Source organism: Coregonus clupeaformis, unplaced genomic scaffold (genome assembly GCF_020615455.1).
Source record: "Coregonus clupeaformis isolate EN_2021a unplaced genomic scaffold, ASM2061545v1 scaf0895, whole genome shotgun sequence".
Taxonomy (NCBI): Eukaryota; Metazoa; Chordata; class Actinopteri; order Salmoniformes; family Salmonidae; genus Coregonus; species Coregonus clupeaformis.
This window is the reverse complement of record NW_025534349.1, coordinates 1-72,089: the sequence shown is the minus strand read 5'-3', so window position 1 is coordinate 72,089 and position 72,089 is coordinate 1. Positions and strand designations below refer to the sequence as shown.

General features: G+C 43.8%; 3 protein-coding genes and 1 long non-coding RNA gene across 4 annotated transcripts; all 4 read right to left on the bottom strand.

Annotated features, from left to right (window-relative positions):
- Positions 1-18,700: 18,700 nt before the first annotated feature.
- LOC123485902 lies at positions 18,701-20,078 on the bottom strand. The gene is made up of 5 exons (XR_006659183.1): positions 20,031-20,078; positions 19,747-19,767; positions 19,276-19,302; positions 18,984-19,010; positions 18,701-18,732 (listed from the first exon to the last, which is right to left on the bottom strand). It is a non-coding gene; the product is annotated as an uncharacterized LOC123485902 (long non-coding RNA).
- A 251-nt stretch (positions 20,079-20,329) lies between these two features.
- LOC123485901 (butyrophilin subfamily 1 member A1-like) lies at positions 20,330-23,682 on the bottom strand. The gene is made up of 7 exons (XM_045217029.1): positions 23,605-23,682; positions 23,155-23,223; positions 22,548-22,910; positions 22,168-22,455; positions 21,592-21,720; positions 20,540-20,572; positions 20,330-20,418 (listed from the first exon to the last, which is right to left on the bottom strand). Exons 2-7 carry the CDS (start codon positions 23,219-23,221, stop codon positions 20,387-20,389), a joined length of 912 nt encoding a protein of 303 aa, XP_045072964.1. The 5' UTR covers positions 23,222-23,223; positions 23,605-23,682; the 3' UTR covers positions 20,330-20,386.
- An 8,256-nt stretch (positions 23,683-31,938) lies between these two features.
- Positions 31,939-55,000, bottom strand: LOC123485898 (butyrophilin subfamily 2 member A2-like). Its single transcript, XM_045217027.1, has 6 exons — positions 54,995-55,000; positions 51,319-51,564; positions 36,934-37,141; positions 36,554-36,841; positions 35,978-36,106; positions 31,939-32,471 (listed from the first exon to the last, which is right to left on the bottom strand). Exons 1-6 carry the CDS (start codon positions 54,998-55,000, stop codon positions 31,939-31,941), a joined length of 1,410 nt encoding a protein of 469 aa, XP_045072962.1.
- A 3,843-nt stretch (positions 55,001-58,843) lies between these two features.
- On the bottom strand, positions 58,844-63,280 carry LOC121579641 (butyrophilin subfamily 1 member A1-like). The gene is made up of 6 exons (XM_045217025.1): positions 63,272-63,280; positions 60,650-61,010; positions 60,270-60,557; positions 59,682-59,810; positions 58,994-59,026; positions 58,844-58,866 (listed from the first exon to the last, which is right to left on the bottom strand). The coding sequence occupies exons 1-6, from the start codon at positions 63,278-63,280 to the stop codon at positions 58,844-58,846; spliced, it is 843 nt and encodes a 280-aa protein (XP_045072960.1).
- Positions 63,281-72,089: the final 8,809 nt, after the last annotated feature.

Sequence of the window (72,089 nt, the reverse complement as noted above, 5' to 3'; positions counted from 1 at the left end):
TCACGGGCAAAGTGACCAACCTGTCCACAATTATAACACACTTCTGAAGATTGCTGGAAGTATGGCTTAAATCTTCTTCCTCTCCCTAAGCCTTCTCGTCCTCTTCTTCTCCAATTCTGTGTCTGTCCAGAAACTGGCTGTGGATATGAAACAACTGGTACCGCTATTGGTGGCTGGTACCATTGCGGTTGGAACTGGTTCGGTTGAAGCTGTGGCAGTGATTGTTGATTTGGTGAACACTGATTCTGCATAACCAAAGCCTGTTTCTTCTCCTTCTTATTCTCCACCAGTTGTATTTGATTGAGTTTTCTGAGAGTTTCTTGGTCCTGTTCTTTCTGGTTGTGTTCCTTTTTCCGGTACAGATCCACTTGATGGGCTATATGATCTGTATAGACACCTTTTGTCATGCTTCTAAGTCCAACCACCTCTGCCAGTTTGCTCCTTACTGGTGAGGGCAGTCCCATCTGCAGTTTAGCTCTCAAAATTGACTGCTCAATTTGACTCACATCTGGATCATTTCCGGTAATATTTCTCCACACTTGATGAACTCTTGACACATAGGCTCTCTGATTTTCTTGTTGTCCTAGTGGGTCAATCAGAATGTTGTCAGGATGCACATTTGTGGAAACATATCTTTCAGTGCTCTCCACAGCTGATGTTTACTTGCAGCCAACAATTCAGGATCATTCACCGCAGTCCCCACATATCGATGAAGTCCAGCTCTCTGAAAAATGTATTCCATACCTGGAATCCCAAGGAGATTAGCCAAAAGTCTCTTAATGTCTCCTATGGCAGACTGTGTTCCCACCGTAATTTCTTCCAATTTTGAAATCCAAGGATATGCTCCATCTTGAAGAGTAGGCAGCTTCTCAAGTATATCTGACATATCGGTATTCTGCAAAGGCTTATACTCCAGGTTCTGTCCTCGAATTATCACTGGCTTCATCTTCTTACTCGTGCTCCCTTGTCTTGGCCTCAATGTATACCTCTTCTCCAATTCTTGGGATCCTTTTTTCAGCAGTTTTTTCTTCTGTATCTTCAGCTTCTTGAGTTGTTCTTCCAGTTCTCTTACTTCTTCTAAATTATTGGCCTTATCCAGGCATGATATGCATCGATCTATATATTTTTCTATTTCTTCTGTGCTAGTCATTGTAGGATAAAATCCTCTTGAATATGAAGCACCTTTAATCTCCAAATCTTCATCGCTGTCTCCATCTTCACTTTCGTCAGAGATCGAATCTCTTGTATCCTTCTTCTTCCAACTTCCATCACCCCTTCTTTCCGCTCTGGCCAACCTCCGTCTGATCACAGGGTCATATCCACCCATGATTACTTTCGTAGTTTTTATGTCCTTTTTCCCCATTGTAACAATTCTTTTATATTCCTTTATTGTGAATTATTTTATTATTATTATTATTTTAAACCAATTAATTTGTAAACCCAAAAAATACTTTAGACTATGTAGCTTATGTTTCCCTCCTTTTTTCCCCTTTTAAAAAAAAGTAATTAATTAATTAATTCATCAATTAATTAATTCATCAATATATCTATTGTTTTATTTTTATTTTTTTATTTAATTTTTTATTTATTTTTTATTTTATTTTACCAAATTATTGATTAGTGGCAATCTTACCACATCCGATCAGGAAAAGTAAAGGAAACTAGTCAACTTCAGAGCAATCCAAAAAAGAAAGACCTGTAATCCAGCAACACTACAGCACTCACAAACCAATTGCGTAATAATCACCCAATTACCTTAATTTTACAGAATAATGTCAGTGCTGGATTTCCAACACAACTCTAATCAAACCAACTCATGCACAAAAAACTCCAATAAGCAATTCTTAATTACATCAATTGATCAGTCTGTTGCCAAGTCCCTGTTAAATTGTCACAACATGAAATATGCTAGGCACACATAATATCCTGTATGGGAAAGTAAGTTTGTGAACATAACAGTACTGGCCTTGATTGGACTGGATTCGGAGCAGCACACACTGTCGCGTGACGCACTGGTCAGCACCTCCTCTCTCTCTCTGTCTCCTCCTTCTCGTCTCTCACATAACAGGAGAACAAAGGAAACAGACAACAATTTAGTATTTTATGCATACCTATGTTCACATTCGCGCTAAGAAATAAGCAAACAGCTTAACTCAGGAATATTATAAATAGCGCAATAACATTTTATTTTATTTATTTATTTTTAATCCGTCAACATATCTCCCATTTATAAATTTAATAGATCTCAATCAAATAGTTTCATAGTTAAGCAACAGCCACTTATCAAACAGAATACTTTTTCCGTGTGTATTCAAAATCTCCCCCTTTCTTCTCTGTCTGTAGCACTAAATCTGCGTGTCACAGCAGCTCAGTGCAGGCAGGGGAGTGGCATATTTGCTCTATGTAACTCTAAACTCATAAAATCCCATGCATGCGCAGCTCATTCACCAGTGCAATTTCAGAGTGAGAGGAGCTCTCCCAAGCAGCTCTCTCCAAGCTAAACAACAGAAAGCAGACAGACCTGCTGTCCCTCCGTTATTTCCAACACAGACAAACAGTAACACTTAACAAAACTCACAAACCAACACATAACATAGAACACAAATCCTACTTCGAAGTTTCTTAACTTTACCACAATCTATTTTTCCTCATCTTCACATCTTTTCACTGTATACTTATTTTCTTATCAAATAGTCCTCCAGTGGCTCTAGGTTTTAACCGTAATTAACATATTCCTCAAAACCCCTGTTGTCATAGCCTTAGTCGACACACAGCAGAGACCTCCCCTTTTATACACATACGCATAGGCTCTCTCTCTCTCACACACACAATTCAACAAGAATGCATCCGTTCATACAATACACTAAGCATGCTACCGTCGCTCCTTATTTCTCATTGTTCCTTCCTAAATTTCTGCTACCTCGAGTTGCAGATATTCAATGAGAGGTTACTTCGAACACATACCTCATCAACTATATGTCGAGAGGTAACTTACAATTGAATGTATCTTCCACAAACTCCAGTTCCCAGAACTGACCTTAAAAATCAACCTAGTGAGTTTTCAGGATTTTCGGCCCATCCTAATGATCGCCTCGTTTGAGGGCTTACTTAAATCAGCGACATCCTAAAAGTTACTTTTTCCTTATTTCCTGGCCTTATTCCTTCATGCTATCCCTGGACACTCCTTTTAATTTTATTCAAGCCAAATATCCGTGTGCCCAGTGTTAACAATTCCTATAGACACTCCCCCCTGTTTCCGTTGTTCCCAACGCAAACAAATTTAGAAATTTAGAACAGATTCTCATCCCACAGCAAATAACAGTAAAGCGCACACACAAGTCCTTTGACGGTACATCTCCTCAACGCACACACACACACAAGCACACGAACCGACCAGCGCCCAAAGTTTGTGAGAAATCTCACCGTATCTGCATGCCTCTTGAGCGGGAGTCAGCTCGGCGCCCATGAATGGAACGCTGAGAAAAGACGCAACACGTCCCAAATCCTCGTCGCCATTCTGTGGTGTCGAGACAACGATGCTGATATGCTGTGATGACAAGAAATCCGCTGACACTGTCCTTGATTATAATGGTTTATTACATCAAAGATTACAGTATCAATTTACAGACTCCTGCAGAAGTCCGGAGAACAACTGACCCAATCTCTAATATGTTATTCTCCCCGTCCTTTGTTCAAAACATGGTATTTATATCCTATGTAACATAAGATGGGTGGTTTTTGATAGACCAATCCCTGGCCTCCACATATCTCCAAATGTCCTCTATTCCAAGAAGCCTATGTAGTAATGCTTTCCAGATGTTTCAGCAAAGCAGAGTAAAGTTCATCTATCACACCATTTGCAAATGTCAGCAAAATCATAGACTTTCAGATACTACACCAGGTTAGACGAACCTCATGGTTTCAGGCTATACACCATGATGGTAATGGAAAGCTGTGGGCTCCGGCTACTCGCCCTCGATACATTTGTGTGTTCGCTAGCTAACACTTGTTTGTATCTAAATCGCTATGTGTATTGCCAGTGTAAACCTGGAGATTCTACCAAGCAGGTGTAGATATCGCCATAGGCTACTTTGGGACATTTGTTAGGGTTGTCTTCACAGCTGGTCTCCGGCAAGTTGAAAGGACATATAGGCAAGCCAACAAGAATCAACTTTTCTAAATACCTAGACCGTTCAAGGGCAGGCAAAGAAGTTACGAGGCATATCTAAGACCTGTGAATTAGATCAAGATTGACTTCTCTCGCTAACCAGACAAATAATGTCAGTTAACCGTAAAAAAAGCTAGGGTGTAAATAAACAGTGACGTTAGTATAATGCAAGAGCTTTACTGTCAGTGTTATCAGGTCAGTATAATGCAACAGCTTTACTGGCTTTACTGTCAGTGTTAGCAGGTCAGTGTCACGGTTTCGGCCGAGGCTGCTCCTCCTCCTTGCTCGGGCAGCTTCGGCGGTCGTCGTCTCCGGAGTACTAGCTGCCACCGTTGGATGTTTTCGATGTTCGTTTGGTTTTGTCTAGTTGTTGTGCACCTGTTCCCTGTTAGTGTGATTATGTACCCATTATATAGTTCCATTTGTTTGTCATGTGTTGTGTGTAATTGTTTTCCTGTCATTTGGTGCAGTGCTGTTTGCTAGACTCTCTTTGTTTTACCGTCGCACTATTGTTCGTGCGCAGTTCGGTTTGGGAGTGTTTTACGCACTGTGGCGTATGTTTCGCCTCCGGGTTGTTTGACCCGTGTTATGATTTTTGGATTTTCTGAGCTCCTGTGTCCTGCTACTGATTCGCACCACATCCGCATCAGAGTTCGTGACAGTCAGTATAATGCAACAGCTTTACTAGCTTTACTGTCAGTGTTAGCAGGTCGGGTAACACATTAGAGTGGCAAAATAAGTATCATGCAAATCATTTGTTGTTGTGACAGCCAAGTATGTTAATAAAGACACGTGACGCCGCTGAACAAGTTTATTGAAATGACAAAAAAGTGTCAGTAGTTTGCTTAGGATGATGCCAAAGTTAGGCTAATTACATGGGAGTAATGGGAGTACCCTACGTCTGTACCCTACTCGGGGGCGTGGTCACGTTAAGCCACGCTTCGCCGTGTGTATCTATACTGTCGTGTTCAATTTGGGACAGCCAATATCAGAGGAGACCTGCGACCTCTAGTGGCAGGAAAGTGGAACAACATCATAACTGGCACTACAGATACTTGGACTACGTCCCAAATTGCACCCTATTGCCTATATAGTGTACTACTTTTGACCAGACCAGGGCCCATAGTGCACTGTGTAGGGAATAGGGTGCCATTTGTACTATAGAGTGATATACTCTATTGCTGTATAGCTGCTGTGTTTAAATGTTCTGTGGATCTCTGTGTTTAGGGGAAAAGAAATGAGCATCTTTCACCTTGTACTTGAAATGTATTCATTCCTTTCTACAGAGCTATAGGTTGGGGCCTATAGGTAGCATGGTGCTTGTAACAGCATGGGAGTGGGTTTGATTCCAGGGACCACCCATATGTAAAATGTATGCACTCATGACTTTAAGTCGCTTTAGATAAAAGAGTCTGCTAAATGGCATATTTTATATCAGGACATCAGATGAGCATTGACGCAGATGCTTAGGAACTGACACTCAGTAGCTTACCACACATTGGACACAGTCTATAAATATACACACACACACACACACTAGCCCTCCCAGACCACTCCAGGACTGTGACAAGACTTGATTGATTGGTGATTGATTGATTATGATATTGTCTCTTCCTGATTTAGCTCCAGCCTGAATTAGTCATTTATGTTATGTTATGTTAGAACAGATCTGATAGGCCCTCTGAGAAAGACCAACGCATGTCACAGCCAATCAGGAGCGGCCTTTTTGAGAAGTTAATTACTCTACTTCACAAACGACAGCCAATACTTCAGAATGATTTGATTCATGGTGTTTTACAGTTGACAAAGTAATTTATACATAATTTATACATTTACATTGTATTTCAAGTTTGAATGAAGCCCATTTAACTTCATATAGGTTTAATATGACCAGACTGATGTTCAGAATATGTCAATACATTAGGCTGACATACTGTATAATAAGGTTACATGAAGACAACATGGAAACCATAGGATGACATTCAGCAGAAATGATATAAGGTGTAAATTTCCTCTATGTTAGTATACTATAATTAATTCAAACTGTGAGTAACACACTCATGAACATGCACTTTTAGACAAACACACGTACGCACAGTCACATATGCTCGCACACGCACACATATGCACACAAACACACACACACAATTTTGCTAGTCTGACATGCACACACACAAAGTCAGTGACATCTGCAGGAGTGATGGTCAGTGAGGCTGAGCTTTTACCACCATCATTAAGATGGACCAAAGTATGAATAGAGTTTCTCTGTAAACTTTTCGCCAGTGAAATAATATTTATGAGACCTGGACTCCACACTGTAGAAGGAGACTTGACCCTCCTCATAATCCACAAACACCCCCACCTTCTGGGGCTTCTGGGTTGTCAGGAAGATGCTGCCGTACGTCTCCATATCTAACTTGTTTCCCGTCTTCAGACAGGATGTGTCAGTAGGTGCTGTAGGTGGGTGTGGTGCAGGAATCAGGTGCAGGATGCAGAAACTTAGTCCAAAAGACTTTAGTGAACAATCACTTAGAACACGATCCAAAAAGCCCGGAGGCGAGAAAATACGCACACAGGCGTAAAACAAAATGCGCACTAACATGTGCGAGAACCCTCCCAAACAGTGGAGGAAAACAACGAAGCACAGACAACCAACAGTAGCGCACAAACACGACAGCAAGTTCAATCACACACAACACCTGACAAACACAACGAGAACTTATAGGACAATAATGAACGCTAAACGAAAACAGGTGTACAACATCAAGACAAAACCAAACGAACATCGAAACATACAACGGTGGCAGCTAGTAGTCCGGAGACTACGACCGCCGAAGCCTGCCCGAGCAAGGAAGAGAGGCAGCCTCGGCCGAAACCGTGACAGTACCCCTCCCTTGACGCGCGGCTCCAGCCGTGCGCCGACCCCGGCCTCGGAGACGACCAGGAGGACGCGGAGCAGGGCGCGTCGAGTAACTACGGTGGAATTCTGTCAGGAGAGACGGGTCCAAAATGTCTCTCCTCGGCACCCAGCACCGTTCCTCCGGGCCGTACCCCTCCCACTCCACGAGATATTGGAGACCCCCCATCCGACGTCTCGAATCCAAGATGGACCGCACGGTGTACGCCGGTGCCCCCTCGATGTCCAATGGGGGCGGAGGAGTCTCTCTGATCTCATCTTCCTGGAGTGGACCAGCTACAACCGGCCTGAGAAGAGACACATGGAACGAGGGGTTAATACGATAGTCACTAGGCAGTTGTAATCTGTAACACACCTCGTTCAATCTTCTCAGGACTTTAAACGGCCCCACAAACCGCCGACCCAATTTCCGGCAGGGCAGGCGGAGGGGCAGGTTTCTGGTAGAGAGCCAGACTCGATCACCAGGTGCGTACACCGGCCCCTCACTGCGGTGGAGATCGGCGCTCTCCTTCTGACGACGGATGGCCCGCTGCAGGTGGACGTGTGCAGCGTTCCACGTCTCCTCCGAGCGCCGCACCCACTCATCCACCGCAGGAGCCTCGATCTGGCTCTGCTGCCAAGGTGCCAGAACCGGTTGGTAACCTAACACACATTGGAAAGGGGTTAGGTTAGTTGAGGAGTGGCGTAGGGAATTCTGGGCCATTTCTGCCCAGGGAACATACCGTGCCCACTCCTCTGGCCGGCCCTGGCAGTATGATCTAAGAAACCTACCCACATCCTGGTTAACGCGTTCCACCTGCCCATTACTCTCAGGATGGTAACCCGAGGTAAGGCTCACCGAGACCCCCAAATGCTCCATAAAAGCTCTCCAGACTCTGGAGGTGAACTGGGGACCTCGATCACATCCTCGGGTACCCCGTAGTGCCGGAAAACGTGGGTGAATAGAGCTTCGGTGGTCTGTAGGGCAGTAGGAAGGCCCGGCATAGGGAGCAAACGACAGGCCTTAGAGAACCGGTCCACAGCGACCAGTAAAGTAGTATTCCCCTGCGAGGGGGGAAGGTCAGTGATGAAGTCCACCGAGAGGTGAGACCATGGTCGTTGTGGAACGGGCAGGGGTTGTAACTTACCCCTAGGCAGATGTCTAGGCGCCTTACACTGGGCGCACACCGAGCAGGAGGAGACATAAACCCTCACATGCCTGGCTAACGTGGGCCACCAGTACTTAGCACTAAGGCAGTGCACTGTCCGGCCAATACCAGGATGTCCAGAGGAGGGTGACGTGTGAGCCCAATATATCAATCGATCCCGAACCTCGAGCGGGACGTACGTCCGACCCTCCGGGCATTGAGGAGGACTAGGGTCGGGTGCAACGCCCGCTCGATTTCAGCATCGACCTCCCACACTACCGGTGCCACCAGACAAGACTCCGGCAGTATGGGAGTGGGCTCCACGGACCTCTCCTCCGTGTCATACCGCCAAAACAGTGCGTCTGCCTTACCATTCTGTGACCCAGGGATGTACGTGATCTTAAATACGAACCGGGCCAAAAACATGTTCCACCGCGCCTGGCGAGGGTTCAGTCTCCTAGCTGCCCGGATGTACTCCAGGTTACGGTGGTCAGTCAAAATGAGAAAAGGGTGTTGAGCCCCCTCAAGCCAATGCCTCCATACCTTTAGGGCCTGTACCACGGCTAACAGCTCCCTGGCCCCTACGTCATAATTTCGCTCCGCCGGACTGAGCTTTTTGGAATAAAAAGCACAGGGGCGGAGTTTAGGTGGCGTGCCGGACCGTTGCGAAAGCACAGCCCCTATACCGGCCTCTGACGCGTCCACCTCTACCTGAAATGGTAAAGCGGGATCCGGATGCGCCAGCACCGGAGCCGAAGTAAACAGGTCCTTCAGTCTCCCAAAAGCCCTGTCCGCCTCGGCTGACCACTGCAAACGCACCGGACCCCCCTTCAAAAGAGACGTTATGGGAGCTGCCACCTGTCCAAAACCCCGGATAAACCTCCGGTAGTAATTTGCAAACCCCAAAAACTGCTGCACCTCTTTAACAGTGGTTGGAGTCTGCCAATTACGCACGGCTGACACCCGGTCAACTTCCATCTTCACCCCTGACGCAGACAACTGATAACCCAAAAAGGAGATCGACTCCTGGAAGAACAGATATTTCTCTGCCTTGACATACAGGTCGTGCTCCAACTTCCTCCTCAACACTCGGCGCACCAGGGCCACATGCTCGACTCGTGTAGACGAGTACACAAGAATGTAATCTATGTACACGACCACCCCCTGCCCCTGCATGTCCCTGAAGATCTCATCCACGAATGATTGGAAAACTGAAGGAGCGTTCATCAACCCGTATGGCATGACAAGATACTCGTAATGACCCGAGGTGGTACTAAACGCTGTCTTCCATTCATCGCCCTCTCTAATGCGTACCAAGTTGTAGGCGCTCCTGAGATCTAATTTTGTGAAGAAACGCGCCCCGTGCAATGACTCCGTCATGGTCGCAATCAGAGGAAGTGGATAACTGTACTTCTCCGTGATCTGATTGAGACTACGGTAATCAATGCACGGGCGTAACCCTCCATCCTTCTTCTTCACAAAAAAGAAACTCGAGGACACAGGAGAAGTGGATGGCCGTATGTATCCTTGTCTCAGAGATTCGTCTATGTAAGTCTCCATAGCTCTCTTCTCCTCTTGAGACAGAGGATACACATGGCTCCGTGGGAGCGCAGCTCCTGCCTGGAGGTCTATCGCACAATCTCCCTGCCTATGAGGAGGTAACTGCGTCGCCCTCGACTTACTGGAACACAATAGCCAAATCCTCATACTCGGGGAAATGTGCAATGCGGGCACCTGGTTTGGACTCTCCACCGAGGTAGCCCCCACGGAAACACCTAAACATCGCCCCACACACTGGGCAGACCACTCCATCAGAGCCCTCTTCTGCCACGAAATAGATGGATTATGGATACTCAACCAGGGCATTCCCAGCACCACCGGATACGCAGGAGAGTCGATCAGATATAGTTGGATAATCTCCCCATGACCCCCCTGCGTACACATCCTAAGTGGTGCTGTGACTTCCCTGATCAAGCCCGATCCCAACGGACGGCTATCTAGGGCATGAACGGGGAATGGGACGTCAACAGGAAGAAGGGGAATCCCTCATTCTAAACAACATTTTCTATCAACAAAATTCCCAGCCGCGCCTGAATCTACTAGCGCCTTATGCTGGGAATGAGGTGCAACCTGTGGAAATAGCACAGGTATACAGAAGTGCGCAACAGAGAGCTCTGGGTAAGTGGGGCGCCTACTCACCTGGAAGGACTCCCCAGTGCGGAGCCTGCCGTCTTCTCCCCTAGGAGACCCTCCCCAGCACCTAGCCGCGGTGTGTCCTCCACGGCCACAGTTGGTGCAGGGGACGGCACCCCTCGTGCTCCGACCCCTCCTCTCTCTAGCGCCAGCACCCCCGAGCTCCATAGGGCTCGGCTCGGAGGTGCTGAAGGATGGAATGGACGGACCCCCCTCGGAACGTCCGCGGGTAGCCAGCAGGGTGTCCAGCCTGATTGACATGTCTAATAACTGATCGAAAGTGAGGCTGGTATCCCTGCAGGCCAGCTCCCGACGGACGTCCTCTCGTAGACTACAGCGGTAGTGATCGATGAGGGCCCGCTCATTCCACCCTGCATCCGCCGCTAGAGTTCGGAATTCTAAAGCGAACTCCTGGGCGCTCCTCCTCCCTGCCGGAGGTAGAATAGACGCTCTCCCGCCGCTTTCCCCTCAGGTGGATGGTCAAACACAGCCCTGAAGCGGCGGGAGAACTCTGAGTAGGTGATAGTGGAGGCGTCTATTCTCCTCCACTCGGCGTTGGCCCATTCCAACGCCTTGCCGGTGAGACAGGAGATGAGGGCGGACACGCTCTCGTGTCCCGAGGGCGCCGGGTGTACGGTGGCCAGGTATAGCTCCACCTGTAGAAGGAAGCCCTGACACCCGGCATCGGTCCCATCATATGCCCTCGGGAGCGAGAGCCGAATTCCCCTGGGTTCCGGAGCTTGTATGGGCTGACTGGCCGATGGTACGGAAGGTGGAGGGGTGGGTGTCCCTCTGGTCTCCCAGCGTTGAAGCGTGTTGATCACGTCCTGAAGGGCGGTCCCGATACGTAGGATCTGGTCGTTCTGCTCGCGGACCCGCTCCTCCAGAGACTCAGGTGCTGCTGCGGCTCCTGCTGATTCCATCTTGGGTGTGTGATCCTGTCAGTAGGTGCTGTAGGTGGGTGTGGTGCAGGAATCAGGCGCAGGACGCAGAAACTTAGTCCAAAAGACTTTAGTGAACAATCACTTAGAACACGAGCCAAAAAGCCCGGAGGCGAGAAAATACGCACACAGGCGTAAAACAAAATGCGCACTAACATGTGCGAGAACCCTCCCAAACAGTGGAGGAAAACAACGAAGCACAGACAACCAACAGTAGCGCACAAACACGACAGCAAGTTCAATCACACACAACACCTGACAAACACAACGAGAACTTATAGGACAATAATGAACACTAAACGAAAACAGGTGTACAACATCAAGACAAAACCAAACGAACATCGAAACATACAACGGTGGCAGCTAGTACTCCGGAGACGACGACCGCCGAAGCCTGCCCGAGCAAGGAAGAGAGGCAGCCTCGGCCGAAACCGTGACAGGATGAGAGTGGGATGTGCTGTATCAGGGTCTAGAGTCACGTCCACTGAGGAGAGAAACATACACTTTATTAGAATGATAAAAATTAATAAAAAACAAATATGGGGAAGTTATTTTACTGCAGGACTTGCTGCACAGTACATTACTGTAGACATATGTAGCCTATAACCATAGAAAATGCGCCAATCTTTGTCTGAGACTTTATGTCCCAGACCCTTTAGATAGAGCTTTAACCTGATATTTATCAGTTGATCCATAAGGGAACCACTCTGAACATTTCTCAAATTACTTTATACACCACTTACGTACGTCTATGTGTGGGTGAACAAGTTGTGTATACATTTATTTTATATTGTTTTCTCTCGTATCCCATTATACACATAGTGCATTTTGAAAGTATTCAGACCCCTTGACTTTTTCCACATTTTGTTACGTTACAGGCTTATTCTAAAATGGATTAAATTGTTTTTTTCCCCCCCCTCATCAATCTACACACAATACCCCATAATGACAAAGCAAAAACAGGTTTTTAGAAATGTCTGCAAATGTATCACATTTAGATAAGTATACAGACACTTTACTCATTACTTTGTTGAAGCACCTTTGGTAGCGATTGCAGCCTCGAGTCTTCTTGGGTATAACGCTACAAGCTTGGCACACCTGTATTTGGGGTTTTCTCCCATTCTTCTCTGCAGATCCTCTCAAGCTCTATCAGGTTGGATGGGGAGCATCGCCGCACAGCTATTTTCAGGTTTCTTCCGGAGATGTTCGATCGCGTTCAAGTCCGGGATGTGGCTGGGCCACTCAAGGACATTCAGAGACTTGTCCCAAAGCCACTCATACGTTGTCTTGGCTGTGTGCTTAGGGTCGTTGTCCTGTTGGAAGTCTGAGGTCCTGATAGCTCTGGAGCAGGTTTTCATCAAATCAAATCAAATCAAATGTTATTGGTCACATGCGCCGAATACAACAGGTGCAGACATTACAGTGAAATGCTTACTTACAGCCCTTAACCAACAGTGCATTTATTTTAAACAAAAAAAGTAAGAATAAAACAACAACAAAAAAAGTGTTGAGAAAAAAAGAGCAGAAGTAAAATAAAGTGACAGTAGGGAGGCTATATATACAGGGGGTACCGTTGCAGAGTCAATGTGCGGGGGGCACCGGCTAGTTGAGGTAGTTGAGGTAATATGTACATGTGGGTAGAGTTAAAGTGACTATGCATAAATACTTAACAGAGTAGCAGCAGCGTAAAAAGGATGGGGTGGGGGGGCAGTGCAAATAGTCCGGGTAGCCATGATTAGCTGTTCAGGAGTCTTATGGCTTGGGGGTAGAAGCTGTTGAGAAGTCTTTTGGACCTAGACTTGGCACTCCAGTACTGCTTGCCGTGCGGTAGCAGAGAGAACAGTCTATGACTAGGGTGGCTGGAGTCTTTGACAATTTTGAGGGCCTTCCTCTGACACCGCCTGGTATAGAGGTCCTGGATGGCAGGAAGTTTTGCCCCAGTGATGTACTGGGCCGTACGCACTACCCTCTGTAGTGCCTTGCGGTCGGAGGCCAAGCAGTTGCCATACCAGGCGGTGATGCAACCAGTCAGGATGCTCTCGATGGTGCAGCTGTAGAATTTTTTGGAGGATCTGAGGACCCATGCCAAATCTTTTTAGTCTCCTGAGGGGGAATAGGCTTTGTCGTGCCCTCTTCACGACTGTCTTGGTGTGTTTGGACCATGATAGTTCGTTGGTGATGTGGACACCAAGGAACTTGAAGCTCTCAACCGGTTCCACTACAGCCCCGTCGATGAGAATGGGGGCGTGCTCAGTCCTCTTTTTTTTCCTGTAGTCCACAATCATCTCCTTTGTCTTGGTCACGTTGAGGGAGAGGTTGTTGTCCTGGCACCACACGGCCAGATCTCTGACCTCCTCCCCTATAGGCTGTCTCATCGTTGTCGGTGATCAGGCCTACCACTGTTGTGTCGTCGGCAAACTTAATGATGGTGTTGGAGTCGTGCCTGGCCATGCAGTCATGGGTGAACAGAGAGTACAGGAGGGGACTGAGCACGCACCCTGAGGGGCCCCGTGTTGAGGATCAGTGTGGCAGATGTGTTGTTACCTACCCTTACCACCTGGGGGCGGCCCGTCAGGAAGTCCAGGATCCAGTTGCAGAGGGAGGTGTTTAGTCCCAGGATCCTTAGCTTAGTGATGAGCTTAGAGGGCACTATGGTGTTGAATGCTGAGCTGTAGTCAATGAATAGCATTCTCACGTAGGTGTTCCTCTTGTCCAGGAGGGAAAGGGCAGTGTGGAGTGCGATAGAGATTGCATCATCTGTGGATCTGTTGGGGCGGTATGCAAATTGGAGTGGGTCTAGGGTTTCTGGGATTATGCTGTTGATGTGAGCCATGACCAGTCTTTCAAAGCACTTCATGGCTACAGACGTCAGTGCTACGGGTCGGTAGTCATTTAGGCAGGTTATCTTAGAGTTCTTGGGCACGGGGACTATGGTGGTCTGCTTGAAACATGTTGGTATTACAGACTCAGTCAGGGACATGTTGAAAATGTCAGTGAAGACACTTGCCAGTTGGTCAGCACATGCTCGGAGTACACGTCCTGGTAATCCGTCTGGCCCTGCGGCCTTGTGAATGTTGACCTGCTTAAAAGTCTTACTCACATCGGCTACGGAGAGCGTGATCACATAGTCATCCGGAACAGCTGGTGCTCTCATGCATGCTTCAGTGTTGCTTGCCTCGAGCGAGCATAGAAGTGGTTTAGCTCGTCTGGTAGGCTTGTGTCACTGGGAAGCTCTCGGCTGTGCTTCCCTTTGTAGTCTGTAATAGTTTTCAAGCCCTGCCACATCCGACGCAGCGTCAGAGCCAGTGTAGTATGATTCAATCTTAGACCTGTATTGACTCTTTGCCTGTTTGATGGTTCGTCTGAGGTCATAGCGGGATTTCTTATAAGCGTCCGGGTTAGAGTCCCGTTCCTTGAAAGCGGCAGCTCTACCCTTTAGCTCAGTGCGGATGTTTCCTGTAATCCATGGCTTCTGGTTGGGGTATGTACGTACGGTCACAGTGGGGACGACATCATCGATGCACTTATTGATGAAGCCAGTGACTGATGTGGTGTACTCCTCAATGCTGTCTGAAGAATCCCGGAACATGTTCCAGTCTGTGCTAGCAAAACAGTCCTGTAGCTTAGCATCTGTGTCATCTGACCACTTTTTTATTAACCGAATCACTGGTGCTTCCTGCTTCAGTTTTTGCTTATAAGCAGGAATCAGGAGGATATAGTTATGGTCAGATTTGCCAAATGGAGGGCGAAGGAGAGCTTTGTATGCGTCTCTGTGTGTGGAGTAAAGGTGGTCTAGAGTTTTTTTCCCTCTGGTTGCACATTTAACATGCTGGTACAAATTAGGTAGAACGGATTTAAGTTTCCCTGCATTAAAGTCCCCGGCCACTAGGAGCGCTGCATCTGGATGAGCGTTTTCCTGTTGATTAATGGCCTTGTACAACTCATTCAGTGCAATCTTAATGCCAGCATTGGTTTGTGGTGGTAAATAGACAGCTATGAAAAATATAGATGAAAACTCTCTTGGTAAATAGTGTGGTCTACAGCTTATCATAAGATACTCTACCTCAGGGCGAGCAAAACCTCGAGACTTCCTTAGTATTTGATTTTGTGCACCAGCTGTTGTTTACAAATATACACAGACCGCCACCCCTTGTCTTACCAGAGTCAGCCGTTCTGTCCTGCCGATGTAGCGTATAGCCTGCTAGCTGAATGTTATCATTGTTGTCGTTCAGCCACGACTCCGTGAAACATAAGATATTACAGTTTTTAATGTCCCGTTGGTAGGATAACCGTAATCTTAAATCGTCCATTTTATTTTCAAAAGATTGAACGTTGGCTAATAGGATTGATGGAAGAGGCAGTTTACTCGCTCGCCGTCGGATCCTCACAAGGCACCGGATCTGCGTCCGCGATATCTCCGTCTCTTCCTCACGCCGAATGACGGGGATTTGGGCCTTGTCGGGTGTCTGTATGATATCCTTCGCGGCCGCCTCGTTGAAGAAAAATCTTCGTCCAATGCGAGGTGAGTAATCGCTGTCCTGATATCCAGAAGCTCTCTTTGGTTATAAGAGACGATGGCAGAAACATTATGTACAAAATAAATTACAAATAACGCGGAAAAACACACATAATAGTACAATTGGTTAGAGGGCTGTAAAACGGCAGCCATCTTCTCCGGCGCTGTTCTAAATCAAGGATCTCTCTGTACTTTCCTCCGTTCATCTTTCACTCGATCCTGACTACTCTCCCTGTCCCTGCCGTTAAAAAACATCCCCAAAGCATGATGATGCCACCACCACGCTTCACAGTAGGGATGGTGTCAGGTTTCCTCCAGATGTGATGCTTGGTATTCAGGCCAAAGAGTTCAATCTTGGTTTCATCAGACCAGAGAATCTTGTTTCTCATGGTCTGAGAGTCTTTAGGTGCCTTTTGGCAAACTCCAAGCGGGCTGTCATGTGCCTTTTACTGAGGAGTGGCTTCTGTCTGGCCACTCTACCATAAAGGCCTTATTGGTGGAGTGCTGCAGAGATGGTTGTCCTTCTGGAAGGTTCTCCAATCTCCACAGAGGAACTCTGGAGCTCTGTCAGAGTGACCATCGGGTTCTTGGTCACCTCCCTGACCAAGGCCCTTCTCCCCCGATTGCTCAATTTGGCCGGGCGGCCAGCTCTAGGAAGAGTCTTGGTGGTTCTAAACTTTCATTTAAGAATGATGGAGGCCACTGTGTTCTTGGGGACCTTCAATGCTGCAGACATTTTTTGGTACCCTTCCCCAGATTTGTGCCTCGACACAATCCTGTCTCGGAGCTCATGGCTTGGTTTTTGCTCTGACATGCACTGTCAACTGTGGGACCTTATATAGACAGGTGTGTGCCTTTCCAAATCATGTCCAATCAGTTGAATTTACCACAGAGGACTCCAATCAAGTTGTAGAAACATCTCATGGATGATCAATGGAAACAGGATGCACCTGAGCTCAATTTCGAGTCTCATAGCAAAGGGTCTGAATACATACATAAAAACAATTTGTTTTACTTCCTTATCCAACTCATGTGTGCAAACCAATTATACATATATTATAATAATTAGTTAATTGTAGGCTATCCAAATCCTACTTGCAGACTATCCAATTCCTGCTGTAGGGTATCCAATTCCTACTTGCAGGCTATTCAATTCCTGCTACTGCAGTATTCAAATGTAGGCTATCCAATTCCTACTTATATACTGATCCAACAGTATTTTCATGTGATTATAGGAAAACAAATCCCTACTATTGGATACAATGTAAATCAGTTTCCTTAGATTTACTCTCTGGATCAATTTCCTTAGATCCTCTGAATTAGTTCACCCGCCAGATTCATTATTATAGGAAAATAGTTCAGCCAAATTGAACCCAATAATGTTGTGGATGAGGAGGACAAGAGATATTTCACCATTAAGGCGGCAGGTAGCTTAGAGCGTTGTGCCAGTAACTGAAAGGTCGCTGGTTCTAATCCCTGAGCCGACTAGGTGAAAAAATCTGTCGATGTGCCCTTAAGCAAGGCACTTAACCCTAATTGCTCATGTAAGTCGCTCTGGATAAGAGCGTCTGCTAAATCACTAAAATGTAAATGTAAATGTAAGGCTCGGCTGGAAATCAGACAGTCACTTACAGAGACTTTTGAATAAGGTCTCTTACCTTGTTTAGTTGTGGCAGAGGGATGTCTGGTTCCAATCCGAGCGAAACAGATCAAAAAGTCAGGTTGCTCTCATCTGGGTCACAGCACCAAATGTTGTGGAAAACTCAATCAAAAGATTAAGGCATAGACTATATAATTGTATAATAGAAAAATCTTTAATCAAGCAGTTGCGAGGGAGATCTGTCTCTGATTTGACAGGGATGAGTTCAAAGAATAAATGGTTACATGTCCCTTATATAGTGGGAGGTGACAATACAATCATATTGTTACACAACAGTTATTTATACAAGCAACAGTTCCAGAACACAATGGCCTTGTGCAGACATACCAGGAGTCTATGAAAGGCATAACATCACAGTCCAACACAGAACATATCCCTTGAGAAGTTACAACAGCTCACCCCAAATTCTGCCACCACAAAAGGATGACATTCAGCATAAATTATACAGGGTGAATTTCCTCTCTGTTAGTATAATCATATAGTGATAAACACATTGTAATTCATTCAGACTGTGAGTAACACACACACACACACAGTATTTCAATGTTTGGTATAAAACAGTCAGTCAGTGACATCTACAGGAGTGATGACCAGTGACCTCTTACAAACAGTATCAGAATAAAATAATGGATAAAGTTTCTCAGTGAAGGTGTAGCCAGCGAAAGAGTAAATATGAGACCTGGCCTCCACATTGTAGAAGGAGACCTGACCCTCCTCATAATCCACAAACACCCCCACCTTCTGGGGCTTCTCTCTCAGGGAGAGGGGGACAGAGGGCCAAGTAAGAGCCTTGTACTTTCCTTTCTTCAGCCACACAGTCCAGCATCCATTGTCAGGTTTCAGGTAAAAGTTATTATTCATGTTGATGGACTCTCTGACCACTCCTAAAGTCCACCCAGTCTTCCCCTCCACCTGCACCTCATAGTAGAATCTCCCTGAGGAGAAACCTTCCTTTCCCAGGACATAGTGAGGTTTATCAAACCTCAATTGTTTTGTTATACGTTTAACTTGTTTCCTGTCTTCAGACAGGATGAGGTTATGATGTGCTGTATCTGGGTCTAGAGTCACATCCACTATGGAGAGAAACACACACTTTATTAGAATAATTAAATAAACATATCAATATGGGGGACTGCATTTTACTGCTCAGTCCATTACTCTAGGACACATGTATAGTGATGTGCTGTATCTGGGTCTAGAGTCACATCCACTGTGAAGTGAAAAATAGTCTATAAAAATAATAAAATAACATCAATATGGGGGACAATATTTTACTGCAGGACTTAATGTACAGTACATTACTGTAGACATATGTAGCCTATAGGTTGTTATTGATAACAACATAAGTATACTGTAGATATGAATGTGTGATCATGTTATTTCAAGTAATACCGGTATGTGAAGATATTAATATTAATGTGAAACTCTAGGTGGGTGGACTGGAGAGTAGATCACACTGACCTGCATGTCTTCTGATGCTTTCAAGTTCTAGAATATAGAGAAAGAGCTTGTCAGATTTGGGGAAACTATGGTAACATGATGACAAATCTCCCTCTCTTAATCTCCAAACTTTAATGATAAGGTGAGGGATAATTTTTTTAATTCAAGTTCAGAACCAGATACATATCCAAAGTGACATGGTGTAAAAATACATCACTCTACCATAATATACTGTAGTATACCTACAAACAACAAAAATATGATATGAAGACATCAAATATATTTTAAATCCAATTCAGTGTCATTAATTTACCTGGACACCCCTTCATGTTTACAAAATCTGTGGGTAAATTCAACAAATAAAACCAATTATAATTCCAGTTCATTAAAGTGTGAACATGTTTTAATACAACTAAATATAATTATTGTTCTGAACATTGCCATCGCAGTGAGTAAAAATTAATTCCAATACAGTTATATTTTACTACATAATTATGACTAATCTTTGTGCTATTTGCACAATGCATATTGTAAGCCCTTAGAAAAGGGCTCTCCAACCCTGTTCCTGGAGGGCTACCATCATGTAGGTTTTCACTCCAACCCTAATCTAGTGCACCTGATTCTAATAATTAGCTGGTTGATAAATTGAATGAGGTCAGTTACAACTAAGGTTGGATCGAAAAACCTATAGGAAGTTAGCTCTGTAGGAACAGGGTTCCTGAGAATATGTATTGTATATTGACCATAAGGGTCTAGTACTGCATCATGTATATCTCCTACTTACCCAGCTGATCAGTGAGTATCTCTACAGACAAACAGATTAATTCAAGTCAATTAAAGCATTCTTAAAGGTGAATAATTAAATTAATTGTTGACAGGGGGATGGGGACAGTGAAAACAATGTGATAAAAAACAATGTCAAATATGTAAGGATTTTAAATCCATTTCTGTAACATATTCATGTGTTGGGAATTGTTTGTCTCCAATTGTTGTTTGGGATCCCAAAATAATTGGGAGTTTTAAAAAAAAATGACACATTGATGCAAAGGAGTGTTGGACACAACTTACTCAGCATACATTCCTTGTCATCTTGAACTTTCTCTGCAGACATAAAAAGAGAACAGTTAGCGTGAACATCCTTAATGAACACATCTCACATCCATGGAGAAGACAATTATTAAAATCTGAACATATGACACACTGATGCATAGGACCAGGAGTGTTAAACTCATTCCATGGAGGGCCTAGTGTCTGCTGGTTTTGGTTATTTCCTTTCAATTAAGGACCTAGACAACCAGGTGAGGGGAGTTTCTTACTAATCAATTAGCTTAATTAATCAATCAAGTACAAGGGAGGAGTGAAAACCCAGACACTTGGCCCTCTGTGGAATGAGTTTAACACGTGCATAGGACTGTTGGACACTACTAACTCAACTCAAGGCTGTGTTCATCTTTAACTGCAGACATAAAAAAGAAACAGACATTAGAGAGAACATCCTTAATGAACACAAGAACCTCAGTGTTTTCTCTGACAAAGTTCCATTTATGGAGGAGAACTGCATGTTTGACATTACTTACCTAGCTCTTGACTGTGTTTAGCTTTGGATGCATCTGGAGGCATGAAAATAGATAACAGTTCACAAAAGGACCTACTCAAGATGTTTTTTGACAAAGTCCTATCCATGAAGGAGCCAATTACACTGATGTGATTCAGAAACCACACACTGTGATTTAAAGAAACCTTATATTAAATAATCTAGCATTTTTGTAGAGAAAGTTGTTTCAAATAAAAATGGGTTTGCCCTATACATAGATTTTTTTTAAATACAAATCCTTAAATACACATGTACAGTATCTGACCAATGTCTGCTTTTGTCACGACTTCCGCCGAGGCTGCCTCCCCTCCTTGTTCGGGCAGGTTTCGGTGTTCATCGTCACCGGCTTACTAACTGCTGCCGATCCCATTCTCATCACTCCACTTGTCATGTCTTGTCTTGTCAATCACACACACCTGGTGCTCATTCCCCTAATTAGTATGTATATAAGTGTTCCCCTTGTCTTTGTGAGTGATTGTTTATTGTGAGAGCGAGGAGCTCGGTTGAGCTACTCTTCTATTTGTACTTGCCAAGGTGGAATATTTTCCCTTGTATTAGTTTCGTTTTCACGCTGGGAGCGTTTTATTTATGTAAACGTAATAAACTCTGGACTTCGGTGTTTTACCTCCTGCGCCTGACTCCTTCATTCACACCTCATCACAGCTTTTTAATTCTAAAGGTCAAATAGGGGGGTTCTTATATTTGTCCTGTTTCACTGCATGTACAAGTGGTTAACCTGTACGTGTGTGAGGTGTGAAATGGAAATGTGTTTTTTGCATATCCCAACTCTCTCTGAGATACTCTCGAGAGTGGGGTCATGGCCAGGGATCAGATTGATGACAACCCTGGAGCAATTAGGGTTAAGTGCCTTGCTCAAGGGTAGATCAACTGATTTGTTTCACCTTGTCGGCTCAGGGAATCGAACTAGCAAGCTTTCGGTTCTAGTACCCAACTCCTTGTGTATGCCACTCTGGAAACTGCACTGTAAAACATTTACATTCAGTCAAATAAACTCTTTAATTAGTTTTCTATTACCGTAGTCATTGGACAAACGATTGCAGCGCCAGATGGTGAAAGCTAATATGACCACAAGGACAATGCTCAGAGAGACAATCACTGCAAAGGCCACTCTCCATGTGTCTGTGTGAACAAGGATCAGCTCACCTGCAAGACACAAATCAACTGAGATCAGTGACATGCTTACCACTGCTACCAAATAATAAAATTAAAGGGTCATTTCAGTCATAAAGAATGATTTGTCAAACTTTTACAGACCTCAAATGCAGACTAATGTCAAAATGAAACCACATCCCATGACATCAGTTGTGTAGATCCAGCAATATGCCTAAATGCCAAATGAATGGAACATTTGAGAACCATCTCATTTCCTGGTTTTCCATTCATTTGGGGTGGAGGCATAAAGCTGGATCTACAAAACCAACATTTCATTTTGACATTAGAATACTTTAGTGTTCTTAAAATGTCGACAAACTTGTATCCAATTGTCCTATTTATGTTTCATTATTACTCAGCCTTTGTAATACAAAAGCATATAAAACATTAAAAGTGTTCCATATCAGCTAAACAATAATATGATGTTGTGCAACTCACTAGAGATGTGAAACTCTGTCTCCATGTTGATCTGCTCACTGAGTTGCCTCTGTCTGAGTCTGCAGGTAAAGTGGTTGGTGTCAGTCTCCTTTACGATGGTCTTTAGTTTGACTATGTAGAACCCCTTATAGTCCCTGTCTGTCTCTGACGGTCCAGCAGACAGAGTGACCCCTTCACTGTCCAGCCACTCCAACTCAGGCTCAGGGAACCAGCCTTTAGATACACACAGCAGACCCATCCCTCCTTCTTTCTGTCCCTCAATGGAAAGCTCTGGCTTGGATCCTATAGCTACAGACACAAAGGGAGACTGGAGATGAAGTACTGCTGAGATTGGAAACACTTCGCTGTGGGTTGTTGTATATATGGGGAAAGAAATGTACCTCTTATGTGGACTTGAATAGTGGCATCATCATAATGGGTCTTAGACTGAACAAGACATTTGTACTGTCCATCATCAGTGCCTTGTACCCTGGTCAGTTTCAAAGAGGTGTTGCCCTTCTTCAGTTCCTCTTTAAACAATGATGTCCTTCCTTCGTAGGAGCGGATCTGATCATGGTATTTGTCTCTGCCGTCTTGGTAGAGATGGACTCGAATGTTTGACTGAGGGTCTGGGAGGTTGACTCTGAACCAGTCAACTCTCATGTCCTCAGCGCTGATGTTGGGTTTGATGTAACAGGGCAGAATGATGTCATCACCAGCCACAGCAACAATGGCACGAGTCGGACCAAGAACCTCAAACTTCTCTGGAAATAAAAATAAAATGACTGTGCACATCATCAACTGTTAGTCCCATTCAGACTTTAACAGACCACACTAAAGATAAACATCAAACCTGGCTCTAATACTTAAGGTTTGCTTGATTTAGCTTGGTTGTCAATGGAATAGCCTAGTACCGAAAGTGCAAACTGTACCCATCGTTCATGCAAATCCTCACATCGTTCATACACAAACACACACACACTCAAAGAACATGTGAGGTCACTCTACCAGAGCCTGCTCTTTGGAGGAGAAGCAGGAGAGTAACACACAGACAGTCTGTCCAAGTCCACATCATTTCTGAAAGAGAAGATTACATACTGAATATCAATCATAACGATCCTGAGCCCTAGACCCTCAATGTGATTCAAAGTAGGCTATTTTATGGAGCGTATGGTATGGATTTGCTATTTAATCACCTGAGACCAAAGACAGAAGACTACTTAAGACAGACTTTCTAAAATATGTAAAACTTGTTCCTTTTATTAAGGTAAGGTAAGGTAAAGGGAGACGGAACCAAAGGTACCTGAAACTTTAGCCTGACTGGTTCTCACACACAGTTATTGCCAACCATCAACATTGACTTGAATATTGATTGTGGGGATTTATTAGTACAAAGCATTTCTCCCATTAGCTCTATTATACCTGACAGCTTTAAACAGATATACAAATAATACTTACAATTAGATACATGCAGATCACAATTGAGAAGGGTTTGGCTTAAAGCTCGCTCGCCCATGGGGAAAGACTGGTGTGTCTACTGCAAGAAAGGGAAGTAGCTTGCACCATAACTTGATATACTTGTTATTCTTGTAGATGAGATGGAATCCAAACTTTAATCAGCTTGAGTTAACTTATGAGGAAGTAGGTGAGAGGTGGCATAGTTTCTGGAAACAAAACCCGGACAAACTGGCTACACTAAGATGTCGCACATGGAGATCACAGGAGGCTGGTAATGGGAGGACGGCTCACAATAATGGCTGCAATGGAGTAAATGGAATGGTATCAACATGGAAACCAGGTCTTTGATGTGTTTGAGACCATTTCATGAATTCCGTTCCAGCCATAACTATGAGCCGGTCCTCCCCAATTAATGTGCCACCAGCCACCTGTGATAGAGATGCAAGCGATTGCCCTTACCCTGTACCTCCTTAGACTGGATGTGAAAGATTTTAGAAAATACATTTAAAGACATAGCAACGTGTACACGTATTTATTCAACAACATCGTTTTAGATTGTAACAGAAAAGTAATTTAGCGTTTCTGATTTTAAAAAACAACAGTTTAAGAAACTGTAATAATGAGCAATAAAAGGCCTGTCTTCCCTGTGCTGAGGGATCATCAATTTCCCTCAGCCTATTGTTTGTTCACTTTCACTGGAATTTGTTCTTACTGTCCTTTCATATCTCTTTATATGACCGTCCATATGTCACATTGATTGTGGTGTCCACTGTGGTGGGTTGTTGGCATGGACTACAGGAGAACCACAGCCTTATTGCACTGACATCAAGTTAACACTACAAGGCAGTAGACACACACTGATCACAGTGACATGTCATTGCAGAGACGGAAGAGGAAGTGAGACACCCCACTCCCTAATTTATTTTTTCAATGGAAGTCAATGAACTAAGTAAACCAGACCCAGCTGCTATCGCATTGGTGTCAATGGGAGAGCCACCCCTTTAAGTAGACCGGAACTGACCATTTTTTTCAATGGTAAACGGCCTGAGTGGACTATCTTTATTTATCCACCATCTTTGGTCATGGCAGATAGGCTGTGGTGCTGTAGAGGGGAAAGCACATGATGTTAGGCAATACAAACTAGTTATTTTATCCTATTTCAGCTCGTATTAATAAGAAATAATGTGGTACTACTGACTAGTACGTCATGATACCTACATATTTGGCAACTGCTTGATACGGTAACCGAACGGTGCTCTACATCATGTTGCTATTTGATCTGGACAAATGCAGTGCACTATATTATGAGGTGTAGTAGGTTATCATTTGACATTAACCCTGAGTGTTCCACCATACCAGTCTCAGAGCAGTACAGTATACAGTATTACACTTTTAACACTATTGGGCCAAACCAAACTCTAATGGGCTGGCTCTGATATCTACCTTCCACATGGTCTTGTCCATCACGGTTCCATCAACTATGTTAAACGTATAACCAGGCCAGCCCAGTACAGCTGTGTTCATCTTGGCTCAGGTCAGTAGTGTGGAAGGGTATATGAGCTATATTCTAAATGTATGTCTCTGGGTCTGTGTGTTGGCAGTGGTTAGTTGTGATGTGAGACTGCTGAGACAGGCGGGAAACAGAAACAGGAAACACTATAGTCCTCCTGGAAAGGGTGGCACGCATCCCATGACGCACTGCAAAGAGGAGAGGAGAAAACACACCCACTCTGTTCCAGACTCCAAAACAAGAGAATAGTCCCATCTACAGTATGTAGTCCAGAAGGTGAGAACTGCAGTAGGTTTGATAAAAGGTGAGAACTGCAGTAGGATGGATAAAAGGTGATGACTACAGTAGTATGGATAAAAGGTGATGACTACAGTAGTATGGATAAAAGGTGATGACTACAGTAGTATGGATAAAAGGTGATGACTACAGTAGTATGGATAAAAGGTGATGACTACAGTAGTATGGATAAAAGGTGATGACTACAGTAGTATGGATAAAAGGTGATGACTACAGTAGTATGGATAAAAGGTGATGACTACAGTACTATGGATAAAAGGTGATGACTACAGTAGTATGGATAAAAGGTGATGACTACAGTAGTATGGATAAAAGGTGATGACTACAGTACTATGGATAAAAGGTGATGACTACAGTAGTATGGATAAAAGGTGAGAACTGCAGTAGGGTCGATAAAAGGTGATGACTACAGTAGTATGGATAAAAGGTGAGAACTGCAGTAGGGTCGATAAAAGATGATGACTGCAGTAGGATGGATAAAAGGTGAGAACTGCAGTAGGGTTGATAAAAGGTGAGAACTGCAGTAGGGTCGATAAAAGGTGAGAACTGCAGTAGGGTCGATAAAAGGTGAGAACTGCAGTAGGGTTGATAAAAGGTGAGAACTGCAGTAGGGTGGATAAAAGGTGAGAACTGCAGTAGGGTTGATAAAAGGTGAGAACTGCAGTAGGGTAGATAAAAGGTGAGAACTGCAGTAGGGTCGATAAAAGGTGAGAACTGCAGTAGGGTTGATAAAAGGTGAGAACTGCAGTAGGGTCGATAAAAGGTGAGAACTGCAGTAGGGTGGATAAAATGGAATAGGAAGACCAGTGAGTTGATATTCTGGTATGACTGTATGGGTTGTATCAGTGTTTGGTTTGTGTTCTATACCAGAGGTTCTCCACCTTTTGTGGATTCTCTACCCACCAATCACATTGGGACCTGTCTGAAGTACCCTTTCATGTGTGTGTGACAGGACATGAACAAATGTTGGTTTACTTGTAATACTTTTTGTCTACATATCATTTAATTATATAAATAATGTAATAAAGATAACAATCATTATATCATGATTACCATTACTATTGTTATTATTGACTTTAGAGGGGGTTGTTGGGAAATGTGGAATGTACAGTTGAAGTCGGAAGTTTACATACACCTTAGCCAAATACATTTAAACTCAGTTTTTCACAATTCCTTGCATTTAATCCTAGTAAAAATTCCCTGTTTTAGGTCAGTTAGGATCACCACTTTATTTTAAGAATGTGAAATGTCAGAATAACAGTAGAGAGAATGATTTATTTCAGCTTTTATTTCTTTCATCACATTCCCAGTGGGTCAGAAGTTTACATACACTCAATAAGTATTTGGCAGCATTGCCTTTAAATTGTTTAACTTGGGTCAAACGTTTCGGGTAGCCTTCCACAAGCTACCCACAATAAGTTGGGTGAATTTTGGCCCATTCCTCCTGACAGAGCTCGTGTAACTGAGTCAGGTTTGTAGGCCTCCTTGCTCGCACACGCTTTTTCAGTTCTGCCCACAAATGTTCTATAGGTTTGAGGTCAGGGCTTTGTGATGGCCACTCCAATACCTTGACTGTTGTCCTTAAGCAATTTTGCCACAACTTTGGAAGTATGCTTGGGGTCATTGTCCATTTGGAAGACCCATTTGCGACCAAGCCTTAACTTCCTGACTGATGTCTTGAGATGTTGCTTCAATATATCCACATGATTTTCCTTCCTCATGATGCCATCTATTTTGTGAAGTGCACCAGTCCCTCCTGCAGCAAAGCACCCCCACAGCATGATGCTGCCACCCCTGTTCTTCACGGTTGGGATGGTGCTCTTCGGCTTGCAAAAGCCTTCCCCTTTTTCCTCCAAACATAACGATGGTCATTATGGCCAAACAGTTCTATTTTTGTTTCATCAGACCAGAGGACATTTCTCAAAAAAGTACGATCTTCGTCCCCATGTGCAGTTGCAAACCGTAGTCTGGCTTTTTTATGGCGGTTTTGGAGCAGTGGCTTCTTCCTTGCTGAGCAGCCTTTCAGGTTATGTCGATATAGGACTCGTTTTACTGTGGACATAGATACTTTTGTACCTGTTTCCTCCAGCATCTTCACAAGGTCCTTTGCTGTTGATCTGGGATTGATTTGCACTTTTCGCACCAATGTACGTTCATCTCTAGGAGACAGAACGCGTCTCCTTCCTGAGCGTATGATGGCTGCGTGGTCCCATGGTGTTTATACTTGCGACCTATTGTTTGTACAGATGAACGTGGTACCTTCAGGCGTTTGGAAATTGCTCACAAGGATGAACCAGACTTGTGGAGGTCAACAATATTTTTTCTGAGGTCTTGGCTGATTTCTTTTGATTTTTCCATGATGTCAAGCAAAGAGGCACTATGTTTGAAGGTAGGACTTGAAATACATCCACAGGTACACCTCCAATTGACTCAAAGTATGTCAATTAGCCTATCAGAAGCTTCTAAAGCCATGACATCATTTTCTGGAATTTTCCAAGCTGTTTATAGGCACAGTCAATTTAGTGTATGTAAACTTCTGACCCACTGGAATTGTGATACAGTGAATTATAAGTGAAATAATCTGTCTGTAAATAATTGTTGGAAAAATGACTTGTGTCATGCACAAAGTAGATGTCCTAACCGACTTGCCAAAACTATAGGTTGTTAACAAGAAATTTGTGGAGTGGTTGAAAAACGAGTTTTAATGACTCCAACCTAAGTGTATGTAAACTTCCGATTTCAACTGTATTAGCCATTTCATGCAATCTAGAGCCTTAATTATATCAAATAAGGAAGCCATTCAAACAAACACAGTAAATCTCGGGAGACCGAGAAAGAGAGGAGGTAGTGAAAGGGTAGAGACAGTGAAAGAGGAGACAGTGAAAGAGGAGACAGTGAAAGAGAGGACACAGTGAAAGAGAGGACAAAGTGAAAGAGGAGACAGTGAAAGAGAGGAGACAGTGAAAGAGAGGAGACAGTGAAAGAGAGGAAAGAGTGAAAAGAGAGGAGACAGAGAAAGGGTAGACCAGGGGAGAGAAAAAGAGACAAGGCCCACTGCACTGAGGGATATGACAGACAGACACACACACCCTGCCACAGCACACAGGTGGTGTGGGATATAAATACCCAGTGATGAAGAATGGATAAAACACAGTCTGCCCACACTGGTCTCTGTCTCAGTGACCTCACGAGGAGCCATTCTTATAGCATCCCAAATGGCACTGATGCACTATTCTTTACCATAGCCCTCAGGACAGTGTTTCTCAAACATCTCCTCAGGGACCCCCAGCCGTTCCATGTATTTGATCTTTTCCAGAGCTAGCACACCTGATTCAACTTGTCAACTAAAAATCAACCCCTTGAATAAGTGAGTTAGGTGAAATAGTTCAGAGCTACAACAAAATAGTGAAACGTCTGGGGGTCCCAGAGGAGAACCTCTGCCATAGGGAATAGGGTGCCCACTCTTCTCTTCCCCTCCCCTCTCCTCCTCCCCCACGTCCCAAATCGCACCCTTTTCCATATATAGTGCACTACTTTGACCAGAGTCTATGGGAAATAGGGTGCCATTGTCTGCCACAGTGGACACATCATAATACCCATAAAAACACAGAAATGGTTCCAATGGTTCACAAAAACATTCAATGAATTGTGTGTTTGGTGTAGGCTTACCTTGGTGTGACATTTTGATAGCCGTGTAATTCTCTCTCGGACAAGGTGAGTTTTATCAATATATTCGCCTCAATTTACTCAAAATAAATTGCAATGCTAATTATTGATAAAAGTTACCTTGTCCGAAAGAGATTTGAAAGGTTATCAAAACGTCACTCCAGGGTAAGCCTACACGAAACACAGACCTTATATGAAGTAGTTCTAAAATCCCAGATGGAAAAATTAATGGTGAAAAAACTATTGGAACCATTTCTGGGTTTTATGACTCATCGATACACACGGTGAAGCGTGGCTTAATATGACCACACCCTCGAGTAGGGTACAGACGGAGGGTACTCCCTTTACTCCCATGTTAAATCTCCCTGAGGAGAAACCTTCCTTTCCCAGGACACTGACACAAGTATCAATGTTTCCTATCTTCAGACAGGATGAAAGTGGGATTTGCTGTATCTGGGTCTAGAGTCACATCCACTGTGGCGAGAAACATCCACTTTATTATATATATATATATATATATATATTTTATATGGGGAAGTTATTTTACTGCAGGACTTGCTGCACAGTACATTACTGTAGACATATGTAGCCTATAAACATAGAAAATGCGCCATTCTTTGTCTGAGAATTTATGTCCCAGACCCTTTAGATAGAGCTTTAACCTGATCTTTATCAACTGATCCATAAGGGAACCACTCTGAACAGTTATCAGATGACTTTATACACCACTTGCGTACGTCTACGTGTGGGTGAACAAGTTGTATATCATTTTTTTTAAATATAGTTTTCTCTCTAGTAACTCATTATACACATACAGTGCATTTTGAAAGTATTCAGACGCCTTGACTTTTTCCACATTTTGTTACGTTACAGGCTTAGGTTTCTCAGAAGATGTTCGATCGCGTTCAAGTCCGGGATGTGGCTGGGCCACTCAAGGACATTCAGAGACTTGTCCCAAAGCCACTCCTGTGTTGTCTTGGCTGTGTGCTTAGGGTCATTGTCCTGTTGGAAGTCTGAGGTCCTGAGAGCTCTGGAGCAGGTTTTCATCAAGGATCTCTCTGTACTTTCCTCCGTTCATCTTTCCCTGCCGCTGAAAAACATCCCCACAGCATGATGCTGCCACCACCATGCTTCACAGTAGGGATGGTGCCAGGTTTCAGATGTGACGCTTGGCATTCAGGCCAAATAGTTCAATCTTGGTTTCATCAGACCAGAGAATCTTGTTTCTCATGGTCTGAGAGTCTTTAGGTGCCTTTTGGCACACTCCAAGCGAGCTGTCATGTGCCTTTTACTGAGGAGTGGCTTCTGTCTGGCCACTCTACCATAAAGGCCTTATTGTTGGAGTGCTGCAGAGATGGTTGTCCTTCTGGAAGGTTATCCGGTCTCCACAGAGGAACTCTGGAGCTCTGTCAGAGTGACCATCGGGTCCTTGGTTACCTCCCTGACCAAGGCCCTTCTCCCCCGATTGTTCAGTTTGGCCGGGCGGCCAGCTCTAGGAAGAGTCTTGGTGGTTCTAAACTTTTATTTAAGAATGATGGAGGCTACTGTGTTCTTGGGGACCTTCAATGCTGCAGAAATGTTTTTGTACCCTTCCCCAGATGTGTGCCTCGACACAATCCTGTCTCGGAGCTCATGGCTTGGTTTTTGCTCTGACATGCACTGTCAACTGTGGGACCTTATATAGACAGGTGTGTGCCTTTCCAAATCATATCCAATCAGTTGAATTTACCACAGGTGGACTCCAATCAAGTTGTAGAAACATCTCATGGACGATCAATCGAAACAGGATGCACCTGAGCTCAATTTCGAGTCTCATAGCAAAGGGTCTGAAAACATACGTAAAAACAATTTTTACTTCCTTATCCAACTCATGTGTGCAAACCAATTATACATATATTATAATAATTAGTTAATTGTAGGCTATCCAATTCCTGCTGTAGGGTATCCAATTCCTACTTGCAGGCTATTCAATTCTTGCTACTGCAGTGTTTAAATGTAGGCTATCCAATTCCTACTTATATACTGATCCAACAGTATTTTCATGTGATTATAGGAAAGCCAATCCCTACTATTGGAGACAATGTAAATCAGTTTCCTTAGATTTACTCTCTGGATCAATTTACTTAGATCCTCTGAACCAGTTCACTGGCCAGATTCATTATTATAGGAAAATAGTTCAGCCAAATTGAACCCCAACATTTTGTGGATGAGGAGGACAAGAGATATTTCACCATTAAGGCTCGGCTGGAAAACAGACAGTCCCTCACAAATAATTTGTAATAAGGTCTCTTACCTTTTATAGTTGTGGCCAGAGGGATGTCTGGGTCCAAGCTGAGCGAAACAGATAAAAAAGTCAGGTCGCTCTCATCTGGGTCACAGCACCAAATGTTGTGGAAAACTCAATCCAAAGATTAAGGCATAGACCATATAATTGTATAATAAAAACATATTTAATCAAGCAGTTGCGAGGGAGATCTGTCTCTGATTTCACAGGGAAGAGCTCGAAGACTAAATGGTTACATGTCCCTTATATAGTGGGAGGTGACAATACAATCATATTATTACACAACAGTTATTTATACAAGCAACAGTTCCAGAACACAATGGCCTTGTGTTAGGGTTCAGACATAACAGGAGTCTATGAAAGGCATAACATCACAGTCCAACATAGAACATATCCCTTGAGAAGTTACAACAGCTCACTCCAAATTCTGCCACCACAAAAGGATGACATTCAGCAGAAATTATACAGGGTGAATTTCCTCTCTGTTAGTATAATCATATAGTGATAAACACATTGCAATTCATTCAGACTGTGAGTAACACACACACACAGTATTTCAATGTTTGGTATAAAACAGTCAGTCAGTGACACCTACAGGAGTGATGACCAGTGACCTGTTATAAATAGGACCAGAAAAAAATAATGGATAGAGTTTATCAGTGAAGGTGCAGCCAGTGAAAGAGTAGATATGAGACCTGGCCTCCACATTGTAGAAGGAGACCTGACCCTCCTCATAATCCACAAACACCCCCACCTTCTGGGGCTTCTCTCTCAGGGAGAGGGGGACAGAGGGCCCAGTAAGAGCCTTGTACTTTCCTTTACTCAGCCACACAGTCCAGTGTCCATTCCAAGGGCTCAGTGTAATCTTCCCCTTCCTGTTGATGGACTTGCTGACCACTCCTAAAACCCACCCAGTCTTCCCCTCCACCTGAACCTCATAGTAGAATCTCCCTGAGGAGAAACTCTCCTTTCCCAGGACATTGTGAACTTTATCAAACCTCTCTGGGTTGTCAGGGAGCTCCTGTTTTATGTCTCCACATCTCACTTGTTTCCTGTCTTCAGACAGGATAAGCTGGGGATGTGCTGTATCTGGGTCTAGAGTCACATCCACTATGGAGAGAAACACACTTTATTAGAGTGATAAAATAAATATATCAATATAGGGGACAGCATTTTATTGCTCAGTACATTACTCTAGGACACATGTATAGTGATGTGCTGTATCAGAGTCACATCCACTGTGAAGTGAAAAATAGTCTATAAAAAGGAGAAGAAAATAACATCAATATGGGAGACAATATTTTACTGCAGGACTTAATGTACAGTACATTACTGTAGACATATGTAGCCTATAGGTTGTTATTGATAACAACATAAGTATACTGTAGATATGAATGTGTGATCATGTTATTTCAAGTAATACCGGTATGTGAAGATATTAATATTCATGTGAAACTCTAGGTGCGTGGACTGGAGAGTATTACACACTGACCTGCATGTCTTCTGATGCTTTCAAGTTCTAGAATATAGAGAAAGAGCTTGTCAGATTTGGGGAAACTATGGTAACATGATGACAAATCTCCCTCTCTTAATCTCCAAACTTTAATGATAAGGTGAGAGATAATTTTTTTAATTCAAGTTCAGAACCAGATACATATCCAAAGTGACATGGTGTAAAAAATACATCACTCTACCCCCCTCCTCCGCACACTCCACTGGCTTCCAGTTGAAGCTCGCATCCGTTACAAGACCATGGTGCTTGCCTATGGAGCAGTGAGGGGAACGGCACCTCCGTACCTTCAGGCTCTGATCAGTCCCTACACCCAGGCGAGGGCACTGCGTTCATCCACCTCTGGCCTGCTGGCTCCCCTTCCTCTGCGGAAGCATAGTTCCCGCTCAGCCCAGTCAAAGCTGTTCGCTGCTCTGGCACCCCAATGGTGGAACAAGCTCCCTCACGACGCCAGGACAGCGGAGTCACTCACCACCTTCCGGAGACATTTGAAACCCCACCTCTTTAAGGAACACCTGGGATAGGATAAAGTAATCCTTCTACCCCCCCCCCCAAAAAAAAATAAAAAAATAGTATAATTGTAAAGTGGTTATCCCACTGGCTATAGGGTGAATGCACCAATTTGTAGTCGCTCTGGATAAGAGCGTCTGCTAAATGACGTAAATGTGCCCTTGAGCAAGGCACTTAACCCTAATTGCTCCTGTAAGTCGCTCTGGATAAGAGCGTCTGCTAAATGACTAAAATGTAAATGTAAATAATATACTGTAGTATACCTACAAACAACAAAAATATGATATGAAGACATCAAATATATTTTAAATCCAATTCAGTGTCATTAATTTACCTGGACACCCCTTCATGTTTACAAAATCTGTGGGTAAATTCAACAAATAAAACCAATTATAATTCCAGTTCATTAAAATGTGAACATGTTTTAATACAACTAAATATAATTATTGTTCTGAACATTGCACAATGCATATTGTAAGCCCTTAGAAAAGGGCTCTCCAACCCTGTTCCTGGAGGGCTACCATCATGTAGGTTTTCACTCCAACCCTAATCTAGTGCACCTGATTCTAATAATTAGCTGGTTGATAAGTTGAATGAGGTCAGTTACAACTAAGGTTGGATCGAAAAACCTATAGGAAGTTAGCTCTGTAGGAACAGTGTTCCTGAGAATATGTATTGTATATTGACCATAGTGGTCTAGTAATGCATCATGTATATTTCCTACTTACCCAGCTGATCAGTGAGTATCTCTACAGACAAACAGATTAATTCAAGTCAATTAAAGCATTCTTAAAGGTGAATAATTAAATTAATTGTTGACAGGGGTATGGGGACAGTGAAAACAATGTGATAAAAAACTATGTCAAATATGTAAGGATTTTAAATCCATGAAACTAGCTGTTGTACTAGCATCCATTTCTGTAACATATTCATGTAATGGGGATTGTTTGTCTCCAATTGTTGTTTGGGATCCCAATATAATTGGGAGAAAAAAAATGACACATTGATGCAAAGGAGTGTTGGACACAACTTACTCAGTCTACAATCCTTGCCATCTTGAACTTTCTCTGCAGACATAAAAAGAGAACAGTTAGCGTGAACATCCTTAATGAACACATCTCACATCCATGGAGAAGACAATTATTAAAATCTGAACATATGACACACTGATGCATAGGACCAGGAGTGTTAAACTCATTCCATGGAGGGCCTAGTGTCTGCTGGTTTTGGTTATTTCCTTTCAATTAAGGACCTAGACAACCAGGTGAGGGGAGTTTCTTACTAATCAATTAGCTTAATTAATCAATCAAGTACAAGGGAGGAGTGAAAACCCACAGACACTTGGCCCTCTGTGGAATGAGTTTAACATGTGCATAGGACTGTTGGACACTACTAACTCAACTCAAGGCTGTGTTCATCTTTAACTGCAGACATAAAAAAGAAACAGACATTAGAGAGAACATCCTTAATGAACACAAGAACCTCAGTGTTTTCTCTGACAAAGTTCAATTTATGGAGGAGAACTGCATGTTTGACATTACTTACCTAGCCCTTGACTGTGTTTAGCTTTGGATGCATCTGGAGGCATGAATAGATAACAGTTCACAAAAGGACCTACTCAAGATGTTTTTTGACAAAGTCCTTTCCATGAAGGAACCAATTACACTGATGTAATTCAGAAACCACACACTGTGATTTAAAGAAACCTTATATTAAATAATCTAGCATTTTTGTAGAGAAAGTTGTTTCAAATAAAAATGGGTTTGCCGTATACATAGATTTTTTTAAAATACAAATCCTTAAATACACATGTACAGTATCTGACCAATGTCTGCTTTTGTCACGACTTCCGCCGAGGCTGCCTCCCCTCCTTGTTCGGGCAGGTTTCGGTGTTCATCGTCACCGGCTTACTAACTACTGCCGATCCCATTCTCATCACTCCACTTGTCATGTCTTGTCTTGTCAATCACACACACCTGGTGCTCATTCCCCTAATGAGTATGTATATAAGTGTTCCCCTTGTCTTTGTGAGTGATTGTTTATTGTGAGAGCGAGGAGCTCGGTTGAGCTACTCTTCTATTTGTACTTGCCAAGGTGGAATATTTTCCCTTGTATTAGTTTCGTTTTCACGCTGGGAGCGTTTTATTTATGTAAACGTAATAAACTCTGGACTTCGGTGTTTTACCTCCTGCGCCTGACTCCTTCATTCACACCTCATCACAGCTTTTTAATTCTAAAGGTCAAATAGGGGGGTTCTTATATTTGTCCTGTTTCACTGCATGTACTAGTGCTTAACCTGTACGAGTGTGAGGTGTGAAATGGAAATGTGTTTTTTGCATATCCCAACTCTCTCTGAGATACTCTCGGAGAGTGGGGTCATGGCCAGGGATCAGATTGATGACGACCCTGGAGCAATTAGGGTTAAGTGCCTTGCTCAAGGGTAGATCAACTGATTTGTTTCACCTTGTCGGCTCAGGGAATCGAACTAGCAAGCTTTCGGTTCTAGTACCCAACTCCTTGTGTATGCCACTCTGGAAACTGCACTGTAAAACATTTACATTCAGTCAAATAAACTCTTTAATTCGTTTTCTATTACCGTAGTCATTGGACAAACGATTGCAGCGCCAGATGGTGAAAGCTAATATGACCACAAGGACAATGCTCAGAGAGACAATCACTGCAAAGGCCACTCTCCATGTGTCTGTGTGAACAAGGATCAGCTCACCTGCAAGACACAAATCAACTGAGATCAGTGACATGCTTACCACTGCTACCAAATAATAAAATTGAAGGGACATTTCGCTCATAAAGAATGTTTTGTCAAACTTTTACAGACCTCAAATGCAGACTAATGTCAAAATGAAACCACATCCCATGACATCAGTTGTGTAGATCCAGCAATATGCCTCAATGCCAAATGAATGGAACATTTGAGAACCATCTCATTTCCTGGTTTTCCATTCATTTGGGGTGGAGGCATAAAGCTGGATCTACAAAATCAACATTTCATTTTGACATTAGAATACTTTAGTGTTCTTAAAATGTCGACAAACTTGTATCCAATTGTCCTATTTATGTTTCATTATTACTCAGCCTTTGTAATACAAAAGCATATAAAACATTAAAAGTGTTTCATATCAGCTAAACAATAATATGATGTTGTGCAACTCACTAGAGATGTGAAACTCTGTCTCCATGTTGATCTGCTCACTGAGTTGCCTCTGTCTGAGTCTGCAGGTAAAGTGGTTGGTGTCAGTCTCCTTTACGATGGTCTTTAGTTTGACTATGTAGAACCCCTTATAGTCCCTGTCTGTCTCTGAAGGTCCAGCAGACAGAGTGACCCCTTCACTGTCCAGCCACTCCAACTCAGGCTCAGGGAACCAGCCTTTAGATACACACAGCAGACCCATCCCTCCTTCTTTCTGTCCCTCAATGGAAACCTCTGGCTTGGATCCTATAGCTACAGACACAAAGGGAGACTGGAGATGAAGTACTGCTGAGATTGGAAACACTTCGCTGTGGGTTGTTGTATATATGGGGAAAGAAATGTACCTCTTATGTGGACTTGAATAGTGGCATCATCATAATGGGTCTTAGACTGAACAAGACATTTGTACTGTCCATCATCAGTGCCTTGTACCCTGGTCAGTTTCAAAGAGGTGTTGCCCTTCTTCAGTTCCTCTTTAAACAATGATGTCCTTCCTTCGTAGGAGCGGATCTGATCATGGTATTTGTCTAGCTTGGTTGTCAATGGAATAGCCTAGTACCGAAAGTGCAAATTGTACCCATCGTTCATGCAAATCCTCACATCGTTCATACACAAACACACACACACTCAAAGAACATGTGAGGTCACTCTACCAGAGCCTGCTCTTTGGAGGAGAAGCAGGATAGTAACACACAGACAGTCTGTCCAAGTTCACATCATTTCTGAAAGAGAAGATTATATACTGTATATCAATCATAACGATCCTGAGCCCTAGACCCTCAATGTGATTCAAAGTAGGCTATTTTATGGAGCATATGGTATGGATTTGCTATTTAATCACCTGAGACCAAAGACAGAAGACTACTTAAGACAGACTTTCTAAAATATGTAAAACTTGCTCCTTTTATTAAGGTAAGGTAAAGGGAGACGGAACCAAAGGTACCTGAAACTTTAGCCTGACTGGTTCTCACACAGAGTTATTGCCAACCATCAACATTGACTTGAATATTAATTGTGGGGATTTATTAGTACAAAGCATTTCTCCCATTAGCTCTATTATCCCTGACAGCTTTAAACAGATATACAAATAATACTTACAATTAGATACATGCAGATCACAATTGAGAAGGGTTTAAAGCTTGCTCGCCCATTGGGAAAGACTGGTGTGTCTACTGCAAGACAGGGAAGTAGCTTGCACCATAACTTGATATACTTGTTATTCTTGTAGATGAGATGGAATCCAAACTTTAATCAGCTTGAGTTAACATGGCTTGACTTGAGTTAACGTATGAGGAAGTAGGTGAGAGGTGGCATAGTTTCTGGAAACAAAACCCGGACAAACTGGCTACACTAAGATGTCGCACATAGAGATCACAGGAGGCTGGTAATGGGGGGACGGCTCACAATAATGGCTGCAATGGAGTAAATGGAATGGTATCAACATGGAAACCAGGTCTTTGATGTGTTTGAGACCATTCCATGAATTCCGTTCCAGCCATTACTATGAGCCGGTCCTCCCCAATTAATGTGCCACCAGCCAGCTGTGATACAGATGCAAGCGATTGCCCTTACCCTGTACCTCCTCAGACTGGATGTGAAAGATTTTAGAAAATACATTTAAAGACATAGCAACGTGTACACGTATTTATTCATCAACATCTTTTTAGATTGTAACAGAGTTTCTGATTAAAAAAAAAAAACAGTTTAAGAAACTGTAATAATGAGCAATAAAATGCCTGTCTTCCCTGTGCTGAGGGATCATCCATTTCCCTCAGCCTATTGTTTGTTCACTTTCACTGGAATTTGTTCTTACTGTCCTTTCATATCTCTTTATATGACCGTCCATATGTCACATATTGATTGTGGCATCCACTGTGGTGGGTTGTTGGCATGGACTACAGGAGAACCACAGCCTTATTGCACTGACATCAAGTTAACACTACAAGGCAGTAGACACACACTGATCACAGTGACATGTCATTGCAGAGACGGAAGAGGAAGTGAGACATCCCACTCCCTAATTTATTTTTTCAATGGAAGTCAATGAACTAAGTAAACCAGACCCAGCTGCTATCGCATTGGTGTCAATGGGAGAGCCACCCCCTTAAGTAGACCGGAACTGACCATTTTTTTCAATGGTAAACGGCCTGAGTGGACTATCTTTATTTATCCACCATCTTTGGTCATGGCAGATAGGCTGTGGTGCTGTAGAGGGGAAAGCACATGATCATGTTAGGAAATACAAACTAGTTATTTTATCCTATTTCAGCTCGTATTAATAAGAAATAATGTGGTACTACTGACTAGTACGTCATGATACCTACATATTTGGCAACTGCTTGATACGGTAACCGAATGGTGCTCTACATTTTTTATTTATTTCACCTTTATTTAACCAGGTAAGCCAGTTGAGAACAGGTTCTCATTTACAACTGCGACCTGGCCAAGATAAAGCAAAGTAGTGCAATAAAAACAACACAGAGTTACATATGGGGTAAAAAACATAAAGTCAGAAATACAACAGAAAATATATATACAGTGTGTGCAAATGTAGCAAGTTATGGAGGTAAGGCAATAAATAGGCTATAGTGCAGAATAATTACAATAGTATTAACACTGGAATGCTAGATGTGCAAGAGATTATGTGCAAATAGAGATACTGGGGTGCAAAAGAGCAAAATAAATAACAATATAGGGATGAGGTAGTTGGGTGGGCTAATTTCAGATGGGCTGTGTACAGGTGCAGTGATCGGTAAGGTGCTCTGACAACTGATGCTTAAAGTTATTGAGGGAGATAAGAGTCTCCAGCTTCAGAGATTTTTGCAATTCGTTCCAGTCATTGGCAGCAGAGAACTGGAAGGAATGGCGGCCAAAGGAGGTGTTGGCTTTGGGAATGACCAGTGAGATATACCTGCTGGAGCGCAGACTACGGGTGGGTGCTGCTATGGTGACCAATGAGCTAAGATAAGGCGGGGATTTGCCTAGCAGTGATTTATAGATGGCCTGGAGCCAGTGGGTTTGACGACGAACATGTAGTGAGGACCAGCCAACAAGAGCGTACAGGTCACAGTGGTGGGTAGTGTATGGGGCTTTGGAGACAAAACGGATGGCACTGTGATAGACTACATCCAATTTGCTGAGTAGAGTGTTGGAGGCTATTTTGTAAATGACATCGCCGAAGTCAAGGATCGGTAGGATAGTCAGTTTTACGAGGGCATGTTTGGCAGCATGAGTGAAGGAGGCTTTATTGCGAAATAGGAAGCCGATTCTAGATTTAACTTTGGATTGGAGATTCTTTATGTGAGTCTGGAAGTTGAGTTTACAGTCTAACCAGACACCTAGGTATTTGTAGTTGTCCACATACTCTAGGTCAGACCCGTCGAGAGTAGTGATTCTAGTTGGGTGGGCGGGTGCCAGCAGCGTTCGATTGAAAAGCATGCATTTAGTTTTACTAGTGTTTAAGAGCAGTTGGAGGCTACTGAAGGATTGTTGTATGGCATTGAAGCTCGTTTGGAGGTTTGTTAACACAGTGTCCAATGAAGGGCCAGATGTATACAAAATGGTGTCGTCTGCGTAGAGGTGGATCTGAGAGTCACCAGCAGCAAGAGCGACATCATTGATATACACGGAGAAAAGTGTCGGCCCAAGAATTGAACCCTGTGGCACCCCCATAGAGACTGCCATAGGTCCAGACAACAGGCCCTCCGATTTGACACACTGAACTCTATCTGAGAAGTAGTTGGTGAACCAGGCGAGGCAGTCATTTGAGAAACCAAGGCTATTTAGTCTGCCAATAAGAATGCGGTGGTTGACAGAGTCGAAAGCCTTGGCCAGGTCGATGAAGACGGCTGCACAGTACTGTCTATTATCAATCGCGGTTATAATATCGTTTAGGACCTTGAGCGTGGCTGAAGTGCACCCGTGACCAGCTCGGAAACCGGATTGCATAGCGGAGAAGGTACGGTGGTATTCGAAATGGTCGATGATCTGTTTGTTAACTTGGCTTTCGAATACTTTCGAAAGGCAGGGCAGGATGGATATAGGTCTGTAGCAGTTTGGATCTAGAGTGTCACCCCCTTTGAAGAGGGGGATGACAGCGGCAGCTTTCCAATCTCTGGGGATCTCAGACGTTATGAAAGAGAGGTTGAACAGACTAGTAATAGGGGTAGCGACAATTTCGGCGGCTAGTTTTAGAAAGAAAGGGTCCAGATTGTCTAGCCCAGCTGATTTGTAGGGGTCCAGATTTTGCAGCGCTTTCAAAACATCAGCTGTCTGAATTTGTGTGAAGGAGAAGCGGGGGGCATGGGCAAGTTGCAGCAGAGGGTGCAGAGTTGGTGGCCGGGTTAGTGGTAGCCAGATGGAAAGCATGGCCAGCTGTAGCAAAATGCTTGTTGAAATTCTCGATTATTGTAGATTTATCGGTGGTGATAGTGTTTCCTAGCCTCAGTGCAGTGGGCAGCTGGGAGGAAGTGCTCTTATTCTCCATGGACTTTACAGTGTCCCAAAACTTTTTGGAGTTAGTGCTACAGGATGCAAATTTCTGTTTGAAAAAGTTAGCCTTTGCTTTCCTGACTGCTTGTGTATATTGGTTCCTAACTTCCCTGAAAAGTTGCATATCGCGGGGGCTATTTGATGCTAATGCTGTACGCCACAGGATGTTTTTGTGCTGGTCAAGGGCAGTCAAGTCTGAGGAGAACCAGGGGCTATATCGGTTCTTAGTTCTGTATTTTTTGAGTGGGGCATGTTTATTTAAGATTGAGAGGAAATTACTTTTAAGGAACAACCAGGCATCCTCTACTGACGGAATGAGATCTATATCCATCCAGGATACCTGGGCCAGGTCAATTAGGAAGGCCTCCTCGCTAAAGTGTTTTAGGGAGCGTTTGACAGTGATGAGGGGTGGTCGTTTGACCGCGGACCCGTTACGGACGCAGGCAATAAGGCAGGGATCGCTGAGATCCTGGTTGAAGACAGCTGAGGTGTATTTAGAGGGTATGTTAGTCAGGATGATATCTATGAGGGTACCCATGTTTACGGATTTAGGGTTGTACCTGGTAGGTTCGTTGATAATTTGCGTGAGGTTGAGGGCATCTAGCTTGGATTGTAGGATGGCTGGGGTATTAAGCATATCCCAATTTAGGTCACCAAGCAGTACAAACTCTGAGGATAAATGGGGGGCAATCAATTCACATATGGTGTCCAGGGCACAGCTGGGGGCTGAGGGGGGTCTGTAGCAAGCGGCAACAGTGAGAGACTTATTTCTGGAAAGGTGGATTTTTAGAAGTAGAAGCTCAAACTGTTTGGGCACAGACCTGGATAGTATGATAGAGCTCTGCAGGCTATCTCTACAGTAGATTGCAACTCCACCCCCCTTTGGCAGTTCTATCTAGACGGAAAATGTTATAGTTGGGGATGGAAATTTCAGAATTTTTGGTGGCCTTCCTGAGCCAGGATTCAGACACTGCTAGAACATCAGGGTTGGCAGAGTGTGCTAACGCAGTGAATAACTCAAACTTAGGAAGTAGACTTCTGATATTTATGTGCAAGAAACCAAGACTTTGCGATTACAGAAGTCATCAAATGATAGCGCCTGGGGAGTAGGAGTGATACTGAGGGCTGCAGGGCCTGGGTTAGCCTCTACATCACCAGAGGAACAGAGGAGGACTAGAATAAGGATACGGCTAAAGGCTTTAAGAACTGGTCTTCTAGTGCGTTGGGTACATAGAATAAAGGGGGCAGATTTCCGGGTGTTATAGAAAAGATTCAGGGCATTATGTACAGACAAGGATATGGAAGGATATGAGTAAAGTGGAGATAAACCTAAGCGTTGGGTAACAATGAAAGAGATAGCATCGCTGGAGGCATCAATTGAGTCGGTCTCCGTGTGTATTGGGGGAGGGGCAAAGGAGCTATCTAAGGCAGGTTTAGCTAGGCTGGGGGGTCTACAGTGATATAGTACAATTAGAAATAACCGAAACAACAATAAACTAACCATGTTTGGGCTGAGGCTAAACATAAACAGGATGTAGTACCGTAAAAAGGAACAGTCCAGCAGATATCAGCTGTATAGCTGAGTTATCATAAGGTCCGGTGGTGAAGTACTAGTGAGTAAGAGGCCACGGCTAGCGTGTGCTAGCGGGCCAGGGCTAGCAGATGGATGGAATCTTCGTGGTTAACGTCGTAACCACATCAGACGATTATCGTCGGCAGACCAGTCGTGTAGGATCGGCGGGGCTCCGTGTCAACACTAGGTGGTCCCGTCCGGTTGACAGAGAGGTAGATAGCCGGGAGATGGGCCTAGCTCAGGATGATTAGCCAGACCACAGCGTCCGTTTTGTTGTAGCTAGCTGGCAGGTTTAGCTAGGCTGGGGGGTCGTAAAAGGAACAGTCCAGCAGATATCAGCTGTATAGCTGAGTTATCATAAGGTCCGGTGGTGAAGTACTAGTGAGTAAGAGGCCACGGCTAGCGTGTGCTAGCGGGCCAGGGCTAGCAGATGGATGGAATCTTCGTGGTTAACGTCGTAACCACATCAGACGATTTTGTCGGCAGACCAGTCGTGTAGGATCGGCGGGCTCCGTGTCAACACTAGGTGGTCCCGTCCGGTTGACAGAGAGGTAGATAGCCGGGAGATGGGCCTAGCTCAGGATGATTAGCCAGACCACAGCGTCCGTTTTGTTGTAGCTAGCTGGTAGCGACGAATCCGGAGTTAAAGGTCCAGTGATTCAGTGATTCCGGCGGAAAAACTGATATGTTCTGGGTCGATAACGCGCTGTGCAGACTGGCCGAATATCCGGTGATCAATGTCCAGTGATTAAAATTAATCCCGCAGAAAAAAATCCAATGTTCTGGGTGAAACACCGCTAGCTGTGGCTAATAGCAAGTAGCTAGTTAGCTGGCTAGCTAGTTTCAACTGGAGATTCTAGATTCTAGATAAAGGTAAGTCAATAATAGAATCCGTTCCACATTGAGTGAGGCGGGTTGCAGGAAAGTATATCTTGTAGAAGGATGAAAAGTCTGATAGGGAAATATGTACGAAAAATAGGGTATTTACAGGCTATTTACAGACATTTACAGACATACGATAAAAACACAACTGCACTACTCCGCCATCTTGGATATATGTATACATCATGTTGCTATTTGATCTGGACAAATGCAGTGCACTATATTATGAGGTGTAGTAGGTTATCATTTGACATTAACCCTCGGTGTTCTACCATACCAGTCTCAGAGCAGTACAGTATACAGTATTACACTTTTAACACTATTGGGCCTAACCGAACTCTAATGGGCTGGCTCTGATATTTACCTTCCACATGGTCTTGTCCATCACGGTTCTAGAAACTATGTTAAACGTATAACCAGGCCAGCCCAGTACAGCTGTGTTCATCTTGGCTCAGGTCAGTAGTGTGGAAGGGTATATGAGCTATATTCTAAATGTATGTCTCTGGATCTGTGTGTTGGCAGTGGTTAGTTGTGATGTGAGACTGCTGAGACAGGCGGGAAACAGAAACAGGAAATACTATAGTCCACCTGAAGTGGGTGGCACGCATCCCATAACACACTGCAAAGAGGAGAGGAGAAAACACACCCACTCTGTTCCAGACTCCAAAACAAGAGAACAGGCCTATCTACATTATGTAGTCCAAAAGGTGATGACTGCAGTAGGATGGATAAAAGGTGATGACTGCAGTAGTATTGATAAAAGGTGATGACTGCAGTAGGGTTGATCAAATGGAATAGGAACTAGTGAGTTGATATTCTGTGTATGACTGTATGGTTTGTATCAGTGTTTGGTTTGTGTTCTATACCAGAGGTTCTCCACCTTTTGTGGATTCTCTACCCACCAATCACATTGGGACCTGTCTGAAGTACCCTTTCATGTGTGTGTGACAGGACATGAACAAATGTTGGTTTACTTGTAATACTTTTTGTCTACATATCATTTAATGATATAAATAAAGTAATAAAGATAACAATCATTATATCATGATTACCATTACTATTGTTATAATTGACTTTAGAGGGGGTTGTTGGGAAATGTGGAATGTACAGTTGAAGTCGGAAGTTTACATACACCTTAGCCAAATACATTTAAACTCATGTCACGCCCTGGCTCTGGGGACTCTAGTATGTTGAGCCAGGGTGTGAGTTTTCATGTGTTTTCCATTCTAGTTTAAGTATTTCTATGTTGGCCAGAGTGGTTCTCAATCAGAGGCAACGAGTGTCAGCTGTTGCTGGTTGTCTCTGATTGGGAACCACATTTAGACAGGCTGTTTTCCCACAGTGGTTGTGGGATCTTGTTCCAAGTAGGTTGTGTTTGATCCAAGGACGTCACGTTATCGTTTTGTTGTTTTTGTTCGTGTGATCTTTATTTAATAAATATGTTCGCAAATAACGCTGCACATTGGTCCTCTGTTCCTGACGATCGTGACAGAAGATCCCACCAAAACTGGACCAAGCAGCGTGTCCAGGAGCCATCGCCAGGGGAATCACTAGCGGATCTCCGTGGCAACCTCGACTGGGTCAAGCCTAGTGAAGAGCAGAGAGGGTGGACTTGGGAGCAGTGGAGGAAGAGTCTCGACTGGGTCAAGCCAAATGAAGAGCAGAGTGGTTGGACTTTGGAGCAGTGGAGGAAGAGTCTGGCGAGAGATAGGGAGGCTTGGTCCACGGGGAGGAGAGACACCCAGAATTTTTTTAGGGGGGGGCTCACGCTGTGGACGACGGGGCAGCAGGAGGCCGCGATGGAGCGGTCCAGCGGGTTTGCAGAGGAGGCCGCCAGGTTAAGGGGGCCACTGGTCACAGAGGAGAGGGAAAGTGCAGAGGCACGGCAAGAGGTACTGGGGTGTGTTACCAGTCCGGTCCAGCCCGTTCCTGATCCCTGCGTAGGGCCAGTGGTGTGTGTCCCCAGTACGGTCCGGCCTGTTCCTGTTCCTCGCATCGAGCCTGTGGTACGTGTCGTCAGCCCGGCCCGGCCTGTTCCTGCTCCCCGCACCAAGCCTATGGTGCGCGTCGCCAGCCCGGCCCGGCCTGTTCCTGCTCCCCGCACCAAGCCTATGGTGCACGTCGCCAGCCCGGTCCGGCCCGTTCCTGCTCCCCGCACCAAGACAGTGGTGCGCTTCGTCAGCCCGGTCCGGCCCGTTCCTGCTCCCCGCACCAAGCCTATGGTGCGCGTCGCCAACCCGGCCCGACCTGTTCCTGCTCCCCGCACCAAGTCAGTGGTGCGTGTCGCCAGCCCGGCCCGGTCCATTCCTGCTCTCTGCACTAAGGCAGTGGTGCGCTTCGTCAGCCCGGTCCGGCCCGCTCCTGCTCCCCGCACCAAGCCTATGGTGCACGTCGCCAGCCCGGCTCGGCCTGTTCCTGCTCCCCACACCAAGCCAGTGGTGTGCGTCGTCAGTCCAGCACAGCCCGTGCCTGTTCCACCGGTGCCTGGTCCGGTACCGGTCAGCTGCTCCACGCCGGAGCTAGAGCAATCCGCTCCACCAGTGTTCAGTCCAGCTCCGGCCAGCAGGGCCAGACCGGACCAGGGGTACTTTGGGAGGTTAGAGAGGGAGTGGGGATCATGCCCGGAGCCGGATCCGCCGCCAAGGCGGAGTGCCCACCCGGTCCCTCCCCTGTGGTGTTTGGTTGGCGCGGTCGGAGTTCGCGCCTTTGGGGGGGGGTACTGTCACGCCCTGGCTCTGGGGACTCTAGTATGTTGAGCCAGGGTGTGAGTTTTCATGTGTTTTCCATTCTAGTTTAAGTATTTCTATGTTGGCCAGAGTGGTTCTCAATCAGAGGCAACGAGTGTCAGCTGTTGCTGGTTGTCTCTGATTGGGAACCACATTTAGACAGGCTGTTTTCCCACAGTGGTTGTGGGATCTTGTTCCAAGTAGGTTGTGTTTGATCCAAGGACGTCACGTTATCGTTTTGTTGTTTTTGTTCGTGTGATCTTTATTTAATAAATATGTTCGCAAATAACACTGCACATTGGTCCTCTGTTCCTGACGATCGTGACAACTCAGTTTTTCACAATTCCTTGCATTTAATCCTAGTAAAAATTCCCTGTTTTAGGTCAGTTAGGGGATCACCACTTTATTTTAAGAATGTGAAATGTCAGAATAACAGTAGAGAGAATGATTTATTTCAGCTTTTATTTCTTTCATCACATTCCCAGTGGGTCAGAAGTTTACATACACTCAATTAGTATTTGGCAGCATTGCCTTTAAATTGTTTAACTTGGGTCAAACGTTTCGGGTAGCCTTCCACAAGCTACCCACAATAAATTGGGTGAATTTTGGCCCATTCCTCCTGACAGAGCTTGTGTAACTGAGTCAGGTTTGTAGGCCTCCTTGCTCGCACACGCTTTTTCAGTTCTGCCCACAAATGTTCTATAAGATTGAGGTCAGGGCTTTGTGATGGCCACTCCAATAACTTGACTTGTTGTCCTTAAGCAGTTTTGCCACAACTTTGGAAGTATGCTTGGGGTCATTGTCCATTTGGAAGACCGATTTGCGACCAAGCTTTAACTTCCTGACTGATGTCTTGAGATGTTGCTTCAATATATCCACATCATTTTCCTTCCTCATGATGCCATCTATTTTGTGAAGTGCACCAGTCCCTCCTGCAGCAAAGCACCCCCACAGCATGATGCTGCCACCCCTGTGCTTCACGGTTGGGATGGTGCTCTTCGGCTTGCAAGCCTTCCCCTTTTTCCTCCAAACATAACGATGGTCATTATGGCCAAACAGTTCTATTTTTGTTTCATCAGACCAGAGGACATTTCTCCAAAAAGTACGATCTTTGTCCCCATGTGCAGTTGCAAACCGTAGTCTGGCTTTTTAATGGCGGATTTGGAGCAGTGGCTTCTTCCTTGCTGAGCAGCCTTTCAGGTTATGTCGATATAGGACTCGTTTTACTGTGGACATAGATACTTTTGTACCTGTTTCCTCCAGCATCTTCACAAGGTCCTTTGCTGTTGTTCTGGGATTGATTTGCACTTTTCGCACCAATGTACGTTCATCTCTAGGAGACAGAACGCGTCTCCTTCCTGAGCGGTATGATGGCTGCGTGGTCCCATGGTGTTTATACTTGCGTACTATTGTTTGTACAGATGAACGTGGTACCTTCAGGCATTTGGAAATTGCTCACAAAGATGAACCAGACTTGCGGAGGTCAACAATATTTTTTCGGAGGTCTTGGCTGATTTCTTTTGATTTTCCCATGATGTCAAGCAAAGAGGCACTGAGTTTGAAGGTAGGACTTGAAATACATCCACAGGTACACCTCCAATTGACTCAAATGATGTCAATTAGCCTATCAGAAGCTTCTAAAGCCATGACATCATTTTCTGGAATTTTCCAAGCTGTTTATAGGCACAGTCAATTTAGTGTATGTAAACGTCTGACCCACTGGAATTGTGATACAGTGAATTATAAGTGAAATAATCTGTCTGTAAAGAATTGTTGGAAAAATTTCTTGTGTCATGCACAAAGTAGATGTCCTAACCGACTTGCCAAAACTATAGGTTGTTAACAAGAAATTTGTGGAGTGGTTGAAAAACGAGTTTTAATGACTCCAACCTAAGTGTATGTAAACTTCCGATTTCAACTGTATTAGCCATTTCATGCAATCTAGAGCCTTAATTATATCAAATAAGGAAGCCATTCAAACAAACACAGTAAATCTCGGGAGACCGAGAAAGAGAGGAGGTAGTGAAAGGGTAGAGACAGTGAAAGAGGAGACAGTGAAAAATAGGAGACAGTGAAAGAGAGGAGACAGTGAAAGAGAGGAGACAGTGAAAGAGAGGACACAGTGAAAGAGGAGACAGTGAAAAATAGGAGACTGTGAAAGAGAGGAGACAGTGAAAGAGAGGAGACAGTGAAAGAGAGGAGACAGTGAAAGAGAGGAGACAGTGAAAGAGGAGACAGTGAAAGAGGAGACAGTGAAAGAGAGGAAAGAGTGAAAAGAGAGGAGACAGAGAAAGGGTAGACCAGGGGAGAGAAAAAGAGACAAGGCCCACTGCACTGAGGGATTTGACAGACAGACACACCCTGCCACAGCACACAGGTGGTGTGGGATATAAATACCCAGTGATGAAGAATGGATAAAACACAGTCTGCCCACACTGGTCTCTGTCTCAGGGACCTCACGAGGAGCCATTCTTATAGCATCCCAAATGGCACTGATGCACTATTCTTTACCATAGCCCTTAGGACAGTGTTTCTCAAACATCTCCTCTGGGACCCCCAGCTGTTCCATGTATTTGATCTAGTCCAGAGCTAGCACACCTGATTCAACTTGTCAACTAAAAATCAACCCCTTGAATAAGTGAGTTAGGTGAAATAGTTCAGAGCTACAACAAAATTGTGAAACATCTCGGGGTCCCAGAGGAGAACCACTGCCATAGGGAATAGGGTGTCCACTCTTCTCTTCCCCTCCCCTCTCCTCCTCCCCCACGTCCCAAATCGCACCCTTTTCCGTATATAGTGCACTACTTTGACCAGAGTCTATGGGGAATAGGGTGCCATTGTCTGCCACAGTGGGCACATCATCATACCCATAAAAACACAGAAATGGTTCCAATGGTTTACAAAAACATTAAATGAATTGTGTGTTTGGTGTAGGCTTACCTTGGTGTGACATTTTGATAGCTGTGTAATTCTCTCTCGGACAAGGTGAGTTTTATCAATATATTCGCCTCAATTTACTCAAAATAAATTGCAATGCTAATTATTGATAAAAATTACCTTGTCCGAAAGAGATTTGAATGGTTATCAAAACGTCACTCCAGGGTAAGCCTACACGAAACACAGACCTTATATGAAGTAGTTCTAAAATCCCAGATGGAAAAATTAATGGTGAAAAAACTATTGGAACCGTTTCTGGGTTTTAAGACTCATCGATACACAGGGTGAAGCGTGGCTTAATATGACCACACCCTCGAGTAGGGTACAGGCGTAGGGTACTCCCTTTACTCCCATGTTAAATCTCCATGAGAAGAATCCTTCCTTTCCCAGGACACTGACACAAGTATCAAACCTCTCTGGGTTGTCAGAGAGATGCTGGCATACGTCTCCATTTCTAACTTGTTTCCTATCTTCAGACAGGATGAAAGTGGGATTTGCTGTATCTGGGTCTAGAGTCACATCCACTGTGGCGAGAAACATCCACTTTATTATATATATATATATATATATATTTTTGTTTTGTTTTTTTGTTTTTTTTTGACATAAATATGGGGAAGTTATTTTACTGCAGGACTTGCTGCACAGTACATTACTGTAGACACATGTAGCCTATAAACATAGAAAATGCGCCATTCTTTGTCTGAGACTTTATGTCCCAGACCCTTTAGATAGAGCTTTAACCTGATATTTATCAACTGATCCATAAGGGAACCACTCTGAACAGTTATCAGATGACTTTATACACCACTTGCGTACGTCTACGTGTGGGTGAACAAGTTGTATATAATTTTTTTAAAATATTGTTTTCTCTCTTGTAACCCATTATACACATACAGTGCATTTTGAAAGTATTCAGACCCCTTGACTTTTTCCACATTTTGTTACGTTACAGGCTTAGGTTTCTCCGAAGATACATATATATAGATACATATACACAATTATACATATATTATAATAATTAGTTAATTGTAGGCTATCCAATTCCTGCTGTAGGGTATCCAATTCCTACTTGCAGGCTATTCAATTCTTGCTACTGCAGTGTTCAAATGTAGGCTATCCAATTCCTACTCATATACTGATCCAACAGTATTTTCATGTGATTATAGGAAAGCCAATCCCTACTATTGGAGACAATGTAAATCAGTTTCCTTAGATTTACTCTCTGGATCAATTTACTTAGATCCTCTGAACCAGTTCACTGGCCAGATTCATTATTATAGGAAAATAGTTCAGCCAAATTGAACCCCAACATTTTGTGGATGAGGAGGACAAGAGATATTTCACCATTAAGGCTCGGCTAGAAAACAGACAGTCCCTCACAAATAATTTTTAATAAGGTCTCTTACCTTTTATAGTTGTGGCCAGAGGGATGTCTGGGTCCAAGCCGAGCGAAACAGATAAAAAAGTCAGGTCGCTCTCATCTGGGTCACAGCACCAAATGTTGTGGAAAACTCAATCCAAAGATTAAGGCATAGACCATATAATTGTATAATAAAAACATATTTAATCAAGCAGTTGCGAGGGAGATCTGTCTCTGATTTCACAGGGAAGAGCTCCAAGAGTAAATGGTTACATGTCCCTTATATAGTGGGAGGTGACAATACAATCATATTGTTACACAACTGTTATTTATACAAGCAACAGTTCCAGAACACAATGGCCTTGTGTTAGAGTGCAGACATAACAGGAGTCTATGAAAGGCATAACATCACAGTCCAACACAGAACATATCCCTTGAGAAGTTACAACAGCTCACCCCAAATTCTGCCACCACAAAAGGATGACATTCAGCAGAAATTATACAAGGTGAATTTTCTCTCTGTTAGTATAATCATATAGTGATAAACACATTGCAATTCATTCAGACTGTGAGTAACACACACACAAACAGTATTTCAATGTTTGGTATAAAACAGTCAGCCAGTGACATCTAAAGGAGTGATGACCAGTGACCAGTTATAAATAGCATCAGAATAAAATAATGGATAGAGTTTCTCAGTGAAGGTGCAGCCAGTGAAAGAGTAGATATGAGACCTGGCCTCCACATTATAGAAGGAGACCTGACCCTCCTCATAATCCACAAACACACCCACCTTCTGGGGTTTCTGTCTCTGGGAGAGGGTGACAGTGGGACCAGTGAAAGCCTTGTACTCTCCACCAATCAGAAACACAGTCCAGTATCCATTCCCAGGGCTCAGTGTAATCTTCCCCTTCCTGTTGATGGACTCTCTGACCACTCCTAAAGTCCAGTTAGTCTTCCCCTCCACCTGCACCTCATAGTAGAATCTCCCTGAGGAGAAACCTTCCTTTCCCAGGATAAAGGGAACAGTATCAAACCTCTCTAGGTTGTCAGGGAGATCTTGTTTTATGTTTCCATGTTGAACTTGTTTCCTGTCTTCAGACAGGATGAGGTCAGGATGTGCTCAAGGTCTAAAGTCACATCCACTATGGAGAGAAACACACTTTATTAGAATGATAAAATAAACATATCAATATGGGGGACTGGATTTTACATACACTTAGGTTGGAGTCATTAAAACTTGTTTTTTAACCACTCCACACATTTCTTGTTAACAAACTATAGATTTGGCAAGTCGGTTAGGACATCTACTTTTTGCATGACACAAGTAATTTTTCCAACAATTGTTTACAGACAGATTATTTCACTTATAATTCACTGTATCACAATTCCAGTGGGTCAGAAGTTTACATACACTAAGTTGACTGTGCCTTTAAACAGCTTGGAAAATTCCAGAAAATGATGTCATGGCTTTAGAAGCTTCTGACAGGCTAATTGACATAATTTGAGTCAATTGGAGGTGTACCTGTGGATGTATTTCAAGGCCTACCTTCAAACTCAGTGCCTCTTTGCTTGACATCATGGGAAAATCAAAAGAAATCAGCCAAGAACTCAGAAAAATAATTGTAGACCTCCACAAGTCTGGTTCATCCTTGGGAGCAATTTCCAAACGCCTGTTCATCTGTACTTTTATTTTATTTTATTTTATTTCACCTTTATTTAACCAGGTAAACCAGTTGAGAACAAGTTCTCATTTACAACTGCGACCTGGCCAAGATAAAGCAAAGCAGTGCGATAAAAACAACAACACAGAGTTACATATGGGGTAAAACAAAACAAAGTCAAAAATACAACAGAAATACATATAATATACAGTGTGTGCAAATTTAGCAAGTTATGGAGGTAAGGCAATAATATAGGCTATAGTGCAAAATAATTACAATTAGTATTAACACTGGAATGATAGATGTGCAAGAGATGATGTGCAAATAGAGATACTGGGGTACAAATGAGCAAAATAAATAACAATATAGGGATGAGGTAGTTGGGCGGGCTAATTTCCAGATGGGCTGTGTACAGGTGCAGTGATCGGTAAGGTGCTCTGACAACTGATGCTTAAAGTTAGTGAGGGAGATAAGTGTCTCCAGCTTCAGAGATTTTTGCAATTTGTTCCAGTCATTGGCAGCAGAGAACTGGAAGGAATTGCGGCCAAAGGAGGTGTTGGCTTTGGGGATGACCAGTGAGAAATACCCGCTGGAGCGCAGACTACGGGTGGGTGTTGCTATGGTGACCAATGAGCTAAGATAAGGCGGGTTTGCCTAGCAGTGATTTATAGATGGCCTGGAGCCAGTGGGTTTGACGACGAATATGTAGTGAGGACCAGCCAACAAGAGCGTACAGGTCACAGTGGTGGGTATTATATGGGGCTTTGGAGACAAAACGGATGGCACTGTGATAGACTACATCCAATTTGCTGAGTAGAGTGTTGGAGGCTATTTTGTAAATGACATCGCCGAAGTCAAGGATCGGTAGGATAGTTAGTTTTACGAGGGCATGTTTGGCAGCATGAGTGAAGGAGGCTTTGTTGCAAAATAGGAAACCGATTCTAGATTTAACTTTGGATTGGAGATTCTTAATGTGAGTCTGGAAGGAGAGTTTACAGTCTAACCAGACACCTAGATATTTGTAGTTGTCCACATACTCTAGGTCAGACCCGTCGAGAGTAGTGATTCTAGTCGGGTGGGCGGGTGCAAGCAGCGTTCGGTTGAAGAGCATGCATTTAGTTTTACTAGTGTTTAAGAGCAGTTGGAGGCTACTGAAGGAGTGTTGTATGGAATTGAAGCTCGTTTGGAGGTTTGTTAACACAGTGTCCAATGAAGGGCCAGATGTATACAAAATGGTGTCGTCTGCGTAGAGGTGGATCTGAGAGTCACCAGCAGCAAGAGCGACGTCATTGATATACACAGAGAAAAGAGTCGGCCCAAGAATTGAACCCTGTGGCACCCCCATAGAGACTGCCATAGGTCCAGACAACAGGCCCTCCGATTTGACACATTGAACTCTAACAAGTATAAACACCATGGGACCACGCAGCCGTCATACCGGTCAGGAAGGAGACGCGTTCTGTCTCCTAGAGATGAACGTACTTTGGTGCGAAAAGTGCAAATCAATCCCAGAACAACAGCAAAGGATTTTGTGAAGATGCTGGAGGAAACAGGTACAAAAGTATCTATATCCACAGTAAAATGAGTCCTATATCGACATAACCTGAAAGGCCGCTCAGCAAGGAAGAAGCCACTGCTCCAAAACTGCCATAAAAAAGCCAGACTACGGTTTGCAACTGCACATGGGGACAAAGATCTTACTTTTTGGAGAAATGTCCTCTGGTCTGATGAAACAAAAATAGAACTGTTTGGCCATAATTATCATCGTTATGTTTGGAGAAAAAAGGGGGACGCTTACAAGCCGAAGAACACCATCCCAAACGTGAAGCACGGGGGTGGCATTATCATGCTGTGGGGGTGGTTTGCTGCAGGAGGGACTGGTGCACTTCACAAAATAGATGGCATCATGAGGAAGGAAAATTATGTGGATATATTGAAGCAACATCAAGACATCAATCAGGAAGTTAAAGCTTGGTCGCAAATGGGTCTTCCAAATGGACAATGACCCCAAGCATACTTCCAAAGTTGTGCTAAAATGGCTTAAGGACAACAAAGTCAAGGTATTGGAGTGGCCATCACAAAGTCCTGACCTCAATCCTATAGAACATTTGTGGGCAGAACTGAAAAAGCGTGTGCGAGCAAGGAGGCCTACAAACCTGACTCAATTACACCAGCTCTGTCAGGAGGAATGGGCCAAAATTCACCCAACTTATTGTGGGTAGCTTGTGGAAGGCTACCCAAAACGTTTGACCCAAGTTTAACTTTTTAAAGGCAATGCTACCAAATACTAATTGAGTGTATGTAAACCTCTGACCCACTGGGACTGTGATGAAAGAAATAAAAGCTGAAATCAATCATTCTCTCTACTATTATTCTGACATTTCACATTCTTAAAATAAAGTGGTGATCCTAACTGACCTAAGACAGGGAATTTTTACTAGGATAAAATGTCAAGAATTGTGAAAACCTGAGTTGTATGTAAACTTCCGATTTAAACTGTATGTATAGTGATGCGCTGTATCAGGGTCTAGAGTCACATCCACTGTGAAGTGAAAAATAGTCTATAAAAATGAGAAGAAAATAACATCAATATGGGGGATGGCATTTTACTGCAGGACTTAATGTACAGTACACTACTGTAGACACATGTATCCTATAGGTTGTTATTGATAACATGAGTATACTGTAGATATGAATGTGTGATCATGTTATTTCAAGTAATCCCGGTACATGAACTCTAGGTGGGTGGACTGGAGAGTATTACACACTGACCTGCATGTTTTCTGATGGTTTCAAGTTCTACAATATAGAGAAAGAGTTTGTCAGATTTGGGGGATACCAGAAACTATGGTAATATAATGTTACAGTAGTGTATACTGTATGGTGCACTTGGAACATGATGCCAAATCTCCCTCTCTTAATCTCCAAACTTTAATGATAAGGTGAGGGATTTTTTTTAATGCAAGTTCAGAACCAGATACATATCCAAAGTGACATGGTGTAAAAATACATCACTCTACCATAATATACTGTAGTATACCTACAAACAACAAAAATATGATATGAAGACATCAAATACATTTGAAATACAATTCAGTGTTATTCATTTACCTGGACACTCCATCATGTTTACAAAATCTGTGGGTAAATTCAACAAATAAAACCAATTATAATTCCAGTTAATTAAAGTGTGAAAATGTTTTAATACAACTAAATATAATTATTGTTGTGAACATTGCCATCGCAGTGAGTAAACATTAATTCCAATACAGTTATATTTTACCACATAATTATGACTAATCTTTGTGCTATTTGCATATTTGCACAATGCATATTGTAAGCCCTTAGAAAAGGGCTCTCCAACCCTGTTCCTGGAGGGTTACCATCATGCAGGTTTTCACTCCAACCCTAATCTAGTGCACCTGATTCTAATAATTAGCTGGTTAATAAGTTGAATGAGGTCAGTTACAACTAAGGTTGGATCGAAAAACCTATAGTTAGCTCTGTAGGAACAGGGTTCCTGAGAACTTCCTTAGAATATGTATTGTATATTGACCATAATGGTCTAGTAATGCATCATGTATATCTCCTACTTACCCAGCTGATCAGTGAGTATCTCTACAGACAAACAGAATAATTAAAGTCAATTAAAGCATTCTTAACGGTGAATAATTCATTAAATTCATTGTTGACAGGGGGATGGGGACAGTGAAAACAATGTGATAATGTCACAATCGTTTAATGACTCGTGGAACCAAGGCGCAGTGTGATAAGTGTACATTTTTTATTTGTACTTAACACACGACAAAACAACAAACAAACGATACGTGAAGTCCTGAGTTTATACACAACAAACCTTTACGGAACAAGATCCCACAAACTAACTGGTGCCAACAGGCTGCCTAAGTATGGTCCCCAATCAGAGACAACGAGCTACAGCTGCCTCTGATTGGGAACCACCCTGGCCAACATAGATCTAAATGATCTAGAACAAAAAACATAGAAAACTAAACATAGAAAATCCACACCCTGGCTCAACATTTAAGAGTCCCCAGAGCCAGGGCGTGACAGTACCCCCCCCCCCAAAGGCGCGGACTGCGACCGCACCACACAAACACAACAGGGTAGGGGCCGGGTGGGCATTCCGCCTCGGAGGCGGATCCGGCTCCGGGCGTGACCACCACCTTCTCTCCACCTCCCCGTTGCGCCCCTGGTCTGGTCCCGCTGACTGGAGCTGGACCCGACGACGGTGGATCAAACCTTACCGGCTCCGGACTGGAGCCGCTGGCCAGAGCTGGACTGGACACCGGTGGAACAGGCACGGGCCGTGCCGGACTGGACACACGCACCACTGGCTTGGTGCTGGGAGCAGGAACGGGCCGGACCGGGCTGACGACGCGCACCACTGGGTTGGTGCGGGGAGCAGGAATGGGCCGGACCGGGCTGACGACGCGCACCACTGGCTTCGTGCGGGGAGCAGGAACGGGTCGGACCGGGCTGACGACGCGCACCACTGGCTTGGTGCGGGGAGCAGGAACGGACCGGACCGGGCTGACGACGCGCACCACTGGCTTGGTGCGAGGGACAGGAACAGGCCGGACCGGGCTGGCGACGTGCACCACTGGCTTGGTGCGAAGGACAGGAACAGGCCGGACCGGGCTGGCGACGTGCACCACTGGCTTGGTGCGAGGGACAGGAACAGGCCGGACCGGGCTGGCGACGGGCACCACTGGCTTGGTGCGATGGACAGGAACAGGCCGGACTGGACTGGGAACACGCACCACTGGCTTGGTGCGGGGAGCCGGAACGGGCCGGGCCGGACTGTGGACACGCACCACTGGCTTGGTGCGAGGGACAGGAACAGGCCGGACTGGACTCGGAACACGCACCACTGGCTTGGTGCGAGGGACAGGAACAGGCCGGACTGGACTGGGAACACGCACCACTGGCTTGGTGCGGGGAGCCGGAACGGGCCGGGCCGGACTGTGGACACGCACCACTGGCTTGGTGCGGGGAGCAGGAACAGGCCTGGCTGGACTGGGAACACGCAACACTAGCTTGGTGCGGGGAGCCGGAACGGGCCGGGCCGGACTGTGGAGGCGGACTGGAGGTCTGGAGCGGAGAGCTGACACAACCCGTCCTGTCTGAATGCCTATTTCCACACAATATGTGTGAGGCATCAGCACAGGACGTACGGGGCTGTGCACTCGGACTGGCGCTACAGCACGTGGCACTGGTGCAGGATATACGGGACCAAGGAGGCGTACTGGAGACCACGAGCGTTGAGCCGGCACACTCCGTCCTGGCTGCATGCCCATCTTTGCACGACACGTGCGTGGTGCTAGCACAGGACATACAGGACTGTGCCGGAACACTCGCGGCACAGTACGTGGCTCCGCATAACACGGAGCCTGCCTAGTCACACGCTTCCTAACCTGAGTACGGGGAGTTGGCTCTGCTCTAACCCTAGGCTCCGCCAACCACCCTTTTAGCCCCCCCCCCAAAAAAAAATATTGGGGCTGTCTCTCGGGCTTCCTCCTCGGCCGGTACCCTCTGCGTTGCCGCTGCTCCTCTCTATAGCGCGCCTCCACAGTCTCCTCCCAAGGACGGCGATCCATTCCGTCCTGAATCTCTTCCCAAGTCCAGGATCCCTTCCCCTCCAGGATCTCCTCCCAAGTCCAGGCTGTCTGTTCCTGGACACGCTGCTTGGTCCTCTTTTGGTGGGATCTTCTGTCACGATCGTTTAATGACTCGTGGAACCAAGGCGCAGCGTGATAAGCGTACATTTTTTATTTGTACTTAACACACGACAAAACAACAAACAAACGATACGTGAAGTCCTGAGGTTACACACAACACATTTTTACGGAACAAGATCCCACAAACTAACTGGTGCCAACAGGCTGCCTAAGTATGGTCCCCAATCAGAGACAACGAGCTACAGCTGCCTCTGATTGGGAACCACCCTGGCCAACATAGATCTAAACGATCTAGAACAAAAAAGATAGAAAACTAAACATAGAAGATCCACACCCTGGCTCAACATTTAAGAGTCCCCAGAGCCAGGGCGTGACAGATAAAAAACTATGTCAAATATGTAAGGATTTTAAATCCATGAAACTAGCTGTTGTACTAGCATCCATTTCTGTAACATATTCATGTAATGGGGATTGTTTGTCTCCAATTGTTGTTTGGGATCCCAATATAATTGGAAGTTTTAAAAAAAAAATGACACATTGATGCAAAGGAGTGTTGGACACAACTTACTCAGCCTACAATCCTTGTCATCTTGAACTTTCTCTGCAGACATAAAAAGAGAACAGTTAGCGTGAACATCCTTAATGAACACATCTCACATCCATGGAGAAGACAATTATTAAAATCTGAACATATGACACATTGATGCATAGGACCAGGAGTGTCAAACTCATTCCATGGAGGGCCTAGTGTCTGCTGGTTTTGGTTATTTCCTTTCAATTAAGACCTAGACAACCAGGTGAGAAGAGTTCCTTATTAATCAATTACCTTAATTCATCAATCAAGTACAAGGGAGGAGTGAAAACCCACAGACACTCAGTCCTCCGTGGAATGAGTTTGACACGTGCATAGGACTGTTAAACTCTACTTATTCAACTCATCTTTAACTGCAGACAGAAAAAGAGAGACATTAGAGAGAACATCCTTAATGAACATGAGAACCTCAGTGTTTTCTCTGACAATGTTCCATTTATGGAGGAGAAAACTGATGTTTGACAGTAAGACACTTCTTACCTAGCGCTTGACTGTGTTTAGCTTTGGATACATCTGCAGACATAAAAATAGATAACAGTTAGAGGAAAGTTCCACAAAAGGATCTACTCAAGTTGTTTTTTTGACAAAGTCCTTTCCATGAAGGAGCCAATTACACTGATGCGGTTCAGGTAAACAACGCACTGTGATTTAAAGAAACCTTATATTAAAGATTCTGGTATTTTTGTGGGGAAAGTTGTTTCAAATAGAAATGTTTCCCTATACATAGAAAATTGCATTTTATTTATAGAAATCCTTAAATACACATGTACAGTATCTGACCAATGTCTGGTCTTTACTTCTAAAGGTCAAATGGGGGGTTCTTATATTTGTCCTGTTTCACTGCATGTACAAGTGGCTAACCTGTACGAGTTGGAGGTGTGAAATGGAAATGTGTTTTTTGCATATCCCAACTCCCCCTGAGACACCCTCGGAGAGTGGGGTCATGGACAGGGATCAACCATTATTGATGACGACCCTGGAGCAATTAGGGTTAAGTGCCTTGCTCAAGGGTAGATCAACTGATTTTTTTTTCACCTTGTCGGCTCAGGGAATCGAACTAGCAAGCTTTCGGTTCTAGTACCCAACTACTTGTGTGTGCAACTATGGAAACTGCACTGTAAAACATTTACATTCAGTCAAATAAACTATTTAATTAGTTTTCTATTACCGTAGTCATTAAACAAACGATTCCAGCGCCAGATGATGAAAGCTAATATGACCACAAGTTCAATGCTCAGAGAGACAATCACTGCAAAGGCCACTCTCCATGTGTCTGTGTGAACAATGATCAGCTCACCTGCAAGACACAAATAAACTGAGATCAGTGACATGCTTACCACTGCTACCAAATAATAACATTAAAGGGTCATTTCAGTCATAAAGAATGTTTTGTCAGACTTTTACAGACCTCAAATGTAGACTAATGTCAAAATGAAACCACATCCCATGACATCAGTTGTGTAGATCCAGCTATATGCCTCAATGCCAAATGAATGGAAAAGATGAGTACCATCTGTTTTCCTGGTTTCTTTTGTGCATATCTTTTCCATTCATTTGGGGTGGAGGCATATAGCTGGATCTAAAAAAACATTTCATTTTGACAATAGAACTTTAGTGTTCTAAAAATGTCGACAAACTTGTATCCAATTGTCCTATTTATGTTTCATTATTACTCAGCCTTTGTAATACAAAAGCATATAAAACATTAAAAGTGTTTCATATCAGCTAAACAATAATATGATGTTGTGCAACTCACTAGAGATGTGAAACTCTGTCTCCATGTTGATCTGCTCACTGAGTTGCCTCTGTCTGAGTCTGCAGGTAAAGTGGTTGGTGTCAGTCTCCTTTACGATGGTCTTTAGTTTGACTATGTAGAACCCCTTATAGTCCCTGTCTGTCTCTGACGGTCCAGCAGACAGAGTGACCCCTTCACTGTCCAGCCACTCCAACTCAGGCTCAGGGAACCAGCCTTTAGATACACACAGCAGACCCATCCCTCCTTCTTTCTGTCCCTCAATGGAAACCTCTGGCTTGGATCCTATAGCTACAGACACAAAGGGAGACTGGACATGAAGTACTGCTGAGATTGGAAACACTTCGCTGTGGGTTGTTGTATATATGGGGAAAGAAATGTACCTCTTATGTGGACTTGAATAGTGGCATCATCATAATGGGTCTTAGACTGAACAAGACATTTGTACTGTCCATCGTCAGTGCCTTGTACCCTGGTCAGTTTCAAAGAGGTGTTGCCCTTCTTCAGTTCCTCTTTAAACAATGATGTCCTTCCCTCGTAGGAGCAGATCTGATCATGGTATTTGTCTCTGCCGTCTTGGTAGAGATGGACTTGAGTATTTGACTGATGGACTGGGAGGTTGAATCTGAACCAGACAACTCTCATGTCCTCAGCGCTGATGTTGGGTTTGATGTAACAGGGCAGAATGATGTCATCACCAGCCACAGCAGCAATGGCACGAGTCGGACCAAGAACCTCAACTTTCTGGAGAGAGAATCAACCATTCAGATTTTACAAACCTCACTAAAGACACATGTTGGTGCAAGTCATACTCAGGTACTGATGTGTCACAACAACTATCATGTAGATCATCATATACCAGTGCTGGTCAGGATTATGTACACTATCACACACACACACACATACACACACATATACACACACACATACACACACACACACATACACAAACACACACAAAGACAGAATGTGAGGGTACTGTACCAGAGTTTGCTCTGTGCAGGAGAAGCAGGAGAGTCACACACCAACATCCTGGCCCAGTCATCATGATGACCTCTTTACCCTGAGATTAAAGACAGACAGACTCTCTTAAGTATGTCAACTTTATCACAATATAGTTTAAAGTATGTCATATTGTGGCACAAACTGGGCTGGAGTGAGAGAGTAACATTTGAAAGTTCAGGTTGGATTGGGACAATTTATCCATGCAAACATAAAGGGAGAAAGGAACAAAGATCAACTGAAACTCTACCCTCCCTGATACTCAAGTTTACAGTCAATTATTACCTTTCACTTTGCACGCAGAACACAACTGAGAAGGACCTAGTTTCAAGATGGACTTTGGGGAAAGGCAGGAAGAATGAGGAATAAAATAACGTGGTCCACTGCAAGGCAGGAATGGTCACAGATGAAAGAGGAAACCCAGATAGGTCACATGGGGTAGAAATCTGAAGCATCTGGTGCGGGCTTCCACTCACCACCAAATATGGTGATAAGAGGAAGTCCAGTGGAACGCAAATACGTCCTAAAATTAGCCAATAGGATCTCGCTATCTTGTGCTTGGCTCTATCCACCACCTTGCCTGTTCTGTCCACTGTGCTTTATTGGCTCCCAATGTAAACAACACTGCTTTTCTATCTTGGGTAGTTATCATAATCTTTGCTTTCGTCTCCAAAAGTGAAAGTGAAACTCCTGAACTATCCTGATCTATCGCACTGACTTCAAGTTAACACTAGAGGGCAGTAGACACACATTGATCAAAGGGACATGGCAGATGGGCTGTGGTGCTGTAGAGGGGAAAGTACATCTTCATGTTAGGAAATGCACATCACTTACAATCATTTTTCAGATCATATTTACATGATTTTTATTTTATTTTTATGATGTGCTGACTATTATCAAGTGGTGGCTACTGGTACTTACGTCTATAGAAAATGAGAAATTATACGTCTATGCATATCCTGCTGAGACCCGAAAAAAATAGTTTTTTTGTAATATTTTATTTTACATAACATAAGTGCTTTTGTGAAGAAGAAAAAAACATCTTACCAAGAAAAGTGCAAAATTGTCCTTTGTAGTGGTCGTTAGGACATAAATACGAAAACATTTACATTACAGTCAATGGGTAGAGTAGGTGGAAAACATAGTGGTGGCATCAGGCTGTCCACTACAGAGGACATTCCTTGATAAGCTCTGATTTAAGGTGAAAATATTACACATTCCTGAAAACTCACTTGACTATTCCTAAGATATTTACTTACTAGAAACAATTTGAAAAAATATATAGAATTAATAACTACAAACACTTTTCAAATGTCCATAAAATGTGCTAACTTTGATGGTAGACATTTTTTTAAAGAACCAGGAAGATAACGTTGTCAAGGTCACACCTCCACACTTAATACAGTGGTTTGTATGGCCTCAGAGATAATGACCAAGAACTAATGTCCACTAGAGAGGACAAAAATTGCTGTGTCTCAGGAGCATATATCTAAGAACTCAACCGTTTTTGCAACTTCCTGGTAGAGAACAGTGCTCTACATCATGGTGCTATGTGATCTGGTAAAATGCAATGCACTATATTATGAGGTGTAGTGGGGTATCGTTTGAGACTAACCCTCAGAGTTCGACCATACCAGTCTCAGAGCAGAATAGGATGACATTTGGGACACAAACTGACTGCTGAGACAGGCAAGTAAAAGGAACAGGAAACAGATTTTATTAAGTATATAAAACATGATCATAATACATATAAAGTATTACATATATAGTATTACATGTACTGTGGCACCCCAGAGCAACATTTGAAACATGTATCTCTATAAACCCATAATCATAATGAACAGTACACATTCAGCAGTACACATTCAGCAGTACACATTCAGCAGTACACATTCAGCAGTACACATTCAGCAGTACTCATACAGCAGTACACATTCAACAGTACACATTCAGCAGTACACATTCAGTATGCAGACTGTCACTGAGTGACTCATGCTCCATACCTCATCCATACTGAATGTCACATAATGAACAGTGTCACCCCCATTCTCTGTGGACTGCTGGCTTGGACTACAGGAAACGCAGGGCCTTCTGACACTGACATAAAGCACACTAGAGGGCAGTAGACACACACTGATCAAAGGGACATGGTAGCTAAGCTTCAATATGTATCGTGCTGTAGAGAGGAAGAACATCATCATGTTGGGAACCAGTCCTCTTCTTCCATCTCTTCTCATCTACCTCCTGCTCCTCATCTACCTCCTACAACTCTTCTTCGTCTGCCTCCTTTCTCTCATCTCCCTCCTCTACCTTCTCCTCCTTTTCTTATTTATCTTCCTCCTCTCATTCCTCTCCTCCTCTGAGATAGAATCCCCATCTCAGTCCCAGAGCCAGTAATGTATTGGCTGTGGTTAGTGGTGATGTGAGACTACTGAGACAGGCAGGAAACAGAAACAGGAAACACTATAGTCCTCCTGGGAAGGGTGGCACGCATCCCATAACACACTGCAAAGAGGAGAGAAAACACACCCACTCTGTTCCAGAATCCAAAACAAGAGAACAGTCCTATCAACAGTATGTAGTCCAAAAGGTGATAACTGCAGTAGGATGGATAAAAGGTGATAACTGCAGTAGGATGGATAAAAGGTGATAACTGCAGTAGGATGGATAAAAGGTGATAACTGCAGTAGGATGGATAAAAGGTGATGACTGCAGTAGGATGGATAAAAGGTGATGACTGCAGTAGGGTGGATAAAAGGTGATAACTGCAGTAGGATGGATAAAGGTGATAACTGCAGTAGGATGGATAAAAGGTGATGACTGCAGTAGGATAGATAAAAGGTGATGACTGCAGTAGTATGGATAAAATGTGATAACTGCAGTAGGATGGATAAAAGGTGATTATCCATCCTACTGCAGTTATCACCTTTTATCCATCCTACTGCAGTTATCACCTTTATCCATCCTACTGCAGTTAAGGTGATAACTGCAGTAGGATGGATAAAAGGTGATGACTGCAGTAGGATAGATAAAAGGTGATGACTGCAGTAGTATGGATAAAATGTGATAACTGCAGTAGGATGGATAAAGGTGATAACTGCAGTAGGATGGATAAAGGTGATAACTGCAGTAGTATGGATAAAAGGTGATGACTGCAGTAGGATAGATAAAAGGTGATGACTGCAGTAGTATGGATAAAATGTGATAACTGCAGTAGGATGGATAAAAGGTGATAACTGCAGTAGGATGGATAAAGGTGATAACTGCAGTAGGATGGATAAAAGGTGATGACTGCAGTAGGATAGATAAAAGGTGATGACTGCAGTAGTATGGATAAAATGTGATAACTGCAGTAGGATGGATAAAAGGTGATAACTGCAGTAGGATGGATAAAGGTGATAACTGCAGTAGTATGGATAAAAGGTGATGACTGCAGTAGAATGGATAAAAGGTGATGACTGCAGTAGAATGGATAAAAGGTGATAACTGCAGTAGGATGGATAAAAGGTGATAACTGCAGTAGGATGGATAAAAGGTGATGACTGCAGTAGGATGGATAAAAGGTGATAACTGCAGTAGGATGGATAAAAGGTGATGACTGCAGTAGAATGGATAAAAGGTGATAACTGCAGTATAAACTGTAATAGGAAGACTAGTGAGTTGACATTCTGTGTATGACTGTATGGTTTGTTGACTTTATGGTTTGTATGGGTGTTTGGTTTGTGTTATATGTGTCTGTGAGTATTGTCATGCAGTGACTACTAAAGAGAGTACTGCAGCTCAGGGGCTAGATCAGATTACAGGGTGTGGGGGGGGGGGTGGGAGGGGAGATCAGGTGTAATCAATAGGAGAGCAGTGAAAGTGGAGAGAGAGAAAGAGAGGAGATAGTGAAAGGGTAGAGCAGGTGAGAGAGAATGAGATAAGGGCCACTGCACTGAGGTAGGACAGACAGACAGACAGACAGACAGACAGACAGACAGACAGACAGACAGACAGACAGACAGACAGACACACACACACACACATAACAATATCCTGAGCATATAGCAATTGTCTTTTACAAAGTGTGTGTGTGTGCTGTTCCTCAATGGACAAATGATAACCCACTCTGCACAGTATGTTCACCCTGCTCAAAGCTTTAGTCCCAGTAAGAGAGCTCTGTCCAGTCAGCAGACAGCATGTATATTCATCTGAAGCATAAGGCTCATAAAGCAGGAGATTAACTGGGGCTGGGGAACATGGAACACATCTGAAACACAACGCTGCTCTGGGCACAACCATGTTGACTTGTTGTGTATGTATGTCTGTATCTTATTCCAACGGGGGGCAAAATGGGACAGCCCACAGTAGAGATCGGTTATAAAAAGCTAAGGCGTACAGTACAGGACGCACGATCAGAGGCGGATACTCATTTCGCTCTCCTCCTCCACGATTTGGTCCGGCAGAGAGAGTGAGAGACGGAGAGAGAGAGCGAGAGAGAGAGAGAAAGAGAGATCGTGTTGTTTCGGGTTGCTACCATCGGCATACGGCAGGTGAGTTCGTTAGAGCTCACACGGAGCTTAGAGACTACGAGCCTGGCAGTTTATCTATCTCGTGTTAATTATAGCAAGTGTCCTGCTTTCAGCACCGCGGCTTGTTAACAGCTCCATCAGCACCAGAGGAGAGTGGAGATTTGGAGAGCCCCTCCCCGCCCGAGGAACAGCCAGAGCGGGTACAGTCAGAGCGCAGCCCGGTTTTCAGTTTCAGCACCACCAGCAGGGAAGAGCGGAGCTGTCCAAACATCCAGCAGTTTGTGATCGCTATCGCCGGGTGGACCATCCACACAACACAACACCCACAAGAGCTAGGACCGGGTGTAATCTACCGGAAAATAGCCTACAGCCTGGATATTTATTTCAGAATGGCGTCAAAAGGAATGGGAGTTCTCCTGCTCGGGATTTTTGCTGTGACTGTCTCCCAGATTTCTGCTTTCCCCACGCCTGCCGAGGATGGTGAGTGCATGGCCTGCTGGTAGCCTACATCTGTGGTGACTGGTTTGTGTGAATATTTTTAGTTTGCTAGGCCTATAGCCCACTTTTAAAGTGCATTTTAACTAGGCCTAGGCTATATTTAAAACCTTTAAATCGTTTTAAAGGATATTTAAACATTATAAAACGCAAATTCAAGTAAAAATAGAGCAGGAAATAACAGTGAAATAGAGCAGTAAAATAACAACAAAGAGGTTTTGACGTGTGTCGGTTGCATGCGACGTAAGGCTGATTGCGTTTTATTTCCAACGCAGTTTAATCTTTTGTTTGTTAAACCGATTATGACGCTGCTGTGTCGGGTTGTGTCGGGAGTTGGGACTCACTGTAGCCATAGACTATACCCTCTTTCTCATCAATAAACCACATGAACCAAAATTAAACAAATTAAATGAATACACTAGGCCCACATGACCAAGCTGGCATAACTTAAAAATACCCTGATGATGTTGTACCCCTCAAATTCAAGTCAGTGGTTTTCTCTGTGGTTCATAGGAGAAAGTTGCCTTTAGACACTGATTTAAGATCGGTTTTTCACAAGTTAAGGTTATGATTTGAAGCAGTCAGGTTAGCTGGTCCTACATTTGTTTCTACCTAAATGACAACTTTTAGATGTCTCAGAAGATGTGATAGTGAATGGTGATGATGATGATGATGATGAAGACGATAAGGATGATGATGAGGATGATGATAATGATTATTATTATTATTATTATTATTATTATTATTATTATTATTATGTGGTTTTATTTTCCCTGCAGATAAAGCTGTAGTTTACAACAGACAACTGACTGAGGAGAGACCTATCCAGGAGCAGGTAAACTATCTCTCTCTCTCTCTCTCTCTCTTTCTTTCTCTCTTTCTCCTTCTCTCCTTCTCTCCTTCTCTCCTTCTCTCTCTCTCTCTCTCTCTCTCTCTCTCTCTCTCTCTCTCTCTCTCTCTCTCTCTCTCTCTCTCTCTCTCTCTCTCTCTCTCTCTCTCTCTCTCTCTCTCTCTCTCTCTCTCTCTCTCTCTCTCTCTCTCTCTCTCTCTCTCTCTCTCTCTAAACTATCCACGGTGCTATCTCCCAACTACAGTTTTTCTCGATTGCTAAGACACATTTCTTGAAAGCTGCTCTCCTTTTCTCTTAACTGTGAACACAAAACCCAATTTTCAAGCTACATTCACAAAACCTCAGACTCTTCTTGCAAAACCAAACTTTCACCTCAAAACAGTTCAATCTGTGCTCAAAACTGAACTATGTTGTCAAATCGTGCCCCGAGTCAATCAAAATAAAAACACTACTGAACAGTCACTAAACACTACGTAGAAAAATAGAAAACACAATGCTCAGGACATGAAGCTGGAGAAATAAATGTTTATTGTTCACTGTAGGCTAAATGCATGTTGCAAAACAAAACAAAAAACTGTGCATTTAGCACTTGTACAAAAAGACAAAACAGAAATATTGTGCATTTACATGTAGCACTTGTAAAAACAAACAGAAATCTTATGTGTTTGCCACTTGTGTACAGTAAGCCCATGTAAAAATATTTTTCTGGCCAGGCAACGGGAAAAAACCCTGGCATGCCGTATCCAGGCTTGGCATGCCTCCACACCTATGTCACCACAGGCAAGTCCCATGGCTTGCAGGAGATTTACCCTGGTGTAAGGTTGGCGTTCATATACCTTCCACCGCCATAGGGAGAATAATTCCTCAATGGGGTTTAGGAAAGGGGAGTACGGTGGAAGGCAAAGATTGATAAAACCTTGGTTCATATTGTACCACTCTCTAACCTGGAGGGCTCTGTGAAAACTCACATTGTCCCAAACAACAACATAGATGGGATGCTCATCCTGCTGCCCCTAACAAAGCATCTCTAACAAAGCATCTCGCATGTGATTGAGGAAAATGAGGAGCTGGTGAGTGCTGTAGGCCCCAGGTTGGCATGATGGTGGACAACCCCATGATTGCTGATGGCAGCACATAATGTGACATTGCCACCACGAGATTACAGTTTTTTTGGATTGCTTAAGCACGATTTTCAAAACAGGGCCCGTGTTTTCAAAACACTACACACAATTAGCACAACCACACACCCAATTAGCAAAACACTACAGATCCTTTGCAAAATTAAACACTCTTGTAAAAACTATACACTTCTTTTTAAAAACCACACTTTGTTACCATATGAAACACACACGTTTCACATTACTATACTCTGTTTGCCTGAGTTACACTCTGCTGTGATAAACCAAAAACACTTTTAGCACTTCTACTTCCCTATGATTAGAGTAGGCTACTATCAACAAAGTACAAATATAATGTAAATTCACCAAACACTACACAAGACCAATGTTGCAGACTGAAGAAACTCATTTATTTCTCAACACGCCCAAAATGTTGACATGGAGATTCATAATACTGTAACCAAACGTCACTTTACGTATTGTAAGTTCAAAAAAAATTACAAAAAATAACTAGACATTGTCTCTTCGCCTAGCTGGATCTGGCCAGAGAATTTCATCAACATCGCAGGCAATGTTGTCATTAGCAAGACACCTTGGAAAGAAACGTCTTGAATGACGAATCCATCCTTGCATTGCTGCTCCTCCATCTGGTCAATCAGGCCTCCTCCATCAGGCCTCCTCCATGGCTTGGATGAGGGGTACCTCAGCCTGGAGACGGAGATCATATACCTTCCACCGCCATGCCGAGAAAAACTCTTCTATAGGGTTGAGGAATGGAGAGTATGGTGGAAGATATAGGACGGTGAAATGTGGATGTTGCTGAAACCAGTTCTGAACCAGAGCAGAGCGGTGGAAAGACACATTGTCCCAGACAACAATGTATTGCATATGATCGATTTGATTTGCTGCTGTTATGTTGTGCAATTGGTCCAAGAATGTAAGTATGAGTGCTGTGTTGTAAGGGCCCATATGGGCATGGCGGTGGAGGACCCCATTCTGTGTAATGGCTGCACAGAGTGTTATATTACCCCACGTTGCCCTGGGACATTGACTATAGCCCTGTGGCCAATGATGTTTCTTCCCCTCCTTCGTGTTCTCGTCAGGTTGAACCCAGCCTCATCTACGTAAATGAACTCATGCTGGATCTCCTCTCCATCCATTCGTAAAACTCTCTGAAAAACAGTGTCAGGCAAAATTGTAGTTCAGTGTAGATCTAGTATACATATTACAGTACAGTGAAAGATTATGAGACAGTATGCAAGATCACACTGCTAAAGTGAATACATACCTCTGCATAATCATGCATGAGTCGTTTCACCCTTTCGAATTGCGCTCGAAAGCGCACTCGATAAATTTGCTTCATTTGAATATGTTTTTTTTAGGATGCGTGCCAGTGTTGATGTTGAGACCTGATGGATATCGTTGAAAATGGCTTGGTTATTGACAATGTCAGCTTGGAGCTGCTTGAGTGTTATAGCATTGTTGGCCAAAACCATGTTTACTATCTCCCCTCTCTTGCTGTTCTGTGAACATAGGAGGCCTTCCCCCTTGTCGTCCCTGACCCTCAATCCTATGTAGAAAAAAAAACAGTATACAATAGTACAGTAATTTCACAGGAAAAGGTAACAGAAGTGCTGATAGTGCATAGAATATAGTACTGTAAGCAGTTACTGAAACCGTGCAGATGTTTTTGATATGATGATATTTTTACAATACCTATTTTCCAGTCGAAATGTTCTCATCACACTTGCCACTGTATATCGGCTTAGATTTGGCTGTACTCGCAGTCCAGCCTCCCTCAGCGTCAGGCCGTGGTTGACAATGTGGTCAACCAGTGTTGCGCGGATCTCATTTGTCAGATTCGGTCCTCTTTGAGCACCTTCTTGTCTTCCTCTTCCTCTTCCTCTTCCTCCCCTTCCTCCTCCTCCTCGTCCTCCTCCTCCTCGTCCTCCTGCTTCTCCTCTTCTCCTCCTCATTCTCCTCGTCGTCGTCGCGTCGTCCTCCTCCTCCTCCTCCTCCTCCTCCTCCTCCTCCTCCTCCTCCTCCTCCTCCTCGTCTTACTCTTTCTCTGACTCTTTCCATTGTGCTTGAAGACCCAGAACTCACCTGCTGCTTTTTATAGTGCTTATACACCTGATTGGTGTGTCTACAATTAAGCAACGAGTGTTTGCACACCTGATGACTGTGTGAACCAATTGGTTGGACGGTGTGGTAATTTGACAGTCAGTGCTTTGGTATTGCAAAGGACGTGACTTCATGATAGATTTTTGTGTGTAATGTATGTTAACTGTGTTTAGTGTTTTGCAAATCACTGTGTGTAGAGTTTTGCAACAAGTGTAAGGTTGACAATGTGCTTATAGTTGTGCAAATATGGGCTGATGTTTTGCTTCTTGAGTGTAAGGTTTTGCTAATAGTGTACTACTTTTAATTTTAGTGTGTAAGCAATCCAAAAAAACTGTAAACCCAGCTTCATCCATGTAGATGTATTGATGGGGTCTTTCCATTGCATCCAGTTGAAAAACCCTCTGTAGAAACACCAGGAACACCAGGAACACCAACAATGGCCCGATGGCCAATCACATTACGGCCTCTCCTTCTCCTTTTGGTGAGATTAAACCCAGCTTCATCCATGTAGATGTATTGATGGAGTCTTTCCATTGCATCCAGTTGAAAAACCCTCTGTAGAAATAGATATAGTTTTGTAAGTGATACGGAAAAAGTGATTTAGGCCACCACAGTAAATCACTACTTAGAGTAATCAACATTGAATGTGTCTGGATATATGCCAACCTGTACATACTGGAATCTTTGCTCTTTGACTCTGTCTGAGTTGCGATCAAAGGGACACTCTGTATAGCTGTTTCATGCGCAGTCTGTTGCGCTTGAGGACACGATCAACAGTAGAGAGGCTGACACTGTTGATACCCTCAAAATGTAAATGGTCCTCAATGATCTTCTGCTGAATTTCGCTCAGTTTAATGGCATTTTTCTTACGGACCATATCAACAATTAGGGTCTCTTGGTGTGGGAGAACATACCTGTCCTCCCACCCCCCATGTGGCAGTCTTTCAATTCTACAAAAAGAGAACATGGAGTTACAAAAAAATATACATGGAATACTAGGCCTACAAACAGTTAGACCAACCTCCATTACAATACTACAGTACATTGGTACAGTGATGTACTGAAACATATATTCACTTACAGTATACTGTGGTACAGTATATAGTATGTCATACAGTAATTGCTGTCAACATTTACATACTGTACTATAATGTCAAAAAAGGTAATTACCTGTTCTCTTCTCTAAATCTTCGGATTATGGTGGACACAGTGAATCTACTGATGTTTGGTTGTACCCTTTGTCCAGCCTCCCTCCATGCTCATACCATGGACAAGAACATGGTCAATCACAGTAGCTCTGATTTCATCAGATATTACTGTTCTTTGTCTTCGCTGACCACCTCGACCACCTCGACCTCCTCTCACACGAACTCTTCCTCTCAGATTTCCTATCCATTGTAGGGCCTCACAAACCAGTGCTCTCTGAACTGGCTTACTGTATATGTTCCCTCACATCATTAGCCACAAGTGTGATCAATTTTGAGTTGTTGTGTTCAAGTGGTGATACCTGTGCTCTAATTGTGTTTAACTTTTTTGTCACATGTGCTCACCATTATGCAGCACGGGTGCATCACAATGAAAATGTGTTGGCAAGTTGTGTCTAAACAGGTGAAAAGTGCTTATGGTTTTGCCAAAAGAGTGATTGATTCAATCAGTGGGTTCAGGCAACTGAGTTTGGATTCGAACAATAGGGTTTAGTGTTTTAGCAATTGAGAAAAACTGT

Excerpts from the sequence above, each read along its gene's own strand:
- LOC121579641 (XM_045217025.1), bottom strand. Across the intron at positions 60,558-60,649 it reads TATTCAAGTCCACATAAGAG|CTATAGGATCCAAGCCAGAG; the intron begins GTACATTTCTTT and ends TTGTGTCTGTAG. Across the intron at positions 58,867-58,993 it reads TAAACACAGTCAAGCGCTAG|TTAAAGATGAGTTGAATAAG; the intron begins GTAAGAAGTGTC and ends TTCTGTCTGCAG.
- LOC123485898 (XM_045217027.1), bottom strand. Across the intron at positions 37,142-51,318 it reads TGGATTATGAGGAGGGTCAG|GCTATTCCATTGACAACCAA; the intron begins GTCTCCTTCTAT and ends TTTCGGTACTAG. Across the intron at positions 36,842-36,933 it reads TATTCAAGTCCACATAAGAG|CTATAGGATCCAAGCCAGAG; the intron begins GTACATTTCTTT and ends TTGTGTCTGTAG.
- LOC123485901 (XM_045217029.1), bottom strand. The coding sequence starts at position 23,221 with ATGATGTGGACTTGGACAGACTGTCTGTGTGTTACTCTCCTGCTTCTC. Across the intron at positions 22,911-23,154 it reads CCTCCAAAGAGCAGGCTCTG|AGAAGTTTGAGGTTCTTGGT; the intron begins GTAGAGTGACCT and ends TTTTATTTCCAG. Across the intron at positions 20,573-21,591 it reads TCGTTTGTCCAATGACTACG|ATGCATCCAAAGCTAAACAC; the intron begins GTAATAGAAAAC and ends TCATGCCTCCAG.